Below are 57,247 nucleotides of genomic sequence, written 5' to 3' on the forward strand. Positions count from 1 at the left end.
GCGGAGAACAGAGATAAGCTCACAGCCGTCCGCACCTGGAGCCAAAACCGAACAAAAATTCCAGTTCTTCAAGCCCGGGGTGTGTCTGAGAGAGCTGCCCCCCCCTCACCCCCAGTCTCAGAAATGATCTATTTACCCAGCAAGTATTATCTGAGGGGCCTTAGAAAAGATCCTGCCCTCCAAGGACATGGAGGTTGACAGGAACGTGGACTTTCTTTCTCTCTGCTGCCCACCCAGAAGTAGGGAAGAAACTGACTCATCCCAACTTCAGAATGAATAGTTTGGCATGTCTTTAGACCCTTGCAGCCAAGGGTTCAGTCCCAGGTGTGAGAAGACAGGCGAGGGGGGGGGGGGCTTCCAGTCAGAGATCCTGGAAGCCTTGAGTGCTCACAGTATGCTTCCTTCCCCCTTTCTGTACACCTCTTCCTAGCCAGACGCTTCATCCCCTGCCAACAGACCTCCAGCACATGACGTTCAAGTTAGCCCCTCTCCGTCCCCAGCAGTTACCATGACCCTGTAACCCTTCTCCTGAAACTAACGACAGCCAGGATATCTTAGTCAGGTTCCTCTGGTTTTAATAAACGCCATGGCTGAAGTCGCTTTGGGATGAAAAGAGTTTATTTCATTATATAGGTTACAGTCTATCATTGGGGAAAGCCAAGGCCGGAACTCGGGGCAGAAGCTTGAAACCGAAACCATGAAGGAACAAGCTGGCTTGTTTCCAGGCTCATGGTCAGCTGTCTTCTCCATGCAGTGTGGGGCCATCTTCCTATGGATGGTGCCACCCGTGGTGGCCTGAACCTTTCAATATTAATTAGTAATAAAGAAAAAGCTCCTCCATAGATGTGCCCCTAGGCCAAGCGGATGGTGGCGATTCCCCAGCAGAGGCTCCCAATCAAGATCAGCCATCACGTGAGGAAGGCCGATCCTTATGCTGCTGTTATGAGATAGACCTAGAAAGTCCTCTGGTGGGCAAATGTGGAAAGGGAAAGAAGAAGCCAAGAGAGGAATGAGGGACAGGTCTGGTGGAAGTGGCCTTAGGCCCTCATGTGGCAGTGGTGAGTGACAGGGACCTTCCCTGAAGCCTGGAGGTCTCACAGCTCTTCTGAGACCTCCCCGCAAGTGTCCTCTGCTCTATCGCAGCTGCCAGCTGTTTCCGTGTACTGAGGCCTGGACACACACGTTCCTCCCTCCAGAGCAGCTGGTGGCGGTGGCCTCATCATTCAATCCTAGCTCACAGGATAAGAAAATGGTTGCAAAAGATGCCAGTCTCTCAGCCTTCCTCTCTTTCCTTTCTCTCTCTCTCTCTCTTTCTCTCTCTCTCTGTGTGTATGCAAATGTAGATGTTCATGGAGGTTGTATGCCATCTACCTTGTTTTCTGAAACAAGGTCTCTCTTTGGCCATGAACTTGCCAATTAGGCTGGGCTGACTGACCAGCAAATCCTAGGGATCTGTCTGTCTCCGTCTCCCCAACACTGGGATTACAAGTATGTCACCAGATACTTTGGTTTTTTTTTTTTTTTTTTTTTTTGTTTGTTTGTTTTGTAGGTTCTGGGATAGAACTCAAGTCCTTACCCACTGAGCTGGCACCATCTCTAAGCTCATTCTACTTTCTGAGCCTTTTGATACATTTCCTTGGCAGAATACAAGCGCCTTCTCCCTGGGACCCTTCCCCTACTCCCAACCCCTGTGGGGACTGGACTGACAACAGAAGCCTGGCACATACTCAGTGCCACCCACCTTTAGAGAGCAAGTGGATTCTATCCCAGGAAAGAGATGAAGTGCCCCTTTGAAAGGCCTCAAGGGTGGATTCACGTGTCTGCTATATATACATTAGGTGACCAGCTGCAGGCAGCGTGTTCCGGAAATAACGGCCTTGAAAGCAACCTTCGGAACGTGACTCCAGGAAGCTAGGTCCCCGGCAAGCGTGTGCCGACAGCAGGCCAGGATATGAAGCAAGATGGTCCTGGGAAAAAGTGGCAGGGTCCATGACAAGGCTGAGCCACCCAATCAGAGAGCCTTCTCTGCCCGATGTCTGTAAGTTAGCGCAAGCTTCTGGCCATTGACCTCGGGGATGGAGGGGAGGCCTGGGGCTGGTGTGGAGGCCATAGTGCCCTGCAAAACCAGCCTGCTTCTGGAATACTGTTAGCAGCCATCAAAACAGACGCTGTCTCCAGGATGTGGCCCCACTCAGGAATGTGCAATAATAGGAAATGTCTGCAGCTCGCCAGGGTGGGAGCCAGACAATACCACACAAAGGAAGGAGAGAGAAGATCTTGAGGCCACTCTGCTAAACACGAACTCCAGTCCACCCTCCCATTGGGTTAAGGAGGTGGGCTGACCCTGGCCTAACTCAAAAATACGCATGTTGTTCTTTATTAGGATGAGGGGGGGAAAATCAACCTTATTTTTAGAAATGAATAGTCTTTTGTGTCTGTGGCCTTGGATCATGTGTTTGCCAGGAGACTTTATGGAATATTTAAAAAAGAAAATACCTCAGATTCTGATCTGCACCCAGGAGCCTCATGCTAAGTCCTGGCCTTTCTGCCAGTGCCATCTTCCCATGTGTGAAGCGGAAAAATAGTATGTACCCCTTCCCAGTGGGGAAGAATGAAGAATCAAAGCAGGACTAAGCCACTAGCTCCAGCCACACCTGAAACTGCCATGATTCACATTACCTCTAAGAACAGCCCGGGGCACACTGCCAGCTACTCAGGCAAAGAACTGCAGAGTCGTTTCCAGAGACATGCCCAGTTCACCAACACCTGTTTGACTGTGCCCCAAGCCTGGGTGGCAGAGACACACGACGACTGCTCATAAAACAGCTTCTAGAAGCAACACGTGTGAGCAGGGCCTCCGAGGCAGGAAGGTGCAGGCTCTGCCCTCTGAATGAGCCTCCTTCTTTTCAGACCCAGATTAGGAGATGAGTCACTATCCGCAATATGACCTCCTTGACACCTGAAGTAGTGATGTCAAAACAGAAAACACCTTTCAGGCTGTGGCTCCATGCTGCCAGGCCAGTGAGGCGGTTCTGGGGGGGGGGGGGGGCGGGGGATACTGCCGCAGGAATGAACTCAGCCTCCAGCGTGTATGGACCAGGGCAGAGGTAGACCGTATGTCCTCCGCCTCCCAGGTCCCTTTATCCACGTGCCCCTCAGAGAATCCCTTAGGACCAAGGTCCTTCAGGGACAGCAGCAGGAAAATTGGAATTTGATTGGTGGCTCTTCCTGTAACAGAACACACACACACACACACACACACACAGACTTGTGGGAAGGGTTCCCCTTTAGTGTGGACTTAGAAAGTGATAAGGCAGGGTGGGGAATGGGGACCTTAAAGCAGGGTGGTTACACACCACTCAAGCTTCAAGGTGAAGAGCCCTTGGTGGCTGTGCTGTGCTAAGTCTGACCGGTCACAAGGGTCTGAAATAACATACACAGTGTGAGTCACGGGCCCCACTTCCTTCTTGGCTTGAAAATCTTAGGGTCCCTCCCCTTCTCTCTAACCTACCTCTCTTCTCATCACCTCCCAAGTTCTTTAGGGGCAACTCCAATAGGCTTCAATTCAGCCATCCTGGACACTGTCCACCTTGCTAGCCTGTAATGTTGTAGCTCCTACCCCTACCCCTTTTAGCAGCATTTAGTGAGATTCATCACATAAATGCTACCTTGTGACAAGGCCTGGTAGAGCAAGACTATGCCTGTTAGCTTCTATGACCAACTGCAGGCCAGGCAGATGACACTAAGGTCATCATACCTGCTGTGTAATTTTCTGGGCCAAGGAAAAGTTGAACCCTCCCAGGCTTGTGGCTCTACATGACCGTGGGGTCACATGTCTTCATGGCAAGTCCTTCATATCCAAACAGCTTCTTAGTGTAGTGGATTTGCTGTGAGGATGCCAGAGCTTGCTCCTAGCACCCCAGGGCTGCTAACACCACGTGACCAGAAGAGCCGGTAAGCTGAGGATTTATTTGTACAGCATCATGATGCCTGTAAACCAACATGAAACATGGGTGTTCAGTCAGGGGCCTGCCTGCCTGCCTGCCTGCTGACTCCAGAACAATTGTACCGCCTTGGAATGTGTGGGTGGACTTTGCACAATCAAGACCCTGGAGGGTGGTGACAATGTCTGTTACTCACAGACAAAGTGTTTTCAGGGTTTTCCTTTTCTTTCTTTTCTGTTAATTAATTAATTCATTCAGAGGTTGAGACTGCCCTTTTAAAAGAGCAGCAGTAAATTTGGGTACTGAGAACCCATCTGCACCCAGGAGCAGATGGTACCCAGAACCCATCTCAGTACCCATGTCTCTTGGCTCACAGCATCTTGAAACTACAGCTCCGTGGTGTTGGGCATGCTTGCCTGGCCTCCAAGGACACCTGAGGAGGAATCTTAATTGAGAACATGGCTGCTCTGGCAAGAGATGAGATTCAAAGACCTTCGATGTCTGTGTGATGTGGCTGGAACACAGATACACCTTTAATTCCAGGAGACAGAGGCAAGCACATCTTTGAGTTCAAGGCCAGCCTGGTAGAGAGCAAGTTTCAGGTAAAGAAAAGCTTAGGTCCAGGCATGGTGGTACACACTTTTAATCCCAGCACTCAGGAGACAGAGGCGTGCAGATCTTCATTCTACCTAGTCAGTTCTATTCAGGCAGTTCAGCTGAGTCAGTGAGCTGAGAGGCAGTACAGTGGAGTTGTTTGTAGCAGTTCGGTTGGCAGACTTCATAAGCAGTTTTACTGGTAGAGTTTTACAGAGATAGGTTAAAGAGAGAACAAGCTAGACAGAACAAGCCAGAGAATGAGAAGGAGCCAGAAGAGTAGAAGATAAGTTAGTATGAGGCCAAGCAGAGAAATTCAGTCAGAAGCTGAGAGAAGTCAATTTGAATCAGTCAGCTTGGAGAGGAGCTTTTAGCCAGAACAGCTGAGTTGAACCAGCCAGCCAGAGTTCAGAAAGAACTAGAAAGGGTGAGTTTATTCAGCAGTAAGTCTCAGAGGCTGAAAACATTCTAGATGTAAATTGGTTTGTGTGGAGGCTAGAGGCTTACAGGACTAGGCAGACAGAGGCAGTAAGCCTCCAAGATGACAATTAGCTCAGGTGAATAAAAGTTACTTCAACAATTACCTGACCTCACAAGCACATATAACACATAAAAACACACAAATTATTCAAAATACATCTTTTTAAAAATTTAAAATTCATTTATTCATTTACTCATTGCTTGTGCCAGGGATTGAACGTGGGTACTTGAGCACGCTAAGTACACAATGTCCTGTTGAACATTGCTAGCCTCTGTTGTTTTCCTCAGAGGCAACAATCCCTCCCCACTTCAGGAGACCTAACCTGGATGGCATCATAGAATCATCAAGACCAGCTTTCCACTTCCTATGAATCTGGGGTCTCCTTCTGTCTTGGAAGGAAGAGAGAGCTGATATGGAATCCATGTGGGAGATAGCATTTCCTCCTCCTTCCTTCAGAGTGGAGGATGGCAGAGCAAGACTATGCCTGTTAGCTTCTATGACCAACTGCAGGCCAGGCAGATGACACTAAGGTCATCATACCTGCTGTGTAATTTTCAATGCATGGTTATCATTGGGGAGAATTGGCTAGGGAGCTCAGACTGGAGTGTTTCTGGTGTGTTCTGGGTCTTGAGTGGCCTCATTCATATCATCCTCACACCGCTCACAGAAGAGAAGGGTTGTCATGACTCCCTAAGATGAAAGATTTCAACAAACAGATCTCAGCATTCACACCTTGCCTCAGTGATAACTTTACAGGGACAGGGACCAAAACTTCTACTTTGTGAAGGGGAGCTGGGAGTTTGCTTCTGAGGCCTTGTTCTGTTCTGACAGGAGGCATGCAGCAGGCTTCTGAGTCCTGCTGGAATTCGGGGTGATCTGGAAAGGCAGGCAGCAAGGCAGCCATTGTGATTTCTGACTGCCACTATGCACAGACAGAGACCATAGCCTGGCTGGCCACTGTGCACTGGGAACCTCACACCCACCACCTAGAGAGACCCTGAGATAAAAGACTAAGGAATTGTTCTTACAAAAGAGGAGATGATTCACAAGGCACAGGAGGAAGGGGAAATTCTTCCATTGTGAAACCCAGGCTGGCCGGTTCCCACTTCTTTCTCGGTTCCTCATCTTGAAAGAGTCTCGTTAACAGGGACCCTTTCCCAGAACCCCAGGGACTCATGATGTATGTGCCAAGTGAAAATGTTCTTTAAGAGTAATCCTAGAAGGATCACACCTTCCTTCTCTGAGAAGGAGAGCTATCTCTTCAGGGAGAGCTTGCGTCTTTTGGGGAATGGGGTTCAGAAAGCCAGGCTAGGGTCCAATGCTGGGGTAGGGGGTGACCCGCACCTCTTTCTTCTGCCCTCAGTATATCTCTGTGTGTTTCTAGGGGAGGCCTAGCCTAAGGAGACAGTGCACCATCACTCCAGAGTAGAGAGAAAAAAGAATCTTGGCCACGGAAGCCCGCAGAGCCCTGCTCTGCTTCAGGATGTCTAGGTCTCTGGAGAGTAAGTTTGATAGTTGTGCCCAGTCAGTCCATCTATTCACAGTGGCTGGTGGCACTGGTCAGGTCTGGGGTCTGGTTGTGTGACCTCCTGTAGACTTCAGATTCTGCTGATCCCGCAGATCCCTGGGGAGGCAGATTCTGCCCTAGGGCCTGTTGGGCGGGGCGGGGGCAGGAGCAGAGGGGGAGGCCCCGCCTCCAGGGTGTGTCCAACTTGGGCACCTCCTAAAGGACCGGGCGGGGCACCCCGAGCGCGTGGGTCTGCAGGTCGGGTCAAAGGGTCGAAGGTGCAGCAGGATCCGAGCAGGCCGGGAGCAGAAGAAGCATGGCGTCGTCCGGGTCCGTGCAGCAGCCGCGGCTGCTGCTGCTGCTGTTGATGCTGGCTGGTGCGGCGCAGGCCAACCTCTACTTCCGCTCGGGCCAGACCTGCTACCGGCCCCTTCGCGGGTTCCAGCTGGCTCAGCTAGGGCGCAGGTGGGCGCGGGGCTGTGCCTAGGGAGGAAGAGGGTCAACTTCTGGGCCAGGCGTTTGCTCTCTGCCCGCTGGGACCTTGCCTCTCTGTGGCTTATCCTGCCTTCTGGAAAGCACAAATCCCATCCCTTCCTTTTGGGATGACTTTCACATCCGGGGAGCTTTGCTTTGGTGTTTGTACATTGGGCAGTCCTCTCCTCTACAGACTTGGTTGGTGAGCACTAGGGTATTTCAGAGATGTTTTGTCACCGTCAACTTCTAGTAGTGCTGGTTCTGCTGGTGGTTCTTCTGGTGATTAAAGGCTAAGCTCTGAAACTTCCACAATTTGGGAAAGGGAAGATGGCCACAGGAGGACTGACTGGGTCTGTGGCCCTGGTGGGGGAGGGAAGGTCCCTGGTGTTCCAAGTTGATTTCCATTGCTGTGACCCCCTTCCCAGGACCTACCCTCGGCCACATGAGTACCTGTCCCCATCGGATATCCCTAAGAACTGGGACTGGCGAAATGTGAATGGTGTCAACTATTGCAGCGTCACCAGGAACCAGCACATCCCACAGTACTGTGGTTCCTGCTGGGCCCACGGCAGCACCAGTGCCATGGCAGGTGGGTGGCCTGGGGCTCCATGCTAAGCCCAGGGTAGGGCCAGTACCCTGGCCGGGTGGGTTCCTGCCCTTCACCATCCAGGCTGCCTCTAGGTGATCCATGATAGCCACAGCCCAGGGCTACAGGGGCCCATGAATCTGAACCAGGATTCAGGCTGGGTTTTTCCCAGAGTGACTCTGGTTTTCCAGCCAGAGAGAGGTGGCTGTGTCATTCTGGAATTCTCTCCTGTGGGCCCACTAGGGCCTCTGTGGGACAGGCCTGGCCTCGAACCTGGTTGACAAGTGGCTCCCAGGTACTTCCGTCCCCCAGAACTTGACTTTAGTCATTGAGGTGGACCCAGTGTTACAAAATCACTGAGCTGACAGTCTGTTTGTGGGGCAAGGAAGCGAAATGGCTTCTCAGTAGCAGTTGGTATTTGGGAGGACAATGATCCCGGCTTGAAATGGCCACCAGCTCTCTCACTTGAATCTTAGCCCAGCCACCATAGGGACAAGAAGGCTCAGGAGGAAGAGAAAGAACTATTGAGGTCCATACCATCAGAGGGCTGCTGTGGTAGAGGACGCAGGAGCCAGGAAGGGCCATTCTGACAGCAGCATGTAGACTCAGCTTTACCATCTCCAGAGCTGGTCCCCGGAAACCAATGGCTGGGAGTAGGACTCCAGGAGTGTCCTCTCTCTTGATTTGGTGTTTTGTTTTGGCTAGGTCTGCTATAGGTGGAACCTGGCTTTACTAATGGTAAAATGGCAGTACTCATACCTCCAGGATTTATGTAGGCTTCTTACCTGCCAGTTGGCTCCTCTTAGTTCTCAGAGTAAGAAGCCTCTTGCAGGTCAGAGAGACCATGGGGAGATGAGTGACAGCTGAGGTTCATCTCATGAGCTTGGACTCTCTCTTTAGGATGAGGGGTTCCTGTCTGAGGGCAATCTGTACCCCAGAGTTAGACAGGTTGATATCTTATAGAGTCACCCCTGGGGGCTGGGGCATACTGCTGACCTTTCAGAAGGAAGAAAGAATGTGCGCTGAAAAGGTTCCATGTGGGAGGGTCAAGGGGTACTTACCAGGCAGGCAGGGTGTATGTGGGGGGGGATTTGGGGGGGGAACAGCCAAGTAGAGGATTTGAGCAAAGTCCAGAGCACTTAGGAACGGGGTGGCAGGGCTGGTGTTGGGGAAGTGAGAAGGCCTTCTCAGCAAAGCGTGAGGGCGGGATGAGGGTGATGGGGAGCAGAAAAGGTCAGTGGGCCTGTGGAGTGAGGTACGTGAGGAGGGTGCCGAGCATTGCAGGATAGGGAGTGACAGCTGGAGGCTGGTGGTTCTTAGCTCCTTTTAGATGGGTGCTGGGCCCTACTGAGGTTGCATCTTTCTAGAATGGAATGCCTCCGGGAAAGTGGTTGCTTCATTCTTTCTTCTTAAATCTCTAACATCTTCATCAGTAATAGCCAAGGCCTCGCTTCCTCTTTCGATGAGCAGACATGGGGTGGGGGGACTTCCACAGGGCCCTGGTCATGTGCCAGCAGTACAGTCTGCCTTTCCGCATTTCTGGGTGGTTAAGCAGCCAAGCATTTCTCTCAGACCGCCCGCCCTCGCCATAAACGTCATCTTCGTCTCTTCAAAAGTCACTTCCAATAGGCCACCAATCACTTGGCCTCACCCATCACTATTTCATTGCTTGCTTCTTTGGGGTGATCTGGAGTCATCCCCACCACTGCCCCTGCCCTGCCACATGCTCTTCTCTATCCTTGAGCCCTCACCTCGCTTCCTCTCTACCCCTTGTCATTTCTGGGATTCATGAGTTAGTTAGGCTACCCAGGCCTCCTCCCCTGTGAAGTGAGACCCTCACTGTACCATACCCCCTGTCTCTGCCTTCCTACCTGCCTTCCCTAACTCTTTTGCTTCACCACTTCCCTCACTTCCGAGTTCCGTGTTCCCGGTTGTGACCCTTTCCTAGACTCGCTTTTGTATCCATCTGCTCCTACCCCCTGACCTGGATCCCTGTTGCCCCTAGTCCCAGATACTCGGTCATCCTGCCCATCTTATTCACCACCAAGCCCATCCTTCCCCTGAGGACCCTCAGGCCAAAGCTTAGAGGTTATCTGACTCACCTTCCTGTTCCCTCTACAGACTGGTCACAGCTCCTTCAGTTGTTCCATTAGTCCTAACAGTGGAACTGAGCGGTGTCTTTCCCAACACCCTGGCTCCTGTCTGACTTCACAAGAGATTCCTAGAATATGCCTGCTAAACCTGAGTCCCATCATATTTCTTTCTTTGATACCATCTCAGGACTCCACTAAGACCAAAGACGTGTTCTTCTCAGGCTTCCAGAGCCTGCACAGTCTGGGTCCTCCTTGTCTTCATGACAGCAGGTGAGGTTTAGTTCCCTCACACTTCTCTCCTTGGATGGTGTCTTAGTTACTTTTCTGTTGCTGTGAAGAGACACCATGACAGGGCAACTTACAAAAAAGAAAGAAAGTAAGAAAGCATTTAATTGGGGGCTTGCTTAGAGTTTCAGAGGATGAGCCAGTTTGCTGGTCAGCCAGCCCCTGCCAGCAGGCTTCCACTGAGGTCATCAGGAGGGAGAGACCTGAGAAGAGGAAGAAAGGGCTCTCAGAAAGCCTTGAGAATCACACTGCTGGAGTGAAAGTAGAAATGACATCCCAGGTGTTTCCAGAAGGCTGGGGTGGCCCCTTTGTTGGTGGCTCTCTGAAAAAGGTCATCAGATGAGGACGGACAGAGAGTTTGGGTAGATGGGTGGCATAGAGAGACCTTGACAAGAGTATCTTGAGAGTCCAGTGAGAGACATCCAGGCAGTGATGGATCCCTTCTGACAGTGCTGACGAGAGGGAAGACATGGAGCCACTGGGAAGGTCAGTTCTGTGTGCTTGAAGATGTCCCTCCTTGAGTTGCTGGGAACGTAGAGGGAGCCAAGCTGGGGGAAGGAAGACAGGATGGATAAGCCCGTGTGCCTTGGGCAGCTGGGAGCCTGCCTGTCATTGGCACATGAAATACATTCTGGGCACAGATCTAAATGGTGACCAAGATGGGGTGTGCTTTTCAGTTTTCAGTGACCAGCCCTCTGAGGTGATCAAGTATGTGAGTGTAGGCCATGTGAGAGATGGTTCTAGAAGGTTCTGTACTGGTTAGATGGCAGCCTTAGAGCAACCATGTAGAGCAGGGGCAGAGTGGGATAGACTGTGGGAGATGGCTCGGTCTGAAGTCCATAAGATAGAAGGAAAAATGAAGGTAAGCTGTTGCTTTAGGGGAGTTGTGGATGAGGCTACAGGAGACAGGGCCTCGGTGCATGACTGGTGGTGTGTGTAGAGCTTGAAAGTGAAGAGCAAGATGGCTTTTAAGGATGCAGGTCAGCCATCCCCTTGTGGATGCTGTGACGATCCTAGTCTCTTAGTGTGTGGGCCCAGCATGATGAGCACTGCGTGCTGGCGTCTGACCCCTCTCTGGGACTCATCTGGCTCCCTGGGCGGCGCTTATCCCTGGAGGTGTCCGCTCCAGCCTTCTTCATAGGGTCTGTGTCTGTTCTGCAGCTTCGTCACGCAGGTTTTGTTGCCATCTTGTAGTGATGCCTTAGCAGGTTTTTCTTGGGACCTCTGGATCTGGCCCTGCCTCGTGGTACTTGCAGACAGACACACAAACATCATGGTGCCTGAGGAAGACCAGAGAAGGTCTCTGAAGCCACAGTTGAGCTGAGGCCTCCACAAATAGCAGAGCCAGTGGGCAGAGCCCTGTGGCGTGTGGGGAGTCTGGTGCTGAACAGGGTGCTGACTGTTGCAGACCGCATCAACATCAAGAGGAAAGGTGCGTGGCCATCCACCCTGCTCTCGGTGCAGAACGTCATCGACTGCGGCAATGCTGGCTCCTGTGAAGGGGGCAATGACCTTCCCGTGTGGGAGTATGCCCATAAGCACGGCATCCCTGACGAGACCTGCAACAACTACCAGGCCAAGGACCAAGGTAGGCCCTGCCCCTGCCCATGTCCCTGCATTGCTGTGCACCTTCTCTGTCTTGTTCCAAGGGAGAGTGGCTGAGAGCCCAAGTCTACCCCACATTTGTCACACTGTGGCTGGCATGCTGAAGAGGGTCGGGGTGGTGGCGACTGCAGCCCCCAGGGGGCTAGGTGGTTCCTGGCGCTGGCTCCAGGCTTACTTGATGTCACTTTGAACCTGGTGGGTTAAGGTCCTTGTTGAGTTCAGCATGGAGAGATACCGAAAGAACAACTCCAGACTGGGGATGTAGCTCTGTGGTGGGGTGCTTGCCTACCACACGTGAGAACCTAAGGCTCAACCTCCAGTCTTGAAAACAAACAAACAAAGTGGAGCACCACCCCTGCAACAAGGGATTGGATGTGTAATGTGAGTTCTCACCCCTGGCATTAGGATGGTCTTATGGGCCTTTGGTAAGCAGCTGATGGAAAGAAGTGTCCTTTTCCCAGGACCCGGAGCAGAGAGCAGATGGCATGGCTGCTCTCTGAGCTGCAGGTTAGCCAGCCCATCTGAAATGTAATCCCAACCTGGTTCTTGCCCCAGCAGCCCTGGGCAGAGCAGCCTGGCCCAGAAACCCACGGTTGGCACTTTAAGTGTTGATCCTTAGACCTCCCTAAAGGCTGGAGCAGGATGCTGAAAGGCACTCAGGAGGTACCTGGAGGGCATTTGGTCCCTCTGCACCAACCTTGTGGATGGCTGTCCCCTACCTACCTTGTGGGCCTTACTTACAGAGAAAGAATTCTCTGGCCTAACTGGGTGAGTCTTTTGCCCTGGATGGGTAAACCCAGCAGGGACAGAGACACCCCACCACCACACCAGGGGGACAGATGCAGGGTAGAGGGAAGGCAATAGCCTGCTTTGTCCCAATGGCCTTATCCCTTCTCCTCTGTTCCCAAACCGGTGTCATCCAGCTGAGGCTAGGTCCCTCTGATCCTCCAAAGACTCTTGGGTGGCAGGGTTCATCAGAGCCACTTAATAGTCTCCTCTTCGTAGGAACAGGTGTGGCCCCAGAGCCACCGTGTCCCTGGGGTAGCTCACACTGGACACTGGTGTCTGAGGGATGAATTATGTAATTCTTGATGTAATTCTCAAGGAGTTTCCTGATCCAGGGAAGGATCTGGACAGATGGATAGTTTCAATACAGACGTCAGCCTCGGGTGTGCCCGGGGCACATTCATTAGCCTGGCTGGCAAGCAGACTTCAGAGGACCCCGACTTCACCACCCAAGACTGGGACAAGCACCTTCATGCTGACTTTATGTGGGTGCTGAGGCTCTGAACTCGAGTCCTCGTGCCTGCTGTGCAGGCACTTTACTGACTGATTTCCCAGCCTTTAAGCCCATTTTTTTTTCCATTTTTAAAAAATCAAAGTGCATTTATTCAGCAACAGTGATACATCTTAGAATTAGAACCTACAGTGTAAAGTAGCAGGTTTCTGAGGGTTTCCAAATTCCCATCATGTTAGAGGTTTGGGTGCAGCGAATCAGTACTTCCAGGAATTCTCAGAAATTACAAAATTTGGATTATTCTCAGCAACCTGTAGCGACCTTCGAATTCTGTTAATTGGACAGCCAAAATTTCTGTTTAATGAATAAAAGTTTAGTAGTTCTTAAAGGAGCTATGCCCTGTAGGAGAGTTCAATGTAAAGCATAATTTACTCAGATCCTCCAGTGCACCATGCGAAATCACGATTGCACACTGCCCATCAAGGGCGCATTCTGTATTTAAAATTCGTGATTCCCCCTTGAAAGAACAAAGGACTTAACTTAAAATGGCCTATATATGTGATGTCATTAGTAAGTATTTTGCCCTTTTTTTATTATCCCTTCTTGTTCTCCTTTCCATGTTCCGTTGGACACACGTGTGCATTTGTTTACTTGCATGTGTATGTTATGGGCAGGATCTACATAGGAACATCTTTTTTTTTTTTTTTTTTTTTTTTTTTGTCTTTCTGAGTTTAGGTCACTTTGCTTAATATTATACATGCTAAGCCCATTCATTCTTTCTGCAAACTTTGTGATTTCAACTTTCTTCAGAATACTAGTCCAGTTTCTGTGTACCAGATTTTCATTATCCATTCATCCATTGATGGACAACTAGTTTCATACCAAGTCTTTGCTGCAGTGAATAAAGCAGCAATAAATATGGGCGTGCCAATAACTCAATGGTAGGGTATGAGGTTCTCAGGGTATCCGCACAGGGGTGAAACAGGGTCATGTGCTAGCTCTGTTTTTAACTGTTTTGAGGCATTTCCAAACTGATTTCAGAGTAGCTGCATGAATTTGCACCGCCTTTCCCTCCGCACCCCCCCAGCAGTGAATAAGGGCTCCTTTTTCCCAAAATCCTCTCCAACATTTGTGCTCAGATTTTTTTGATGACAGTCATTCTGACTGGCATGAGGTAGTTTGTCAAAGTAGCTGTAATTTTCATTTCCTTGATGGCTTGATGACTAGGGACATTGAACACTTTTTCCGCCTTTTTTGAGACAGGTTCTCATTATGTAACCTTGGCTCTCCTGGTACTTGCTATGTAGACCAGGCCTCAAACTGACAGAGATCCTCCTACCTCTGTCTCCCACCACACCACCTCTGCACACCACCATGCCCAGACCTACTTTTAAATATAGTTTTGGCCATTTTTTAAAAACTGTTATTATTCAGTGCGTGTGACCCTTGTTGATTGACAGTTTTATTTCCTTGTTATTTAATATCTGCGGTTCTTTGTAAATTCTGGATGTTAGCCTTGTCTGAAGTGTAGCTGATAAAGATTTTCTCCTGTTCTGTGGGCTGTGTGCTCTGCTGAGTGTTCTTTTGCTGTTTAGAGATATTTATTGTCAGGTGGTCTCATCTGGTATTTGGGGCTAATTCCTGTGCTGTTAGTGTTCCATTCAGAAAGTTCTAGCCTACACATCTAACCTAAGGGTATTTCCTATATTTTTGTCTAGTAGTTTGTGTTTCAGTTTTTAAGTTGAGGTCTTTGGACCCATTAGAATTGATTTTTTTTTTATTGGATAAAAGGTTCAAATTCAATTTTATTTTTCTTAGGGGGATATCTTGTTTTCCCAGCACCATTAGTTGAATAGGCTTTTTTCCAATGTGTGTTCTTGCTTCCTTGGTCTTGAATTAAGGGGTATAGTTTTGTCAGTTATTTCTAGGTTCTCTGTTCTGTCTATCTGTCTGTCTGTTTCTATGCTAGCACCAGTTTTTGTCACTATAGCTCTGTAGTGTAATTTGAGGCCAGGTATTGTGACACCTCTAGCAATGTTCTTATTCCTTAGGATTGCTTTGGCTATTCCTGTAAATCAAATTCTGATCCTTCTCAAGCCAAGTAACAAAAGGATGTTTTTCTTTAAATCAAGTATATTGGCCTGTTCAATCACTAGCCAGCAGTGGAATGATCTGGTTATGTTTTAATAATTTGATTGCACTCAGTTTTCAATTACAACATGCTGTGAGGTCCTCCTCCCTGCCTTTAAGGAAGAGAAGGGGCCACTTCAGACTGCCTACTATGTACTAATCAAAGTTCTTTCTGTTCTACCCGGCCTGGGGGAGGTTTTTCATTACTCTTTTGCAGCTGGGAGAAGCGCATAATTAAGCAGCACCTAAGAGCTGAATGGTTTCCGATATCCGCTAATGAATGTAGGGCTAAATTAGAAAAGTGGAGAAGATGGGGCGGGCTTCATTAGTGGGTTAATGAGGAGACGGCGTCATGCTGACTTCTTGTGTTCTAGACTGTGACAAGTTTAACCAGTGTGGGACCTGCACTGAATTCAAAGAGTGCCACACCATCCAGAATTACACCCTCTGGAGAGTGGGCGACTACGGCTCCCTGTCAGGCAGAGAGAAGATGATGGCAGAGATCTACGCCAATGGTCCCATCAGGTGAGGGAGAGGTCCCCTCAGGAAGTGGTCAGGCCGCGTCTGGGTCTGTGCACACGTTTACACCTTGTTCGCCCTTCTCACCTGGCCAGTTCGATCCCCTAGCTTGAGCACCTCCTAATCTTCTTTGCCTGTAAAGAGGTTGGCTTTCTCAGAAGTAAACATGAGCTATGAGCCAACCTGCTCCAGGGAACAACTGTGTAAGCTAGGTAGAGAAGCCCTGGCTGTGCTTCTGGGTGCTGATGAGGCCACTACAACAGGCCTCGGACTACTGCAGCCCAAGTCAGCAAGAGCTGATGTGCTTCTTGCCTTGATAACTGATGACTTTTCACAGCTGCGGGATAATGGCGACAGAGAAGATGGCTAACTACACTGGAGGCATCTATGCTGAGCACCAGGACCAGGCCTTTATCAACCACATCGTCTCGGTAGCTGGATGGGGTGTCAGCAGCGATGGGATAGAGTATTGGATTGTCCGAAATTCATGGGGTGAACCCTGGGTAAGATAGTTTCCCTTTCTTAAGGCCAGACCAGAGTCCCTACCCCTCCTTAGCTGTGTGGAGGGCGGGCTGGCTGCAGTGGTCAGCCAGGACGCAGGCAGCTTCTGGGGTCTGATCTGAGTTGTGCAGGGCTGCTGCTGCCGCCCTGTGCATCACTGGGCGTTTAGCAACCCCTGAGGTGCCAGTGGCTCCTCCCAAGCCCCAGCCTGAGCAACCCTGAGCACTGAGAAATAGGCAAAGGCAAACGGGCCAAGTGGTCCTGGTGATGGCGATTGGCTGCCCACTCCTTGGGAGCTCATCCTCACTCCTGCTATGTTGTTCAAGAATACTTCTGAGTTGGGTCAAAATTCCAGGGAGCAAAACTGCTGGTTTTGGTTTTTAGGACATAGTATTAACTGTTCATCATTTCAGACACAGAAATACCCTGAAATAGGGAGAAATGGACAATGATAAAATGTCAGCCATTATTTACTGAATGGCCACAGTCGGGTATTAATAGAGACAGTCACATGTTTTCTTACATTATTTAGGTGCCTGAAGAGCGCCCTTGGGTCAAATATTAGCCGGCACCATAGCATAGAGCTTTGCTGCTCATGTGGTCTTCACCCTCAGGTTCTGCAGGGCTAAGCTGAAGATGGTGTAAGAGCGGGGCATGGATCTGCAGAATAGAGAGGTGAGCAGGGGCCATGTCCTAAGGCACTAACATGGAGTTCTTGCTCCCCACAGGGTGAGAGAGGCTGGATGAGGATCGTGACCAGCACCTACAAGGGAGGGGCAGGTGCCAGCTACAACCTAGCTATTGAGGAGGCCTGCACATTTGGGGACCCCATTGTTTAGGTAGATGTTCCTGGAAGCAACACTGTGCACCACGACAGGGCGGGGATGATTATCTACACTGGCCACTGGACAGCTAGAGACAGTGCTGTGGGTATGAGGACCAGAGTGTGTACTGCAGCAGCCATCCTGGATATGGCAAAGGATGAAGCACACCTGCGTGGAAGTTCTCTGCCTTCAGCCACCTGGAGAAGACAGCTGTGGGCTAGGATGGTTCACACTTATCACTAGTTCTGATGCCACCTTGGAATCCATGGGAGGGGGAACAAGGTCAGACTGCCTACGGGATGAGTAAAGTATCTGGCTTCACCCAAGCTCTGAGCTTATGCATTTTATTCACATGGGATAGTACATGAGGACACAAACTTCCCAGCCCAGCATTACTCTTGGAAATTTAAACCAATAACCAGCCACCTGGTTCACAGGTAGAAAACACGTAAACTCTAAAAGGAGTTCAGGGAAGCGTCCCAGCCCACTACTCAGAGGCCAATGGGTTCCATGGGTTCCTCCCCAGAGGTGCACACAACTAGCTCTGGCATGTAACACATGATGCCAGGACACACTGCAACAAAGAGGGGGCTGTCCACCATAGCAGCTCCTCCTGGGCACTGTGAACACGGTGCTTTTGAGAAAAGCTGCTTGCTCCCTCCCAGCAGACCCCACTTCCCGGAGGCTGGCTGAGCCTTCTTCACAAAGCAGCTTCATGAACTAGTCCTCCAGTCTTCCCGAGCCCAGAAGGTTCGGCTTCTGCTCTGGATGCTCAGTTCACCACGATGAAGTTAGACTTGCAGTGGGCTGTACAGGAACACAGGGCCACTGAGTTACTACAGGTGAGGAGCGGGGTGGGCGATCACGGCAGAGGGCTGTCCAGAGGGACTTACCAATGAACTCGGTCACAGGGTCGTGCTCACCCTCTGCTTTGATGGTGCCTGCAATGCTGTCATTTTCCAAGATGGGAAGGAAAAGCTGCACAAAATCTGAGGTGTACGGTGGGGCAATGACGTCCAGAACCTAGTGGGGAGACCCCAGGGTTACTGTACCTGCTGGCATGGGGCACAGCACTCAGTGGCAGGCCATGAGGTGGCAGAGAGTGTGAGATGCCCTCCTCAGGGCTTCCCTGGAGACCACCCCAGCCTCCAACTCTAAGGCACAGGACATAGTGCAGAGGGCAAAGCAGAGGTCCCACGGGAGAGGTATACGATTAACAAAAGCATGGATCTCAAAAAGTTGGGAAATGCATGGGTGACATCAAACCAGAAGGGCTGGGTTAGTGGAAAGAGTGAACGGTGAACCCAGAAGTGCTGCTGACCTCAGTGACAAAGTAGCGGATTAGTGAAATGTCAGTGTCCAGCTTCTCCAGACATTTGCGGATGTAACTGACCACAGGAAGTACATAGCCACGGCTCAGCAGGTGGACCATCCTGTCCAGCAGGGTCTTTTTCAACTCGAGCTGTGGAAGAGCAGGGCCAAGGGAGCAGGTCAGAGCTGTGATTCTCCCATCCCAAGAAGCCCTCAGGTGCAACTCACCTGCTCCATCACATCTAGCTGGGAGTGCTCGGTCTCAAAAAGCTTGACAAGCAGCTGCAGAACCTGGGGGTGCAGGAGCTGGTGGCAGGTACTGATCTGTGGAGAGCATAGGAAGGTCACTGAGGCACCTGCCAGCTCTCTGGGCTTACTAGCAGCACACATGGAGAATACAGGATTGTCACAGCCACCCAAGGTGGTTCTTAATGCCGATGGCGGCACCACTTGTCATGTTCTATGCCTTCCTTCCCCTAACCCTTGATAACGCACACCAACAGTCAGTGAAACTAGGTCCTTGACAGGAAGAGCCCCACTTAGGACACAAAGCACCAGCTCTGAAGAGAGCATCTCCTGACACTGATAAAGCTGACAGATGCACCAGCACTAAGGTCCTAGACACACACCTCCCAAAGGCCCTTCCGCCCTCTCACCTCATCCAACAAGGCCAGGTGAACCGGAGTGTGATCAGTCTGTAGCTGGAAGTACCTTGGTTCTGACACGGTCCAATCTACCCATTTTAACACTCCCATTGCAACCACTGGAAACCTACAGGCAGACAAGGTACAAGGCTTTCTTTGACCAAGAGTAGGAAAACGAAGGCTGAAATATGCCAAAGAGTACTCAGGGGTTAGGATTACGAACAGACACAGCAGCACCCACCCTCTTTGCTCTGGCCTGCAGGAGTGGCTCATGGTGGAAGTGGTTTGAGGAGACCAGCTCCTCTGAGCAGGGATTTGATTCCCAGGTCCTTCAACCCCCTCCACTAATGGCAAAGGAAACAATCATCAATGCAAAGCTCAGTGCCTGATAGCCTGGGCTCAAGCTTACCTTTACTTCAGACCCTTTCTTGGTCCCCCAGGAAATGGGAAAGAGGCAAGTGGCTTAACCGCAAGTCATCGCTATCTAGGCAATGCTTGTTGGCTTAATCATCTGATTACAAATGAGCCCGCCCTTCAAATCAGTTTTTCTAAATCTCGATGTCCTTTCTTTACTTAGTCTACTCTGTGAGGGTCTGCTGGACAGATTTCTGGCCAATCACCGAATGACACTCTTGCTGCCACAGAAGCTTAAAGTTCCCCACGAATATTTAAGAAAGAGAAGCTAAGCTCCTCTTGCTTTCTCTGTGAGAGTGGGTGCTCAATAACCAGAGGGACACGGGGACTTGGCACTGCCGGGACCAGATGGGGAATGGGCATCACCCTCACCTAATGCACTGATAGAGGGTGCTCAGCTCAGCGACCAGCTCAGAGGCCCCCTTGTTCTCATTGCAACACAGATTGTGGACAGTTTCGATGGCCTTGGATGTGGACTTCAGCTCGTCTTTGCCAATGCTAACCCGCTTATTCTGAAAGCATACAAGCTGGTGAATGATGGGGGGAAAGGGCGGGGCTTGCTGTTACCCCAGCATGACCCTCTTTCTCCCCCATGTCCCTTTCTCTGTCTCCACAGTCAAAAGTCAAATCTGTTCTGGCAGTTCAAGGAAGTTTCATTCTACCGGCCAGTCACAGTGATGTCACAGGATGCCCACAATCCTGCAGGCACCATGTCTTTTCAGTATCTTGTGCAGGTTTCTTGCGGCCGAACCCCACCATACCTTCTTCCAAGTCTCCACCACACTGGCAGCATACGCCAAGATGTGGATGTACTTGTGCTTGTGGTCCTGGTTGATCTTGGCCCCAGGCTTGAAGAGTGACTGCATGAACAGGTCCAGGAAAGCTGGCACCCGGATCTAGGAAGAGCACATTCGGGAGTGGGCTGGATGAGGGAGGCCCTGGCTTACCCAACTGTAGGGCTCTGACAGGGAAGGCTGAAGGGCAGGATGGAAACTGACAGTTCCGTGGCACAGGATGTACCTGTGTGGGGAAACATTTGCCTAGCATATGACAGCCCCTGGCTTCAATTCCAGTAGGGCTAGAGGTTGGGAGGAGGGCTTACACCAGGTGTAGCCATGCCTGTAACCACCAGCAATCAGGGAAGCTAGGGCAGGATGGCTGGCTCTGTTGGGGACCAGGCTGGGCCAGAGAGTGAGACCTTGTCTCTGAAAACAGCAATAAAAACTACTTCAACAAGGACCAGCATGTGTGGCCTTAGGAGAGCGAAGGGAGGCCTCCGCAGACCACCTGGCCTCACTGAAGCGCCAGCAGCTTACGAGCTCCACGGGAGGAGGGTCCATGCTGGTGAACATCTTGAACAAGACTGTGATGTCTGCAGGGTTCAGGGCTCCCCTGGACAGCATGGCACCAAGCGCCTGGCAGGCCCGGGGGTAGGAGGCAGCTGTGCCCAAGGCCAGCGTGATCTGACTGGCATCATGGCCTCTGTTGAAAAACCACACACCATCACTAACAGCTTTCTCTTTTCTTTCACTTTTAAGCATGGGACACTGAGCTGGCAGGACCCCTGGGCTTTCAACAGTTCGCAAGACCCCAGGATAGCTACAGCCTCCACAAGGGATTCAAACACCCTGCATACCTCAACAGGGAGGATGCAACAGCAGAAAATGAAGTGCCTTGGCCTCCATAAGCAAGCAGGGCACTGGAGACTAGGTCTGGGCTATCTTATTGTCAATGCATCCTCGCACATGTAAGCACAAATGCACACACCCAGACCCAGCCTACCAGAGCAATCGTGTCCTTAAGCAAAAGAGCTGCCATCAAGGCCAACAAGGCCTGGGCATTAGAAGCTCCACAGGATAAGAACTGGCCTAGAACTGATTGAGCTGGAGGCTGAGCTGTGGACTAGGGTCTTTTGGGGGAAGGGGTGGGGGTGGGGAGCTAGGCAAGCAGAAGCATGTCTCACTTCTCCTGGGCGAAGCGCTGGACTTCCTGAGCAACCCTGCGCACTGCAGAGCCACCCTGTTCTTCCTGGGCCAGCACGGACATCATGGCCTGTGCAAACAGATATGTGTGCTCTCCATGGCACACCATTTTCTAGAAAATTGCAGGGAGACAAAGTTCAGGTCACAGTGATAGAGGCAGACAGGAGTTTCTGGCTAGGGGCTTTCTGACCTGGAGAAGCTTTACAGAACGGAGGCATCTCATGCTCAGGGGCCAGTACCTTAGCCTGAGACTCTTGAGTGACTTACTGCAAACTCAGGGAGATTTTTCTCCAGGTTCTCTTCTCCTCCATCCAATATGGTGGCCAAAGAGGTCCGAAGCACTCTGGAGAAGACTTCCAACTGCTGGCAGGCTGTGGACACACTGGTGATCTCCCCTTGGTACCCCGCATCAGAAATGAGCTGCCACACAACCCAAAAGCCAAGGCTCAGCACCTGGGGACCCCACCTTTCAGGGCAGTTGGCCAGTCAGCTGTTAGGATGAGTGAGCCAAGCAAGCACTGGTCTTGACCCTCGGCTTCTCCTATGCTTCCTGCTGTGCCACCACATAGGTGGTCACTCGCCCAGACTCACTGTGTCTTCTGGGCCTTGGTGTCTGAAGAGGCAGATAGGTCAGGTCTGCCTGAGGCCTGTTAGCACACACGCACAATCTAAAATCCCTTGTGCCCAACACTGAAATAGTCAGTGCTGACCTAACGTGGACACAAATTCTCTGCTTTCCTTGCTCAGTGTGAGACTGATGAAAGGGAGAGGATGAAGACCCCACCAAGGAGAACTCTACCAGGAAGACAGCAGAGCTGACCTTTTCTGATCTTTGCTGGGCTCTAGGACTCTCCCTACCTTCACTGTGAAGTTGAGCATTAGACAGTCAGGATGGGCTTCAGCCAGCTTATAGAACAGGTCTCTCCATGTGGTGTGTGCAATCATCTGCTCAAGCCAAGCTGGAGTCTGCCAATAACAAAGGGCAAGGCCAAAGACTGCACTTAAGTCCTGGAAGTTTGCTGCATAAGCAGTTGTTCCAATCAGGGGAGACCCATGGGCATCCCCCAGCTCTGGAAGAAGCAGGGCTCATCTTGGCCATGCAGTTGGCTGAATGGTACACTTCCTGGATTCGTGATCACAACTTTTGAATAAACCTGCCTAACTGGAGAAGATACAGAAACATGCTTCCTGGAAGACACATGAAAAGTCTGATGGAAACATGTATCTCTTGGAGCCACAGCAAGTACAATTAAGCAATTAGCTCATGCTTACCAAGCCCTGTGCCCTTAGTAGGAAAGAGAAAAGGCAACTGGGATAGCACAGGTGTTTCTACCCCTCACCCATGAAAGTGAGCACCCATGAAAGTGTGTCTCTTGGCTCCCGTGTGACTGATGGACTGTGCCACACGGGGGTCCAGTGCTGCTCCCCACTGCCTGAGCACAGTGGGGCTCCCACAGCAGATGGTCACTTGAGATGGTCCTGAGGCAAAGCCTAAAAGCTCCAGCACATTCTGTGACATTTCTACACCTTTTTTCCCTTGGGGACGAAGCCACAGACTGGATCGTCAGTCTGTACACATTCTGCTCCATGGTTTCCTGTGAGCCTAATGCTTACCAGTGCTTGTTTCTCGGAGGACCCCCTAGGAGTCTTCTAGGCCCAGACCTACACAAGGAGTTGGGGAGATGCAATGGGCCCTCTCTTGGCCTCAGCAGTTGGCAAAAGCCCTGGGATGCTCCGCCAAGGACAGTGCTCCTCACCTCTCCTTCTTCGGTGAAAATAGAATCTGCTTTCCGAGGGTCAAAGTGCTTGATCAGCAAACTCTTCAAGTGGTTTTCCACAGTCTCCTGCACCTGCACTGGCTCGACACCTGGGAGGGAATGGAAGCTTTACTGCAGCCCGCCCCCCCAACTACCACAGAAACAGCATGACCAGTCTGAGTGGCACAGAGCTCTACCCACAACGGTGAATATTCTGGACCCCTTAGAAATTGTTTTTAGGCCTATTCAGTGGTAACACCCCAAAAGAAACAACACAGCATAGAGTCCATGAGATGTCTACCCTTTCTGCATGGCCAGGAGAAACATCTTCAAACTCTCACTCATCAAAGACAGAGAGCCAGAGCCAACAGGTGAGGGGCTGGAAAGTACACTCTGTCCTTGTGGAGAGAGCAGGTGCAACCAGCAGCCACACCATGGGCCAGCCACCCTGACAGCAGTGAGGCAGCTGGCTTCCGGACAGTTCTTGAATGACGTAACTGTACCCAATTCAGTGGATTTACAGTAAGGCTCTGTTCTGATCACATTAGCTAAAAGCCATCATCATTGCCAGTCCTAAATTATCCATCATTTAGTGCTGGCTGTAACAGGCCTCTTGAAAGGAAACACTAAGCACACACTATGTAACCCTGTAATTCTATGGTTGGAGAAGCAGCTCAATGAGAATCCCGTTCACTGGCTACCTGCAAATCCAGCAACTGAGTCACAGCTCAGAGCTGAGCACACAGAGGGGAGAAGGCAGTCCTTCTGCCTTCGAGTCCTGGAAACCAGGAATGTTCACAAGGCACCACAAATGTATCAGCATTGTGAGGACCTGCAGGTCTCTGGAAGGGTATGAGTAGATGGGGAGATTACTCAGTACTTAAAGTGCTTGCAATGCAAACATGGGGACCAAAATGTGGGTGCCCAGAACCCATGCATAAACACCAGGTATGCATGGTGGCCCACCTGTAATTCCAGCACTCAGAAGGCAGAGACAGGGGATCCCCAGAGCAAGCTGGCTAGAGAGTCATATCAGCAAGCCCTGGGTTTGACTGAGACCCTACTTTAATGAATAAAGTAATAAAGCAACCCAAGAATCCCAAACTCAGCCTTGGACCTACACACACACACGTACGCACCTGCACCCACATGTATGTACACATACATACATGTACACATGCACACATAACCTAAGTGGCCAGGACAGGGACCACCTCCCAAGCACCTGTCTGAATGAGCCACTCAGCCAGCAGGTTGACAGTCTGGGCCACCGCTGTATAGTTCTCAGACAAGAGCTGGATGACATTTTCTGGAGACCCTCCTGCCTGGAAATACCTGGGAAGAGCAAAAGGGGTTTTACATTGAGTGGACACAGAGGAGATGGGATGGACAGGAGGGCAGGAGAAAGGCGGGGATTGGGGGGTGGTGTCAGGTTCTTCTAAGGGGCCAAGGACTCCAGAAGTCTTCCATTCCAAGACCACATTCTCTGTACTACAAAACTCTCCCCAGTCATAAGTTGCACACTGCTCCCACACACCTCTTCAGAGTGTTGAAGATGGAGGGCTCCATGATGTAGTCCCGGGTGGAAAACTTATGCAGACATTCCTGCTGCACCTCAGCATCATCCTCTCCCTCTCCAGAATCATCTTCCTGTTGCTGGGAAAGACAAGAGTCCAGACAGCTTTCCTTAACATAAATGCCCTACAGTCTTGCCTTAGACTGTAATGCTGTCCACTTTCAAAACAGCGCACATGTGATTTCATCCGACGCTGTAACAACCTCAGGATGTGGGCCGGACAAGTAGCAGCTTCAAAGGGATCAGGAACCACACACCAAGCAGGCTGTCCGGGGAGCCCATGGTGGTGTCAGCGTGCACTACTCATGGCATCCTCTTTAAACAAAGGCACTCATGATGCTGCTTGTGAGTAGTCCCTGAGCCAACTGACGGGAGGGCCAAGAATAACACCTGACATCTGGCTCAATGGCCGCCACCACTGCTACCCCACGTGTGCTGCCCGACACTCTCCAACAAAGACTACCAAAGTGATTCCGGCAGTGGGAGCCACCTAGTTACACTTAGAAAGTCAACATCAGCCTCGAATCAGCAGGCCTCCCTGGATCTGGCCCTACTTCTAGCTGGATACCACCATAGGCCGAACCCACGCAGGCTGCCTGACCTGCTGACAACTGCGTGGTATGGTGGACTGAGTGATCCCAGGTATGTCTGTCTGCAAAGCTGTTGTCATAACAACAACCAGAAGCTCTGTAACACTGAGTCTGGGAATGTAGAAAATATAAGACGAGTGGTTTCCATGGAAGGAGGCCAGCCTCCAAGCAACTTACAAAATGGGATAAGGAATGAAAAAAAAAAAAAAAAAAAAAAAAAAGGCCAAACTCAGTCCTCTTCCTGTTCTTGTAAATAAAGCTTTATTGAAACACAACCATATTCACTCTCATGTATTATTATCCATCACCACTTTTCCTACTCTGGTTAAGTAGCTGTGGCACAGCCCTACAGAGCCTAAGATACATACCATGTGGTTCTTTGCAGGAACTTTGCCCCAGTGGTCTGGACTATCTGAAAGCCATGTGCTGGGGGCAGGCGGAGTCCGCCAACTTCATTCTGACAACCAGAGTGTATTGTCTTAGTCCACATCTGTAAAGGGTGCTTAGAAAAGGCTACGCTTCAGCCTGAAAGCCAATCACGTGTCGGCACTGCTAGGCTTCTACCCACCCCAACAATATTTCTCTGACACCAAAGCATGCTCACGAGTCTACAGCCTCACCTGGATCTGTCTTGGCCACTCCAGATTCAAGCATGCAACACTATTCTTTCCACTCAACATTCCAGCAGGATTCAAACTCTGGAAGTCCAAGTGATCCTGTCTTTTTGGCCCACAAAAGGACTCCTCCCATCATCCACCTGTCACCCACTCAGTTTCTCCTCCTCTCATGTCCCTCCCACATCCTGCCAGCAAGACCCCTATTTCATCTCCCACACAAGGGTCCAGTTTGGCTCTTCTTTCCTCTTCCTTTTTTCTTATATGCTTACTCTAGCAACATTTCCACAAGCCTCAATCTATCATCCCCTGAAATCACCTTTCACATCGATGCTACCCTCATTGTGTCACAAATCTGATCTAGCTGCTTGGTTTCCTATTTCCCTAAGGGAAGGGAAGGGGGTTGTGGGGGTGGGGGGCAGGGATTCCAAGCTCTAGTATGACTCTGGCCTGCTAATCTCTGCAGTCTCACCCACTGTCATCCCCATGTGCAACCTGCAACCCAACTAATCTATGTGTCTATAAATCAACTGTTCTCAGTTTCCATCATCATCTGGACTCAACAGTACCATAGCTCCTTATAGGCTTCCTGCTTCCTGGAAGACGGACACAGCTCATGCCATTATCCTCCAGCTCTCCGGACTTATCGCTCCTCCAAGTACAATCAGAGAACAGAGATAAAGCAAGTGTACACACGCAGGGGTAGCCAGTGTTTTCACACTGCAGTGTGGCATTCCCATCTACAAATATGTTGGATCTCATTCATAATTAGGTAGCTCAGGATACCTAAGTTGCTTAGCACTCTCATCAGGGAGACCTCATTAGGGCTAATAGGTCAACCCAAGGTCATTAAGACTGAAATGCAGTGGACTGTAGGCCAGACCCTGCCACCACTAACACGCAACAGGCACAAAACATGGAAAACAACCACCCAGCTAATCCACCATGTACCTTCTCACGCCTGTGTGGCCTGTGTGTTCCTGTGTGTACATTATCTGTGTGTAGATGTTGGAGGTCAAGGCTGGCTGCCTTCTTCAGTCACTCTCCACCTCACTGATTCGTTCAACTGGCTGGCTGGAGAGCTCCAGGAAGCCCCCAGAGCCCCAGGGAGCCCCCAGAGCCCCACAGACAAGTGCTGCTGTGTCTGGCCTTTTATATGGGTGCCAGTTTCCCAACGCAGGATGTAATGCTTATGTGGCAAGCACATTCCTTGCTGAGCTATCTCCCACACCTTACATTTCTCTCATCTGGACCACCTCAGTGACTGAGTGACTTCAGCAGTGACAGGCATAATGGACACCATTCTGAATCTCCCTTCCTTCGCTACAGCCCTGGGCAGGTTACTGAGTCTTTTTGCCTTTGTATGAGCAACAGTCATTCAAACTCTACAACAGGAGGTCTCAACCTTCCTAATGCTGCAACCCTTTAATACAGTTCCTCACATTGTGGTGACCCCCAATTATAAAATTATTTCCATTGCTACTTCCTAATTGTACTTTGCTGTTATGAACTGAAACGATATGCAACTGCTGTGAAAATGTTGGTGGGCCTCAAGTTGAGAACTGTGGCTCTAGAGCAATAGAATGAGATTTCACACAAAAGCACTTAGCCCTGCATCCTAATTAGCTAACTCTGACTCCCTATAACCTCCACAAAGTCCCCAAGGGACGTAGGATGCTCTAGTACACAAACAGACGCCCAGTGTCTTAAACAAGCCCTATTGGTCAGGAGTTTTCCAGGACCCCTGGGGGCTGCTACTGATGGCTGACAAGCCCTGTTCTACCAACATAGTTTCAGTCCCAGAAACCCCTCTCCTTTTCTGTACGCCCTCACTGCACCACAGACTCCTCCCTTGGTACACCTCACTCCATGCTATATTCATTCAAAACTCAACTCACTTCCTCTAAGAAATAAATAACAACAAAAGTAAATTCCCAGGCTCCCTGTACACCGCCCAAAAGGACATGGGAGGCTTATGTCAGTCATCCGCCTGGACGGGTCTCTGACTTCCTAATCCTGGTGTTTGCTGGGTACCTATACGGTGCCACTCCCCCATCTCTCACCCCAAACCTTGGGAGCGTCGGGGCTGTAAGGATGGATGAAAACACTCAAAAGTGAAAACACAAAGTTTCGTTTGCTTAGCACCAGAGAGTTCTTTTTCTCCGGGGTGCTGCAGGAATTTGGAGTTAAGAGTTTTTTCACTCTAGTCCAATTCTCCCTTGGAGTCTGTCCTGCTGCTCGGGCCAAAAAGCACCATGGCTCTTGCCTGGCAGACAAGTCAGCCCGGGAATCAGTGGGAGTCAGAGTGCACAGGTCCCCGAAGGGGCAGGACCGGCCCGAAGTTCTCAGTGCAGTTCCTGGGCCCGCTTCACTGGCCCGGGGTCGGAGGTCGGGGTCAGCAGGACAGCTGTGACCCCAGCGTTCACACCCCCCGTACCCGGGTCTGGCCGGCGCAGGCGCCGCGAGGACAGGGCAGAGAACCGGCCTCCTGGAGGGATGCCTACTGCCCTCTCACCTGGCCGCCGTCCGCCTCTTCGCCCCACTCTGAGGCATTCCCGAAGTAGTCTTCTGCCATAATTGTACTCGGCGCTGGGCCCGCCATATTTGCCGCGCGTCCTCACTGCGCGTGCGCAAGACACGACAAATGGAAGAGCGCGTGCGTAGTTCTGGGCTGTGCGCCCGACTTCACTAAAGGCCCGGGAGGCGGAGTTGGTGGGGGCGTGGCTACACGGGGCGTGGCCTATGCTTTAGCCTGCTGGGCACTGGGGAAAGCCTTGAAGGATCTCACAAAAGCAGAACTGGTTGAGTCTCAAAGCTTTGACATCTGCTGAGTAAATTTCCAACAACAACCAAAAGAAAGACAGAGAAAAAACTTTTTTCAACAGTCACTTTTTCTTTCTTTTTGAGATAGGGTCTAGCAAGCAGACTTCAACTTGCTATAAAGACCTCGGTGAGCTTAGCTTTGCTTGTCCAGTGCCACTGCGAACTGAGCACCCGTCCTTTAAGGACAGTGTCTAGGGCCCACGGAGATGAGCCCTGATGTTCTGTTCTCACGGAGATGAGCCCTGATGTTCTGATTTCAGTGGCAAAAAGTACTCAGTGCAGTGCAGAGCGAGATTTAAAATGTATTTCCAGTGGAGGAGGCCCTACAAAAGCCATAACTGGGCCCTGGAAAGGAGGACGACCCACAGGAGACCTAAGCTGAAGATAACTGGAGAGGATTCCTGGCAGGTAGCCCCAAATAATGACCATTAAAGGCTAACACCGTGGGCCCTGGGTGCTGACGGTGAGGAGAGGCTGGAAAAAAAGCCCTATAGTACACAGACATTAGCCACAGTGTGCTGAGGTGGCTCATGGTCTTTTATTCCTCCCCTCCTTGTGGCATAACTCCTAAGTGCCTGGACCACTGATAACCCCTGGAGCTCAGAGGCACAAACTGGTCGTGATCCTTGCCATAGTGCAACATATTTTCCGTGGAGGGAACTAGCCTGGAAACAAAGGAATGAAATGACTTTCCCCAGGGGGTCAGGGTGGGTCTTCACATTTCAAGTAATCTGGTGAAGGAAGTGCCCCATGGAAGTTTACAGCACCTTGCTTTTTAGTTGATTCCAGATCCGCCCAAGTTGACAACCAGGATTAGCCATCATAGGCCACTTGCAAGGATTTAGCCCAATGGTATACTGAAGAACTAGCCACAGAGTTAGCAAGTAGTCGTCAAGTATTAGTTATTATAAAAGTTCGCCTGGATTTTTGTTTGTTTGTTTGTTTAAGAAAAGTGATGGGACAGATATATCTGTAGAGGAATGTTAATTCAGAACATGGCTTTTCTGGCAAGAGGTCACATCCAAAGACCTTCTAGGTTAGTGTGAACCTGCTGGAATACAGACACGCCTTTAATCCAGGAGACAGAGGCAAGCAGATCCGAGTTCAAGGCCAGCCTGGTACAGAACAAGTTTCAAGAAAAGCTTAGATCCAGGCGTGGTAGTACATACCTTTAATCCCAAACAATGAAAGTAACATTAGTTTGTAGAAGGAAGCAGCCACGTTTGAAAGTGATGTCTGATTGAGTGGCAGAAACAGTGATGAATCAGAGAAAGACTTGACAGAATAGGATACACTCAACTCTCATGAGAAGAGAGAGGAAAGGGAAGCTACTTATGGGGCAATGCAGAGAGGAGAGGAGACAGTTTTACCTAGACAGTAATAGAGAGACAGTTTGCAGAGAGGGAATCTAGGTGAAGATGAAAAGAGCCAGAAAATGAGAAGGAGCCAGGAGATTAGTGCAGATTGCTGGAGTTAGTTTGGGGTCAAGAAGAGCAGCTCAGAGGCTCAGAGAAAAGAAACATTTATTAAGTTAGCTGGGACAGGAATTTGAGCCAGAACAGCTGAGTTGAACCAGCCAGCCCAGAGCTCAGTAAGAACAAGAAGGGTGAGCTTATTCAGCAGTTAAGTCTCAGAGGCTGAAAACATTCTGGGCCGAGATTAGATTGTACGGAGGCCCGAAGCTTCCAGGACTAGGCCTAGGTTAGCAGAAGGAGGCAGTAAGCCTCCCAGACAACAACTACCTCAGGAGAATAAAAGTTCCTTTTACAGGACAGATATATCTGGAGTTTCTAGCCATTTGCTACACCTGAGGAGGACTAATGGAGGGCAGTGAGGAGACCAGAGTTCTAGTTGAGAGGCTCTAGGAACAACAGAGAAGTGAGGCCTATGAGACTGAGGCAAAGTACAGAAAATGTTCCAACACTAGAGGCAAAGAGAGGTCAAGGAGAGAGAGTGGTGCAGGCTTTAATCCCAGCATGCAGGAGGCAGAGACAGGCAGATCTCTGTGAGTTCAAGGCCAGCAAGGTCTACACAGTGCGCTCCAGGCCAGCCAGAACTATGTGGAGAGACCCTGTCTCAAGGGAGAAAGGGAGGTGGGGGCAAGCAGGGAACAGGGTCTGGTGAGATGATGCCTAGACTTCCAGTCTGGGCACCCGCAGGTGGCCCAGAAGGAGGGTGGATTTCTGCAGGGAGATCAGGTTGGGGTTTTGGGGATGGAGGTGACCCTAAGCAGCTGCTTTGTGGGCAGGGAAGGCAGTGGTTGGTGGATCTAGATCAGCTCATACAAGGAAGGTGTTTCAAGTTCATGAGTGCCCTGCTGTGGGCTTGTTGTGGGCTCATTTTTATTCATTTTCTGAATATGTTGGAATAATAAATGGATGTTAAATTCCTACTACGCCTCTAAGATTAAAAAAAAAAAAAAAAGACACTACCTGAGTAGAAAGCAGACAAATTAACATATTAATAAGTAATTGCACCTAAGGAACCAAGAATTGTCTAACTCACCTCTCCCTCAACCAGAAGGTAACTTATTAGAAACAGGTTAACCAACAAGCCTGAGTGAGACATTACGTCCAGCCTGCATCACCATTGTTGGAATAATTGATCTCTAGGCCGCACCTCCTGAGAGACCACTGACCTGTTGTTTTCTAAAAAGACTCACAGAGAATGACTTTCTCCGCTTTCATTACTTAAGGTTAATTGTCCTGAGTCCTCCATTCCCTTGCTTAAGGACTCTGATGGAGGAGCTACATAGAAGTGAGACATCGGTGTCATGTTAGGGAGGGCCTCCTAGGTGTTCTAGTCTAAGACTTGAGCTGGGCACATAGCCTGTTAATTGCTCAGAAGGAGAAGGCAGAACAGAGAACCTGTCTTTGATGGCAGGGAGGGCAGAAACCTAAAATGGAGGTCATTCAGAAGCTTTTCAGGGAAATGTTGAGACTTGAGTCCTGGAGCTGAAGTTTCAAGTGGGAGTAGAGGAAATGGAGAAAATATGTGAACAGCAGGGCCAGTGAGGTGGCCCAGCAGGGAAAGACTCTGCCACCATCCTGAGGTGTGATTTCGATCTTTGGGCCCACATGGTGGAAGGAGAGAAGTGACACTCACGGCTTGTCCTCTCACTCCGACCCACTAAGTACATTTAATTTAAAATTTAGTTAAGTGTACAGTAAAAAGAATGACCAAATGTCGGAGGGAAGGGGAGGAGAGGGGGAGGAAGCCTGCGGCACCAGGCTCCCCGGGCTCCCCATTTCTTGTTCCTGCTGTCCTCTGAGACTTGGCCCTAGATCTTCCCTCTGCTTCCTTCTTCTGCTAGGGAATCTCACCCAGCCCTTACCTTCCAAACCACTCTGTATTCTGAACCCTCATTTGCATTTTCAGCCCACATCTTCTCAGGTGTCTGGACTTGAGTATTTAACTAACAAACCCCCTCTCAGCTTCATTATTAGGGATCCCAGGGACACTGTAGCATCTCTGTGAGAATCCCCACACTTGGTTCACTTGAGTCCTTGCCCTTTTGGGTGGCTACCTCCACAGTCACCAACATCAGACACTTGTAAGTCACCTCTCATTTCTGTCTCCTTCCACTCCTGTGCAGTCCAAAGGCAAACATTACGTAGGATCCACGAAAAGTGTCTCCAGTCTGTTTTCACATCTGTCCCTAGGTCTCCATCTTCACTGCCACCTCAGTTCAGGCTCAAAGCAGCTCTCCCCTGACTGACTACCATAGCTCTAACTGATGGGGTACCCATCCCCCTGGCTCTGTCTCCTCTTCTCACCCGAGAAGTTTTTACATGATCCTGAGGATAGCAGTATATAAAATAGATATGTAAGTCAAACAGTTAGTGATAGTAAATCATAGATTTATCTTAAAACAGTTCTTTAGGGCCCAGGGATGCAGCTCAGCTGGTAGAATGGTTACCTATTCTAGTTGAAGGCTGGGATTCAACTCCCAGCACATACACTGGGTATGGCAGCACACACCTGTAATCTCAGCCCTTGGAAGGCAGAAGCAGAAGAAAGAGCTCAAAGTCATCTCTGGCAAGCTCAAGGCCAGCCTGGATTATGTGAGACCCTGCCTCAAAAACAAACACTTCCTTGGTGTGCAAGTAATTTTAGCATTTGTTAAAGATGAACACAAATTTGCATGCTAACAAGGTCTCTGTGCTTATTAATTTTTTTGCATAAGAAATTAAATCTTGGCTGAAGATTTGATCCTACAGGATGCAGAGCATCTTTAAGTGTTTCCAGAGTTGATTGATATTTTGATTTTATAATTGTCAATGCCAAGAACAGCACTTCGCATAAATACATAGTACAAAGAGGCAAAAGTATGTTCAGGGCCATTTCAGGAGTTGTAGTAAATTCTGTCCTAATCCCAACTGGAAAATCATTTACCTAGGGTATGTGTGTGTGTGTGTGTGTGTCTGTGTGTGTGTGTTTGTATGTATGTTTGTGTGAGAAAGACTCAAGTTGGCAACTTAGGCATCAATTTATAAAATCAAACACTCTAATATAGTACAACTCCCAAACATACTAATCTGATGCATTCTGAGGAATGTTCATAGAAAAAATATTGCCTTTGTTTTACTTAATCAAATTATTACATTTCTATAAGCAGATAGTAAACACATTACAGTTCCTATCATAATAGTCTCAAACTGGAGGGTGCTGTTACAGGCAGCTTCTGTCTGTGCAGTATATGGTGTGAAAACCCAAAAGGTATTTACTGTGTGTTCAGAGCCAGGGCCAGGGTGATACCACGGGCAGCAATACAGGTGAGCTCTGTGGGAAACATCTCAGATACTTTAGACATTAGATTTTGCTTTTGCCGTTTCTGGTCAGTGTACACTCAGAAACCTCTTCTTGTTGCTTTATTTTGCATGATGCCCATACTGAGTTATGTGGGCCTCTTGACAGAGAATGACCTAATACAGTTTCAGAAGCTGGCTTCCCAGTCCCAACAGATACATCTCCAAAACAACCACCCACCTAAGGCCTGGGGAGCATTTCATAAGGGATGTAAGAATGTAAGAGAATGTAAGAGCCAGAGGATTAGGGAGTTTGCAGTGAAATTGTGTCTCCTAGTAATGTCAGAAGCTACAAGCATAAAGTCTCACCAACATGACTGCCCTAAACATGAGCTAAACAAGGACAACCACAGACATGGCAGAGTGGACAGGAATGGCCTCAACCTCACACACACACACACAAACCACAGGCACCTAAGGAGTAAGAGTGGGAGAAATGCTCTCCCTGGGGAAGTGCGCACCAACTGGTTATCCAATACCAACTGATCAGCCCTGAAAACACACGAATAATAACTCTGTACAGACCGAGAAGGATGTATTTATGCCTTTAGAAATATATATATAGGTATGGGATACATATACATAAATGCATGAAATAACAGGTAATGAAAAAAAACTAGGCCGTGAGCCTTAAAAAGAGCAAGGGAAGTTTGGAGGGAGAGGAGGGAAAGGCAAAATGGTGCAATTAAACTGTAACTAGAAAAAACAAAGTAGTTAAAAAGCAGCAGCTGAGCTCTGCTGCTTCCACCCTCCTAAAGGTAGCAAGGTGGCTCCTGAAGTAGAGCTGTGAGACTCCCCACCCCCTTGCTTCAAGAGGTGGAGCTTAACCTCAGTCAGCTTTGTCTGTGCTGAACTTTGAAATTCCCTTTGTTGGAGTAGAACAGCAACAACAAAAAGACCTTGGAAGACTTGAGGCCTTGATCATATAGAGAGACATGTGGCCTCCATCTTGGCCACCATCTCTTGGACTATTTACATCAGAGGCCAGGTGCAATCGTGAGCAGTCTGGCTGAGAAGCTTCCTACTCCTAAGAGTGCCTGAGATGAGTCTGCCCACCCAGTCCAGGCTTAGCGGACGCCTCGTCTACAATTTTATGAAACCTTTAACCCAGACCCTTAATTCCAGATGTAGTCAAAATGACTGGGCACACCTGTGAAGGATTTTTTTTTTCTTTTTTTCTTTTTCGAGGAGGAAAGATAAATCTTTGACCCAAATCTTTTGAAGTGGGAAAATCCCCCTTTAATCTGGGCCACACTTTCTGCAGGCATCCTATACAAAGGACACAGAAGAAGGAGGCCCTATTTTTCTCTCTCTGCCTGCTTGCTCTCACTCTTACGAGCAAGTCGTTCCTTCACCGTAAAGCCCTCTTGTTTGGGATTCTGCTGTGTCAGGAAGACCAGCTGAGACATCCAGCCTCATGGACTGAACAACTACTAGATTCTTGTGCCTTCTCTTCCTAGGCACCACACCCTGTAAGTCACTCTAATAAATCACCTTTTTTATATCATCCATATATCTAGATTTATATATCTATATCAAGAGAGGGAGAGATTCAGTCTATAAGTTCTGTTACTTTAAAGAACCCTCACATATCTTCTGACCTCCATCCAGGCTCTGTGACATGTGCGTGCCCATAAACACACATATATTACCTATGTACAATACATTGATAATGATATACATACCATGTTTAAATAAAACAAAAATTGGGGGCTGAGACTATAGCTCAGTTACTGAGCACTTGCCTAACACACATGAGCCCAGAAGTTCAATCCCAGTACTGCAAACAGGGAAACCAAACCCACCAATGAGTTTATGGTCCCATGTGCTGAGTTCACCTCAGCGACCCCTATTTCACTTGGAAGAAGCAAACCATTTCTCTGCCTGACAGAGTGCAAGTACGGCTGACTAAATCCACCCAGCAAAGGCAGCAATCCTAAGTACTGGGCAAAACTTCCAAAACGTGGCACTTTGGACCTCTAGGGATGGACCACAGCATCTCACACACAGAGAAGCACTAATTCATCAAAATCACTAAAGGTTAAGCCAGAACATGTGAATCGGGCCAATGAGCACTCAGCTGGTAAAGATGTTTGCCGATCAGGCCTGGTGCTTGAGTCTGATCCCTGGTCCCATGTGAGTGTGCAAAGGAAGAGCTGACTCCTCTAAGTTTTCCTCCATCTACAGAGGGCTGTGGCACCGCTCTCTCCCCACAATAAAACTCAAGACAGAGTGGCCATGGTGGCATTGTTGCCTGCATAGGCTCAATAAGCATAGAGGGAATGATGATCTCATCAGAAGCAGTGGAGGCTGGAGGCAGAGCAGCGTGTCCGTTACACTCTGAAGGAAAACACTGTCTTCCAGACACAACCACCAGCATAAATCAAAGCGGAAGGCAGAATAGATAAGTCTGAGGTAAACAAGGATGGAAAGGCAGTGCTGTAGAGCTCTTTATTAACATTCTTCCTTTGGGGTGTTTAGGCCTCTCCCTCCCTTCCACTAATCCCCAACCTTAAGTAGGAGAGAGAAAAGGTACGTGGGGAGAGGGGTCCCAGACCCCCTTACTTTGACCAGCTATTTAGAGTCAAGGGGTTCTTTTAGGGCTCTACACCAATCTCCGGCTCTATAGCATTCTCCTCCACACCACTGCGAGGTTCTCTCCGCCTGTCTGCTCCAAGCCACCGGTGGCTTGTCAAAGCATGCCTCTGGTCTCTCCAAACTGCTGCATGCCACATGCAAGTCCTAGACCACACCCGTCTCTGTGCTGCATGTGGAAGGCTGTTACCAGCTGGCAAAAGCCACTCTCTGCAGAAGACAATGAACAGGTGTGTACAAACTCTATAGCCCAACTAAAATCCCACACTTGAAATTAAAACAAAAGCATATCTGTATAACATTCAAAGAAACCAAAACTTCCATTACAAGGTGCAGAGCCTGGCCTTACAAGGAAGACAAGACAATTCCTTGGGCTCTAACTTCAATTCACAAGAAGTTAAAGAATACCAGAAATGGCATATATAAATGCCGGACACAGCAGCAAGTAACACCAGTGTCGAGATAGTGCAGGACAAAATGAAATAAATAAAAAAGTTTCTGTACTTCAAGGAGATTGATCTAGCATTGTTCTGAAGGAGCTCACTCTGAGTCAAGGTGTGTGTTGGAATCTCTAGAGGAGTCACTAATGGGAAAACTGAAACGATACTTAAAACTCAACAACGAAATCAGCGGTTCGTGGAAACATTTCACAGGAGCCAAAGCAATACAGGAAACAAAAGAAACACAACAAATAAAAACAAAGGCCCAAATGGCAGCATAAATCCAGTCATGCCGGCAATCCTATTAAAAGTGAATGTAGCAAAAACCTGGAAACGCAACAATCCAGCATCCTGTCTGTAATGAAAACCCAGAAAATAAGACACAAGGGTGCTGATGGAGATAATGGTACACGCCGTCATGGTAAAAGAGTGAACTCGGTGTGACAAGGCAGACTTGAAGACATTAGCAACAAATCACAGTAATAAACGGGCTCTACGTGAGGGACACACCCTGATCCTTAGTGTGTAAGAATCCATCCGTTTGTGTTGAAGTCAAAACCCATGAAGCAACATGGATGCAACTGGGCTGAGTGAGACAGTACAGGCCTTTAATCTCAGCACTCACTTCAAACACTGTATTCATTTTTACACTGGGAAGTTTGTTTTCTTATTATTAAAATGATAGTTTTTAAAACACTATATCCCTAAGATAGTTTGTTTTTGTTTATAATCATAAACACACTTCGCAAACATTTCCTAAAAGCATATGGCGCCCTCTTCTCTTTGTTTACCAGTCTCTCTCAAGAAGAAGTCTGACAAGATGATGAAATCTGAAATTCTCTTACAGGTGTGTGCCTGTGTCAAGCTTATAAGGGTACAGTTTCACTGAGAGTTTCTAGACTTCTGTAACTTTGGATCTTGTAATGCTATCTGTGATTGGTTTGAATTAATTTTTTATTATGGCTTAGATCTGAGTCAGGTATCACATTTCTTCATGAAATGCCTAATTATCCTGGCATTATTTGTTGGAGAGGCAATCATATCTTCATTAATTTTCCATTGCATCTGTGTCAAAAAAAATTTGGTAATTTCTGGGTAATCTTCTCCCACGGTCCATTCACCCACCTACCACCCACTCTCTTCCATGCACACACACCCCCTTCCATCTATCCACCTGTCCATATACCCACTATCTGTCCATCCATCCATCCATACATCCATACATCCACTCTTATGTCTAGTCATCCATTCTTACATCTATTCATCCACCCACCCATCAACCCTCCACCCATCCATCCTTACCTACATCGGTAAGGATTGGTAATTAGTGCTTGAAAGTAACTTTCAAGGTCAAGGAGTTGAGTCCCCTAACTTTGTTGTGTTTTAGAATTATTTGGGCATTTCTAGTTCTGTGGCATCAACATATCAGTCTGAAGATCAGCTTATTTGATTCTGAAGAGTCTTTTCTAGGATGCTGATTGGGATTACACTGAGCTTACACTTTGGTTTTGAGAGATGTACATCTTAATAATTTTGAGTATTCTAATCCTTGAATACGGACTATCTCTTCCATGATAACAGACTGAATCTTCGTGACCACAATTTAGGAAAAATTGTCTAAGCTAAAATACCATGAAAGTAATCAAGAAAAGAAAAATGCAGCTGGGCAGTGGTGTGGCACACCCCTTTAACCCAGCACTCCAGAGGCAGAGGCAGGTGAATCACTGTGAGTTTGAGGCCTGCTTAGTCTACAGAGCAAGTTCCAGGATGGCCAAGGCTACACAGAGAAACCTTCTCTCAAAAAACCAAAAAGGAAAACCTGTCTGAAAAAATAGAAAAATAAAATATAAAATAAAATAAATAGAGCCAGACATGGTGGCAACATTCCTTTAATCCCAGCACTGGAAAAGCAGAGGTAGGTAAATCTCTGTGAATTTGGAGACAGCCTGGTTTACATAGTGATTTCCAGACCACGGGGATACATAGTGAGAGCTTGTTTTTAAAAATAAGTAAAGTGAACTTCTTTGAAGAAAAAGAGCCACACTGATATTTCCCCACGCCATATTGCATGCATGAGTATTTACTGGCTTTCAATTTTATATTTTCAGCTGTGAGTTTCCAGAGTTGTTGGAAATGACACTTCAATTTTTTTTTAATTTTCTCGTTATTTACCATGACTGAATAGAAATTCAGCTAACTGAAGTTATTTTGCATAATATGACCTTGCCAAATGCACACACCAGTTCTAGAAGCTTCTAAATGGAAACTTCTTAGTGTTTTCTATGTAAACATTCATGTTATCTATGAGCCACAGGTTTTACTGATCACCAGTGTATATGGCAAATGTGTACTTTATCATTATAATTTAAAATTTTATCATTATAGTGTTCTATTATTTTTGCTTTATTACGAATGTCTAAGTTAAACAGTACCGTGCTTAACATGAGCAGTAAAGTTTCTATCAGAAAAGACAAAACAACTTCTTTGCTTCCCCCTATTATGGAGAAAGAACCAACCTGAAGGCCTGGCACAGGGAGCAACATGCCAGGGCCCTTATGTTGTTCTTGATTTCAGAAGAAATTCTTCTTAGTTATCATTTTAACTGCAAAAATGTTTTTTTTTTTTTGTTTTTTTTTTTTTTTTGTTTTTTTTTTGCAATTGCCTTTTTTGTGGGGGTGGAATAGGGGATTTGCCTTCTATTCCTAATTTGTAGAGAGTTTTGTTTTGTTTTTTTATAATGAATTTATGTTTAGTTTCATTAAATTATCCTTCATTTTTTTTCTGTTGAGATAGTCACCTGTCCTTCCCCCATTTCTGATCAATTAAGTTACATTAGTTGATTCTTGAATATTGAACCAATTTTGCATTCCTAATGTAACTGTCCCAACTTTGACATGGTATTTAAAATTTTTAAATTGCATTTACTTAAGTGTGTGTGTGTGTGTGTGTGTGTGTGTGTATGTGTGCCTGTGTGTGTGTGCACACACATGAGTGCCAAAGTGTATGTGTAGAAGTCAGAGGAAAAGTGTAGGAGAACTGGCTCTCCTTCACCATGCAGGTCCCATTGATGAGTACTAGGGCCATCAGCCTGAGCAGCATCTTTAATGACTCACCCACCTCACCTGCACAGCAGGTTGATGGATCTAATCTGCCAGTGTTTCATTGAACATTTTTGTTGTGTTCATGAGGGATAATGAGCTGAAAGATTTCTTTTTCTTGTAGTGTTTACTTTTTGTCTGACATTTGTGTAATAGCCCCATAAAATAGGCCGAGCGTTTTGTTCTCTTTGATTTTCCGGAAGAATTTATAAAATCATTGATTTACTATCTTTCTAATATTCTTATAAGAAGGATTGATGATGTCCTAATACATATTTAATATGACCAATTTCCCATTAAGCATTGCTTTTTCTGAATCCAACTTCCAGTAAGCTGTGTGTTTTTTTCTAATTTAATTTTAAAAAATGAGTCTTAAATTAATTAATTAATTTATTTATTTATTTATTGTGTGTGTGTGTGTTGTGTGTATGTGTAGGCACACACAACACAACCACAGCACATATGTAGAGAACAGAAGATAACCCTCAAATGAATTCTTTCCATTCACCACGCTTCCATGGGTCAAACATGGGCTATCAGGTTTGAACAACAGGCTGTAACCACTGAGCAATCCCACCAACCTCCAAAACTCAATTGTAAAATAATTACATGAAAACCTGTGATCTTTTGTTCCTCCTGTGTTTCCTAGAATCATCACGGCAGCCAGCTAGGCCTGGAGGAGGTTTTGTCATTTTTGGGGCTTTCAAAAGGAGCAGATTGAATTTCTTTGACACACATGTAGAGCTTATCTATTTTCTTAGCTTATCTATTTTCTCTTAAGGAGCTAGGGAAGCTCATGGGTTTCCATAAACTGTCCTATCTTGTCTAATTGGTCAGATATTGCTGCAAATATTTCCAGGCCTGTTAGCATGTTGGATCTCAGGTATAAGGATTTTCATTCCTGATATTATTTACAGCTGTATTTTCTCTGGTCTTGCTATCCATGCCGGGAGTCTACTTTACCAGCCTTTCCAAGGAACAAGATTTTAGGTTTTTTTGTTTGTTTGTTTGTTTGTTTCTATTGTCAATTTTCTTGAACTCCATTCTATTATTTTCCTCTCTCCAGCCAACTTTAGGTTTAGTTTAACTGTTCGATAGTTTAAAAGCTTACAACTAAAGTCACTGGCCGGATAGCTTCCTCACATAATTTAATATTCTCAATTTTCCTCTAAGCATTGCTTTTCAGAATAAAATCTTCACACTTCTTATGGGAGGAAGGGGTACAATTCGCACCACAGCACACACGCACCCAGGAGAAGGTCAGAGATGGCTTTAAGAAATCAGCTCTCTGGCGGTGGTTGCACTAGTCTTTAGTCCCAGCACATAGGAGGCAGAAGTAGGCAGATCTCTGTGAGTTCAAGGCCAGCCAAGGCTGTACAGAGAAATCCTGTCTTTTTTTAATTAAATTTTTAATTTTTAATATTAGTTACAGTTTATTAACTTTGTATCCCAGCTGTATCTCACTCCCTACTTCCCAATCCCACCCTCCCTCTCTCTCTTCTCCCTACCTCTTTCCAAGTCCACTGATAGGGGAGAGGGGAGGACCTCCTCCCCTTTCATCTGATTCTAGCTTATCAGTTATCTTCAGGCCTGGCTGCAAAGTCCTCCTCTGTGGCCCTGTCTTAAGAGAAATAAATAAATAAGAAATTGGTTCTCAGGGATTGAACTTGGGTCTTCAGGAAGAAGGTGGTAAATGCCTTTACCCACTAGGCCCTATAGCCCCTGAGCTTTGAAAGAAACCTACAACCACAGACAGCTTATGTGTTCATTTTAATTATTTGAAAATATTTGTAATTCGCGTGTGGCTTTTTTCTGACTTGTGGTTAGGTTAGGTAGAGATGTGTTAATTTCACGAATAGATACTTATACTTTACAAAGCATATCATTGCAAAAAGATCCGAATGTCTTTTTGTTAACTTCCATCTAGTGTATGTGGCTGTACTTCCTTTGAATTTGTTGGTGTTTGCTTCATTTCCATGAACTTAAAGATTAAGTGCAGATTTTGCTCTTTTTTTTTTGTTGTTGTTGTTTTTAATTATTATTTGTTTGTGAGACAGGGCCTTGTAAATTCCAGCTAAATCACCCTCACTCTTTTGCCCAGGCTGACCTTGGCCTCTTTGCTCTCCCACTTTCCGAGTCCTGGGGTGACAGGTGTGCACCCCACACCTGACTATATGTTTTTGTTTTATCAAATACTATGTGATAAAAACAAACAAACAAAACCAACCAATCAAAAAAAAAAAAAAAAAACGCCTTTGTCTCCTTCCATGATTCATTTTAGTGAGGTTTTCTAGGTCCTATTAAAAATGTTTCTGCTGATGTGGCTGGCCTGTTAGCCCTGCCCTCTGGTTAGAGAAGCAGGTGCTCTGGCCAACCTCCCCCCCCCTCTTTAGTGTCCTCTGACTGTAAATGAAGGTGACAATTTCCCGAAAGCAATGGCCTGCAAAAGTACCGGATACTCCCAGCCTGTCGCCCTGGACTTCCAAGGTTTGTCCACAACATGGCCCTGTCATTCCGAGGTCTTCACTGTTAAAAACCTGCCCACGTGCATTCCCAACCCTACTCTCCCCCATTTCCAAGGGAAAACAATGCAAAGTCACGCTCAACTGTAATCCCACTCCTACCCCTCTGAGGCCGCCCTGCTGTACAAGAGCCACAGATATGCCTAAGGGTAGCTGTGACTCCTTTCCTTCACAGTCTGCAACATGATTTGTTCAATCTCCTTCACAAGGTCTCTTGTTCACCGGGACCAATCTATGTATGCTCCAGGCTGAGGAAGGACTTTGAAAGCGGACTGTAAAGGAGAAGGCTACAAATGAAAACAGGCCTCTAGGCATCCTCCCCATCAGTTGAGGAAAATGTTCATAGATTTGAGCCTGAGTCGGGGACACGGCTCAGCCAGAAAAGCACTTGCCACTCAAACTGGAGAATATCCCCAGCAGCCTCCGAAGAAGGCTGGTCGCGGTGGCACACAGCCGTCGGGAAGAGGAGACGGGAGACCCCCTGCCAGTCAGCCCAGCCTACTTGCTGAATTCCAGACCAGCGAGAGACCTTGATAAGGCAAGGTGGATAGCTCCAGAGGAATGACACTCCAGGTTGACCTCTGATCTCCACACAAACGCACACGCACAAGCATGTGACCACACGCATATACATACATAGACACTTGCACACACACATACCAGTTTCCAGGTCCCCTGCTAATTCTCTCCAGGAAGTTGACCAGATGGGATCCAGAGCTGGAGGAACTTCTAGACTGAGCTGAGGCCGAACCCCAGTCACATTGTGTAGGGGCCGAAGTGTGTGTACAGTAAGAGTTTTTGGGCTGGCCCGTGAGTGTAGTGCAGTGTTGAAGGCTGAGCAGTGAGCGCAGTGGTGTGTTGTAGGGTGACCTGCAGAATCAGTGCGATTCCCTGACAATCACCGAGCACTACCCTTCCAACTCTCTGGTGTTCACAGTCTGTGTTTTCCCAGAGAGGCCATATTGCTTTTGAGTGCTTTTTGGAAGTGACCAGGAGAGTTCTAGGCTCTTCTTAGCAGTGACTACAATGGTCTCACCTACTCCACACCTTAGCAAACAGTGGCGGGACTGTCCCCGACACAAAGCTCAGCTGTTTATATCTGAAAAAACAAAAAAACAAAAAGCCTCAAAATGGGCTTGCCATTGGCAGTCTTGATCCTAACCCACTCGTGTCAGAGCTTCATAGACCTCGCTCTGAATGGCAAAACGTGCTGACTTCAGGACTCTTCAGATTCTGACAGCTGTGGTAGCCTGGATCTAGGATTCAGCAGAGCTAAGGTCGGAGCATGCCTGTCTTCCTGGGCGTGTTTCTCTTTGGAGGAATATGATGAAGAAGAACCAAAGCTTGAAGTAGGTGGCTCAGTGGTTAAAATGTTCACCATGCAAGTGAAGACCTGAGCCCAGATCTCCAGCTCCTGTGCAATTCTAGCACTCCTCCAGTGAGACGGGAGGTGGCCCAGAAGCTTGTAGAGCAGCAGCAGTGAGCAAGAGAGACATTGCCTCAAATAAAATGGAGCTAAAGACCAATATCCAACCCATTTGTCCTCCCTCTCTCATTCTCTCCCTCTCCTTCCCTCTCCATCTCTCTCTCATTTCCTCTCTCACACACTCACATAGTGCTGTTTGCTTTTATCTTCATGCAGATGCCAAGGCTCCCTGACACCTAGAGACACAGAAATGACACTAAAGGAACCCACCACAAGAAATTAAACAATAGGTCCAGGCTTCCTTATGGTTTAATTTTCTCAATCCAAGCCTCATTTCAGTCGATCTGGACTTAATTTTATGGTCAGAAGAATAGATGGACCACCCATGGCCTTAATTCCTGGGAACTCTCTAATTAATTAACCATGGTGGAAGCTCTTCTGGGCATCGTACCATTTTTGTGAAACCAAATAAGCTTGCCTGCCTGTTGCCAATCACGATAAGTAAGTCTACTTTGCTTCTGGCACATGACAAGGGCCTCTTGGGCCAAGATACCCACTCTACACGTCTTCACTGAGATCCCTGATGTGGTCTCCGGTGTCCCAGCGTAAAGGATTGCCAGTAAGAATCCATTTGATAGCCTACCATCTTCCCACCAATCCAGCCCTCAAGGCAAAGAGACAGGACAGCCCCAGGCTGGCTGGGAGACACAGCATGGTGGGGGTAGGGGCATGAGTGGGAGCCAGGGGGTAGCTCCAGTTTGGCGTTCTTGCCTCCTGACGTCTTTGGATTCTTTTCTCTATCTAATGCCAAAGTGCGCCAGGCTTTGCCGTGTCATTTTGCACAGAGCTGCTTTCAATCAACCAGAACAGCAAACTGTGAAGACAGCTGCTCCCGCCTCCTACAAGGACAGAACCGAGTTAGCAACCATTGCCCCTAAAGAGAAACCCAACTTCCTGCTGAGGATGCCTCCCTCAAAGTCCAGTCTCATTAGCATACCCAAGACCATGTTAACAGATTCTTCTCTTTCTCGAAGATATAACTGAATTTCCCTTCCCTGGTGTGGCTGTCCCTCCAGTGAGTTGAAATGGCCAAGCACAGATGAAGCTAGGAGGGTGTGGGAGAATGGTTCTCATTCTCTCTTGGGGAGAAGCACCGAGGAGAAGGGGTCTCTGGTCTTCAGATGCTCCATCTTGTCAAGCTCTCTTTCTTCTTCAACCATGGCTCTGAAGAAAAAACTAACTGTGGAATAAGCTGGCTTCAGAAAGACAATCACTGTAGGCTTTCTCTTAAATGTGAAATCTAGAAGACAGATCCACCATAGTCCATACAACTCCAGAGCAAATCCACGAGGGTTCAGTTCTCAGTCAGCTGAAGCCTACTTGTTTTCTGCTACGGACATTTTTTTCTTAATTAAATGTTTTATTTAATGTTCGTATGTGCACATAACATGTTTGGATCCAGTCTCCCTTCTCACTCTCAAACCTTTAATTTCTCCCCTAGCCCAACTGTTTCCTCCAGATTTCATATCCTACCACCCAAACTTTAGTGCTCACCAAGTCCCCTTGGTTCTGTGTGTGCATGGTATAGGATCAACCTTCTGGAGCCCGGGCAGCATCTCAGGCCCACACTCCTGAAGACAACAGACTGTCCCAGCAACCATGAATTGCCAGTAGCTCCTTAGATAGCATGGGACTTTGTACTATCCCTCTCCATCTATGCTGCTGTTTTGGCTAATTTGGCCCTGTGCTTTCAGTAATAGCCACTGTGACTACTGTGGTTACAAGGACCCAACATCATTTTAAAAAGATGAGCAGGTATCCTTCATGTCAAAACAAAAAGACCAAAGTAGACTTTTTTGTGTCTGTAGAGTATAACCACTATGGGTTGCATTATCCTGGGATTGCATGGAGATACACAGTGCTTTTTTTTTGCAAAGAGGTACTAGCTGAGCAAGTGGATAGTGGAGATATCAGCCTTGCAGACCACATCACAGTAAGATTAACGTGAGGGCTGCGGAGATGGCCCAGTGAGTGAAGAGCTCTAACAGTTCAAACATGTGGACTTAAGGTCAAATCCCCAGCACTCAGTAAATCCTGGGTGTGGCCGCACATGCCTGTAACACCAGCACCGAGCAAAGACAGGCGGATCCTGGGCAACCCACAGGCAGGACAGCAAGGTCCAGATTCAGTTCGAGATGTCCCAAGAAATAAGGTAGAAAAGAGACAGAGGACAAGATCCTAATGTCTGCCTCTGCCTTCTGCATGCACCCAAACTGGCGAGGGCACTGCACATAGGTGCGTACATGCACACATACCACACACATGTATATCACACAGAAGCACACACACCTAAAAGGGGCAAAGCTCCCCTGTGAGAATGCATCTGCAGCATTTATTCGCTGGCCAAGAAAGAATCCTCTTGATATGTTTGAGTTCATGGGAAAATAATTTCTTGGAACAGCCAAATAAATGTATCCAGAAAAAAAAAAAAAAACAACCTTGTTTGAAACTCTCAGCACACATTGAGATGGTGACTAGTCCTTTAAAAATGGGGCCCCTATTTTGATGTCCAGCTGTCCGCTTGGATGTCCACACTGACTGAGAAGTGCAGGCTGAGGAATTTGCTTCCATGAATAGTTTTCATGGAACAACAACAGGTGAGGGTATTTTTAAAGAAGCTGAAGAGGGTCCGGGGTTGGGTCTCCACTGGTTATGGACTTGTCCGGCATTTGGGAGCCTGGCTTCGTTTCCCGGTACCACACCCACACTTGAAGAGCTGGCACGCTGCCGTCGGAAAACTGAAGAAAGATAATTGCTTGAGTCAATAGTATCCCACAAACCTGAAAAACATAGGAAGACCCTGACTCAGAATGAAGAGGAAAAGAATCGAGGAAAACATGAACTAGTTGGACGTGGGCTCTGCTAAGATGGGTGACAGCTGGTGGCAACCAAACAGGCTTAGCTGAGTGAGCACATGACATCTTCAGAAATGTAAGGACTTTAAGCCTAAGGGAACTTGTATCGTATATCAGTAGTTATTTTCAGGAAAATATTTGAATCATTCAAGTGTGCGTTGAGCCAGCCCTATTAACACTGGCATTACCCTTGTGGACCTAAATCAGTACCACGGTGTTCTGTCTAAGTCACGCAAGATGTCTCAACTCATCTTACCATGCAGATGGTGAGGGCTTGTTCTGAAGTTTTACTGAGACGCTTTTAGCTCAGAGAGGAGATTTAAGCTTGTCTAAAAGAGATGGGCCTTCTTATACTCGCTATTACAACAAATGCTTGGAAATTAGACTCTATTGTGTACTTACAATGTTTGTAATAACCCCAGACTAACTAGAAAGGCAGCTCCACACTTATAGGCAAACCCCATGTTGTTTGACTGACAAGTCATTTTAAGGTGTTTCATGCCCGCCCCACATCACTGAAAGTTTAAACTCGCGGCTTGGAGGACCGCTCAGCTCGTGAAGCGCCTGCGGTGTGAAATGCAGCTCCCACAGAAATAGCTGTGACCCCAGCCTTGGGGTGGGGGGGAGCGTGGACACGAGGGATCTTGGGGCTCGTTAGCCACCCGTCCTAGCCAAACAGATGAGGTTCGGTGAGAAGCTCGGCCTCAAGGCATGCAGGTGGAGAAACTGAGGGACAACACCTGACGTCAGTCAAGAACTTCCCTATGCACACGTGTGCGTGCGTGTGTGTATACATAGACACACGCCCAACCACTCGCACAGACGTAAGTGAAAATTAAACACATTTAACAAATTAAAGTTGGGCTCAGGGAGAAGGCTCGGTGGTTGAAAGCACTTGTTTTTCCAGAGGACTGACGTTTGGATTCAGGCATCCACATGGTGCCTCCTAGCCATCCATAACTCCAGTTCTGGGGGATCCCACACCCTCTTCTGCTCTCCGTGGGAGCCTGTCTTCACTTCCAGTACCACAGGCACTATTGAAGATCTGCACATGGTACACATATATGCATAGAGGTAAAACAGTCACCTGCATAAAATAATAAATCTAGCATTATGTATATATAACACATACCATATAATATATTGTATAATTATGATACGTGCAACATAATACATGTAATATCATATATGTATATATACATACATACATATATACACATAACACACATAAATACATATAATTGAACTTGTGCCAGGAAGATCGCCATCACTACACAAATTCCCAGTAAAATCACCGATGGAGCTCATACCGAGGGGCCAGTGATCGGTGTTTTTCAGAATCGGATACACAAGAAAAGAGATTTCTATGCTTCAAAACCTAGTTAGCTTCCAACAAAAACATCTCAATCCAATCTGCAACTTCGAGTGATTACTATGTAATGGGATGACGTGCTGAAGGCAGAGCTCAGGAGAAGACTGTAATGAAAGCACATGAACGCTCCTCAGCCCGCATGTGACAAGAATAAATACACCTCCACACAACCACAGTCGGTGTTGTCAGCAGCTGTTACCAGGAAAACGCACTCTCAAAGACGAAACATCAAACCTCATCACACCTCGGACCTCACCACGCTTCTTAAATTTAGGGGGAAAATCAGTTTTGGGGGGCCAAAGAGATGGTTCCAGGGGTAAGGGCATTTTGCTGTAGAAGCCCAGTGACCAAAGTGTAGTCCACAAATCACATAAAGGTGATCACACATCATTCACACGCGTGTGCACACACACACACACACACACTGAATCAGGTTGTTTTTGTTTGTTTGTTTGTTTTTAATGAGTTTGGAGTGAGAATGTAGCTCACTTGAGAGTTAGTCCATCATCTGTGAAACCCTGGTTTGGAACCCTTAAAGCTATATAAAACCAGATATAATGACATAAGCCTGTAATCCCAGAATTTGGGAGGTCGACACAAGAGGTTTGGGGGTTCAAGGACATCCTCAAACAGTGAATTCAAGGCCAGCCTGGACTACATGAAATTTTATCTCATTTTTTTTTTAAACAAAGTTTAAGGCAGTGATGTTAGCGGAATGGCAGGAGGGGCTTTCAAAAGGTTTCAAAGTTCCCTCCTAAAAGAGAGTCAGCATCCTTAGAACTCTGGAAACTGGCTTTGGGTTGTAGCAACCGGAAGAGATGGCTGGACTGGCTAAGATCGATGAGACTGCAGCGTGCAGCCTGCTGAATCCCCGTTTCTCCTGCTGAGCTCTGTGGTGATCTTGACATAGTGAAGCCGGAAGCACCAGGGAGCAGAGAGGGCAGAGCTGCCCAGGAAGCCTTCAGAGCCTGGCTCCAGCCACAGGCATCGTCCTGCCTCTTGACAGACTATGTTTGTGTTGACTGGGAACTCTGGAATTTGGAGCCTCTTACAGAAAGCTAAATCTTCCCCGACATTTGTGGAAACCGTTAGAGGCTGGGGCACCTCCTGCCTGTGCCAGCCAGCAGCAGCAGATGCTGGGTGTCTCACCAAAAAGCTTGAAGAACGAGTGCTTCATGGACTTTGAAAAGCACACGTCCAGAGGCGCGCAGGTGCCCAAGGCCATGATCTTCGGCTAGAGTTAGCTGAGAGGCGCGCAGGTGCCCAAGGCCATGATCTTCGGCTAGAGTTAGCTGAGGAGGCTCCACAGTTCTGAGCCTGACTCGCCTGTACGTGACGGACGTGAACGTTAGGACTGAGCTGTTGAAGGCCAGAACTATTGAGGGCGTGACTCAACAGAAGAACCTAGCCCGCAAGCAAAGACTGGGATTTTCTGATTACAAGGATGGAACGGACCCTCACGATTAACTGACCACGGAATGGAGGCTCTACAGCTTTATTGCCGAACACGCAAAGGACCCAAATACGTTGGGGCTGGTGACCTAGCTCAGCTGGCAGAGTGCTTGCGGAGCATGTGTGAGGCTCTGGTTTTGATGCCCAGCACTCACGAATCATCTGCGTTGTGCTGGCCGGCCTCCATTCCCTCAGAAAGGACAGGAGCTCTGTCATCCTTGACTTCGTAGAGAGTTTGAGGCCAGCCTTGGCTACATAAAACCCTACCTCAAAAAGAGAAACAAACAAAAAACAAATTGGGCCTTTATCTTAAACAATATATAATAATCAATTTAAAATTGATGTGAGGTCCCTATGACAGGGCTAAAATAATCACATTTTTTTTGGAGAACATGTAGATAAAAATTGCTGTGAAATTGGATTAACCACCAGCATCTTAAGCGTGACATGGGAAGTGCAATTAGCTACAGAGAAATCATTCAACCATGCTTCCTAATTAAAAACTCCAGGGCTTCAGAAAGCAGAACCAAGGAAGTGGAAATACAATGCCCGAAGAGGCACTGACTACCCACTAGTCACACTCCTGGGCAGCACGGCGGGGTCAGCTGTGCAGGGTAGGGTAGATCTGTGGGGACTCAGCAGTGAAAAGACTTTTGACATGATTTGAGACAGCCTCGGGGAAGAATAGCAGATGAGACTCCCAGCCCTTCCACATCTTCGTGCATCTGAAACAAAGCAAGAAGTCTGTGGCTGCAGGGGTCCCTGGGTGGCACGAAAAGGAAATGGGCGGTAAAGGAGGCGGTGGATGGGCTCTGGAAGACAGAAAAGTTGATGTCAGGTCCCTAAGAAGAACCACAGACCCTAACATAGAATGCTAAGCAAAACTGTAGCAAGGAGAGAATCCCTCCATGGTGAGTGGCAAGAGAAAAGAGGAGGCTGGGCAAGTACCGAGGCACACGGACAGGCACCTACAAAAGTAAAGCTTAAGACAGAGCTGGAAACACAGAGAAGGGACACACACACACACTGGAGCCTGCTCACTGCTGCTCACCAGAGAATCATCTTGGCCAGAAAGATCAGAAGCCCCTGAATTTTTAGACCTCCAAACCTCAAAGGCCTCTGCCTCCTCCCCTGACTAAATGAGCAACCACCCAATGGAACTAGAAAACCGATGGTGCCTTACAGATTCACAGGGTAGGTAGTGCTAGCCACGCTCCAGTGGGAAGCTGAGGCCCAAACCAGCAGAGACACAGTGCAAACTGAGACATAAGTTACAGGGTAAAATCCACAAGAAAGAGGGCAAAGCAAGGTAGCATCACTCCTCTAAACCTCATGACTCCTTAGTAAGTGAACAATGAAAATGATTGAAATACCAGGCAAAGAATTTGTAAATTTAGTTTGTAAAATAAGTGACTTCAAACTGCATTCAAACAAGCAGATAAAATAAGGAACCCAGTTCAAGACCCGTATGAGAAAGGCAGCAACGTGGATGAGAAATCACCAAAGCTATGAAGATTCTGGGGGGAAAAAATAAAAAACAAGAAGAAATGTTGGAAATAGCACCAATAATAGACTAGATTAAGCAGACCAAAGGAGATCAGTAATGAAAGGCAAGGCTGAAAGAATTTTGCATTCAGGAAACAAAAAAAGACAAAAAATATCCAAGCATGATCACAACTTTCAAGAACTCTGGAACAAGGTCAAAAGACCAAACCTGCCAGGTATCACAGCACATATCTGTAAACCCAGAAATCAAAGACTGCTGGAGAAGGACCGCTAATTTGATACCAGCCTGGGTTACATGGTATGTTGCAAGTCAGCCTAATACATAGCAAGAAGGTTCGAGAGAGAGGTAGAGTGAACACAAATATAATGAGTAGAAGGAGCTAAGATATAAACTAAAGACATAAAAAAACTATTCAATAAAATTTTGGCAGAAAAATGCCCAAAGTAAAGAGAAGGAAAAAAGGAAAGAGAGAAAGAAAAAAAAAAAGAAAGAAAGAAAAAGGCATCCAAGTGCAAGAGGGGTTTCGAATCCCAGACATAACCAAGTAGGTTGGGAACTTCTCTATATCCCATAACAGTTACAAGTCCTAATACTACAAAATTAAAAAAAAAAAATTGAGAGCCCAAGAGGAAAATGCCAAATTATTTTAAAAGGCAAATTCATCAGAATTATATCACATCTTCCATCAAAATGCCTCCAAAGCAAAAGAAAATATAGAAACATAGGTTTCAAGTAATGAGATTAAATAACTGCCAGATAAATTGGATATATTCATCAAAGTTAGCCTTGAAAATTAATGGAGAAATGAAGGTCTTCCAAGACAAGGAAAAACTAATGGAATCTAGCTGGGAAATGAAAGGGACCCCACACAGAGTTGAGGAAGAAAGACAGTCAACAATGTAAGAGCTCAGGAAAAAAAGAAAAAAAAGAAAAAAGAAAAAAAACAAGTTTTATGAGAGTAAAAGATGAAAGAGAGAGGAAATTATGAATAAATTAATCATGTTTTATTCAGTAATCTAGCAAACTGTAAGAGTTAATAAAGGAAAAACAAGAGAGCAAAGAGTACTGAAATCAACCAAGGGCTGGTGGAATGGTTTAATAGTTAAGAGCACTGATTGCTCTTCCAGAGTACCCAGGTTTGGTTACCAGTGCCCACATGGCATCTCAAAGTTCCAGGGATCTGATACCCTCTTCTGGCCTCTGTGGGCATTGATGCATGTGGCACATAGACATATATGCAGGCAAAACAACAATACACATTAAAAAAAAAAGTAAGTTTTAGAAAATCAAGAGAGCCAGGGCTGGAGAAATGGCTCAGTGGCTAAAAATCACTGGTTGTTCTTCCGTAGGACCTGACTTTGATTTCCAGCAGCCACATAGTGGCTCATAAACAACTAGAACTCTCGTTCCAGAGGATCTGACACTCTCCTCTGGCCTTTGCAGGCACCAGATACACAGATGGTGCACCTACGTGCATGCAGGCAAAACCCGCATGCAGATAAAAAGAAGTAAAAACTGAGAGATGACAAATTTATTAGTGCATCTCAAGGCTTTAGACAAATATAAATAAAATTAGTGAACAGAAATAATAAAGATGGGGTGAAAATAGTGGAGACTTAAGAACATGAAGAAGGAAGGAAACAACACAGAAGTTCTATGACAAGGTAAACAAGATAGATAAATTCTTAACCACACTCGTCAAACGAGAGACATATTCATAAAATGAGAGCCACATGGCGGGAGAAGGCATTATACTGAAATCCAGAGGGTTGTCTGGGAATATTTTAAAACCTATAGTCCAATAAATTGGAACATATAGAAGAAATATATACATTTCTAGACACAGTTGAATGAAGAGTATGTAGACAGAGCTAGACAGACATGTAATAGCAGCGAGGTTAAAGCAATAATCAAGAGTCTCTTGGAAAATAAAGTCATGGGAAATTAATTATTGAAGTCTACCAGAACATTAAATATAAACTGCGTAACTGGTTATGAAATAGAAAGGGAAGGGATGCAACAGAATGCATTCTATGAAACTAGTTACAATATGCTACCCAAACTCGTTAAGGACACAATAAAAGGAAACCATGAAATTAGTTTCCACAATGAACACAGATACAAAGTTTCTCAATCAAATAATTACAAACAGGATTCAGCAACACAGTAAAAAGATCATACATCATAAGCAAAGTCACTGTTGTTCCTAACATGGAAGTGTAGCTCCTCATACACAAACCAGGAAACATGTTGCCTACACTGAATCAAACATAGAAACCTCATGATTGTCACAGAACACATGGGAGAAGCCCTTCACAAAATTCAACATTTCTGTGTGATAGAGAGCCCCAAGAAACTAGCAATAAAAATATGACTCAATATAATACAGGCCATGTCTAGCAAACTTACTGCTAACATTATACCAAATAGGGGCATTCCCACTAAATTCAGGAACAAGACAAGGCTGTGTCCTCTTTCCTTGTGATTTCAGTACTGAGTTCTTAGCCAAAGCAATAAGGCAAGAGAAAAACATATAAGAGAGACTAATAAAAGGGGAAATCAAATGATTCCCATTTCAGACATTATCATTTCATACTTAGAACTCACCAGAAAATGCTTAGGTGTGAGAAGCACTTTCAGCAATGGCGTGAGGTACAATCCAGCACACAGCAGTAGCTTTTCTTTAAACTGACTGTGAACCCGCTGAGAAAGAAACCTCGTTCAAAGCAGCTTCAAGAAATAGGTAGGACTGAACCTAACCAAGGATGTGAAGACCTCCACAGACAAACCCAAAAACACTAACAAGAGATACTGAAGAAAATGCTCAAGTTGGGAAATCCTCCACACTCATGGGAATTAATATTGTTTAAATGGCTGTATTATTATCAAAAGCCATCTACATGTTCAATGCAATCCCCAATAGGATTTCGATGACGTTATTCACAGAACTGGGAAAAAAAAACCACTAATATTCATTATATTAAAAGAACTAAAGACCCAAGTACCCAATGCAAAACTCAGCAAAAAGAACAAAGCCGGAGGTATTATAATACCTAGTATTGTCAAAATAGTATAATAACATAATCAAATTACAAGTACCAGGCCTTAATAACAAAACCAACTTGGTACTAGCATGAAAGCAGACACACTGACCAACGGAACAACACAGGGTCCGGAAATAAACCCATTCAGCTGTAGCCAGCCAGTTCTTGGCAAAGGTACCAAAAAGAATACATTGGAGAAAAGATAGATTCTTCAACATACAGTGCTTCAGAAACTGGATACCCACACATAAAGAAGTGAGACTAGAGCCCTATCTCTCACCTTGTACAAAACTTAAATTAAAATGGATTAAAAACACATACATACACACACACACACAAAAAAAAAAAAACCCTGAATATAATACCTGAAATTTGACACAGCTAGAAGAAAGCAAGGACACCTCAAGATACAGGTACAGGACACAACTTCTGACGAGCTCAAGGAAACAGCAAGACTGACAACTGGGATCATATCGAACCACACGCTTCCACACAGAGAGTAGAGACAGCCACCAAGGGAAGGTCTCCACCGTGTGTGATGCGGCAAAGGGTTGCTGCTCAGAATATGTACAAAGTCCAAAATATTAGCACTAAGAAACGAATAAATGGGGGGACTGGATTGAACAGTCACTTCTCGGAATACGTAAGACCCAATGAAGACCTGAAAAGCCTTCAGGAACCTCAGCTGTGAAGGAAACGCAAATCAAACTGCGCCGGGAGTCTCCCTCTGCAAGGCCAAAATGGCTGCCTTCAGGAAAACAGGAACCTGGGGCTGGGGAGATGGCTCAGCACTCGAGAACTTTTCCTGTGCAGGCAGGACGTCTAGATTCCACCCCCAGCACTCATACGGCTGCTCACAACCATTTGCAACGCCACTGCCACTCTCTGGCCTCTGCACATGTGCAGATACACATGCAGACACGCACACAAAATAAATAACAACATTTCCCCTCCTCCCCCCAAAAAAACAAAAACAAACAAACAACAACAAAAAAAACCTAGCGTTCAGCAAGCACGCTGGGATATCATTTAGCCATAAAAAAAAAAAAAAAAAGTTCTGACCTTTACAGGAAACTGGGTGGGACTGGAGATCACCGAGTTAGGTCAAATAAGCCATTCTCAGAAAGACATATACTCCATGTTTTCTTTCATATGGAGTCAAGTGCTTTTTGTTTTTGTTTTTTTTTTTTTTGTTTTTAGAAACACATGAAGTCAAACAGGGAGTATTTGGATTGAGCGGGGTACCAGCAGGAGAGGGCACAGGGATGCAAACAGGTATAGGGGCCGAAGATAATGGAAACGCACAGTAGATAGTTATGTAAATCTATATAAAATAGTCTGTAAAACTAATACACACTAATAAAACAAAGGTAAACGAAATGGAAAGGCTGGGACTGCAGCTCAGTTGGTAGGAAGCTTGCTTAGGGTGTACAAAGTCAGGGTTCAGTCGCCAGGAATTACCGGGCCTCTCTGCTGCTGTGATAAAAACACTGAGCAAAACCGCGTTAGGGAGGAAAGGGTTTATTCCACTGCATCCCTGAGGGAAGCCAGGAAGGCAGCTCAAGGTTGGAACCCGGAGGCAGGAATTGAAGCAGAAGGCGTGGAGCCTGGCTTTCTTACAAGACCACTTGCCTGTGGGCGGCCCCCTGCACACTGGCCTGCCCACTTCAAGCACTAATCAAGAAAACGTTCTACAGACTCGCCTGCAGGCCAATCTGACTGTAGCAGTTCCCCAAGCGGAAGCCCCGTTCCCCAGATAATTTTGTTGTCTGTTAACAAGAAATGAATCCGGAACACAGCAGCGCCTCATAAACCCATAAACCAGCCGTGGCTGTAATCCCAGCACGCGGGAGACAGAGACGGGAAAATCAGGAGGTCGAGATCAGCCACACAGGAAGTTTGATGATGGCCTGGGCCGTGTTTAAAAAGCACAGAGAAACAAACAAAAAAACGGAGGCGCTCAGGAGCTAGGTGTGCCACTTAGTGGGTGAGGCGCTTTCCTAGCGTGTGCCAGATTCTGTTTGGTCCCCGTCTCCACAAAAAGACAAAGAGATGAACACATATTTCTTCAGTTCACACACACACGCACACAGATGAAACCCACGCAAACACAAGCACACACATACACCATAACAAACGGCACAGAAAAACAGATGTTTCAGATCGCCCGTCCCTATGGAAATACAAATGAAGACTTCAGTGAGCCATCACTTCATCCACACACATGGCTACGACAGAGAGCAAGTGTTTACAGAGTGTGGAAGACAGGGAACCACAGCTTTGCTGGGGGAGCATCTAACCAGACAGCCACTTTGGAAAAGAGCTTGTCAGTTCCTCAAACAGTTAAACACGGGGCTGGAGAGATGGCTCAGCAGGTAAGAGCACTGTCTGCCCTATGAGAGGAACCAGGTTCAATTCCCAGCATCCACATGGCACAGGATCCCTCCCCAGCCCTCCACAAACACAAGCATACATTCAGGTGGTGCACAAACATACATACAGGCAAGCACTCACACACATTAAACAATAAAATAAGTAAAAACTTGAGACGTTAAATGTGTCATCACCATGATCCTCCTCTGGGCACACACATGTCTACCCAAAAACATGCGCATGAACCTCAGAATGGCATTCTATGTGAGATAGCCAAGGAGGAAAACCAACTCAGATGTTTGTTCAGTTGGTGGGTACATTAAAAACGAAACATCAATAGAGCAGAATACCATTGCCTACAAAGGTCCAGAGCTAACCTGTGCCATGATAGATACAGGTTTCAGGCTGGAGTGTAAAGTGAAAGGAACATGACCAATGAGACATGTTGTATGAGTGTACAAAAACAGTGGATGTTTAAATCTACAATCCAAACAGACATGTTGTATAATCATGAAACACGAGACATGTTGTACGAGTCTGCAGAACAGGCAAGTATGTTGTATGGTTCTGCAAATCCAGAAGACACGTTGAATGAGCTGGTGACACAGACACGAAGCAGCACACTGAATCAGTGTACAGTGTAATCCACATGCTATGAGAGCATACGGTTCAAATTTGCATGTGTGCGTCTGCAACACAACTGTATACCTTGCCTGGGTCCGTAACACAAATGTACATGTTCTATGAGTCTACGCGTCAATCAGAAATGTTACGATACAAAAGACATGTTATACTATTTTACATATAAAAAGACACGTGGGAAAAGTGGCGGTGCCTGCCTTTGATCCCAGCACTCTAAAATAGATCACATATGGGGACAGGAAACAAATCTCAACAAATACAGAACAATTAAAATGACTACACATGTTCTATCTGATCATAAAACAAAAATAATCTTGAAATCAATAACAAAATAATCTCTAGGAATTACACAAATTCACGAATTAATACACACACACACACACACACACACACACACACACACACTATTGAGTGATTAATGGGCCAAAGAAAGAAATGAAAACATAAGATACCTAAACTTTTGGGGTACTCTAAAAGTTCTTTTAAGACAGAAATAAGCCATGTTGTGTTATTCTACAGCACAATCATGTTCTATAACTTTGCAACACAAACAGACATGCTG

The 57,247-nt window shown here is 47.1% G+C and overlaps 2 protein-coding genes across 2 annotated transcripts; one reads left to right on the forward strand and one right to left on the reverse strand.

The window, feature by feature from the left end:
* Nucleotides 1-6,729: 6,729 nt before the first annotated feature.
* Nucleotides 6,730-17,106, forward strand: Ctsz (cathepsin Z). Its single transcript, XM_021650769.2, has 6 exons — nt 6,730-6,991; nt 7,426-7,589; nt 11,373-11,552; nt 15,311-15,461; nt 15,793-15,958; nt 16,685-17,106. The coding sequence occupies exons 1-6, from the start codon at nt 6,843-6,845 to the stop codon at nt 16,793-16,795; spliced, it is 921 nt and encodes a 306-aa protein (XP_021506444.1). The 5' UTR covers nt 6,730-6,842; the 3' UTR covers nt 16,796-17,106.
* Nucleotides 17,107-17,108: 2 nt separating this feature from the next.
* On the reverse strand, nt 17,109-28,331 carry Nelfcd (negative elongation factor complex member C/D). The gene is made up of 15 exons (XM_021650768.2): nt 28,184-28,331; nt 24,426-24,544; nt 24,114-24,223; nt 22,889-22,998; nt 21,990-22,097; nt 21,399-21,551; nt 21,113-21,243; nt 20,466-20,631; nt 19,911-20,045; nt 19,522-19,661; nt 18,748-18,862; nt 18,320-18,415; nt 18,102-18,242; nt 17,674-17,803; nt 17,109-17,587 (listed from the first exon to the last, which is right to left on the reverse strand). Exons 1-15 carry the CDS (start codon nt 28,268-28,270, stop codon nt 17,553-17,555), a joined length of 1,776 nt encoding a protein of 591 aa, XP_021506443.1. The 5' UTR covers nt 28,271-28,331; the 3' UTR covers nt 17,109-17,552.
* Nucleotides 28,332-57,247: the final 28,916 nt, after the last annotated feature.

Source organism: Meriones unguiculatus, chromosome 4 (assembly GCF_030254825.1).
Source record: "Meriones unguiculatus strain TT.TT164.6M chromosome 4, Bangor_MerUng_6.1, whole genome shotgun sequence".
NCBI classification, from domain to species: domain Eukaryota; kingdom Metazoa; phylum Chordata; class Mammalia; order Rodentia; family Muridae; genus Meriones; species Meriones unguiculatus.

Coding starts and splice junctions, on each gene's coding strand:
- Ctsz (XM_021650769.2), top strand. CDS start 6,843: ATGGCGTCGTCCGGGTCCGTGCAGCAGCCGCGGCTGCTGCTGCTGCTG. Junction 7,590..11,372: donor CAGCACCAGTGCCATGGCAG/GTGGGTGGCCTG, acceptor TGACTGTTGCAG/ACCGCATCAACATCAAGAGG. Junction 15,462..15,792: donor TACGCCAATGGTCCCATCAG/GTGAGGGAGAGG, acceptor GACTTTTCACAG/CTGCGGGATAATGGCGACAG.
- Nelfcd (XM_021650768.2), bottom strand. CDS start 28,270: ATGGCGGGCCCAGCGCCGAGTACAATTATGGCAGAAGACTACTTCGGG. Junction 24,224..24,425: donor ATCTTCAACACTCTGAAGAG/GTGTGTGGGAGC, acceptor TGCTCTTCCCAG/GTATTTCCAGGCAGGAGGGT. Junction 17,804..18,101: donor TCCGCTACTTTGTCACTGAG/GTCAGCAGCACT, acceptor TCTCCCCACTAG/GTTCTGGACGTCATTGCCCC.